The 69,310-nt window shown below is 37.1% G+C and overlaps 9 protein-coding genes and 1 non-coding gene across 11 annotated transcripts; 5 read left to right on the top strand and 5 right to left on the bottom strand.

Moving 5' to 3' along the window:
- The first annotated feature begins 15,085 nt into the window (after positions 1-15,085).
- On the top strand, positions 15,086-21,091 carry LOC137733554 (U-box domain-containing protein 44-like). The gene is made up of 5 exons (XM_068472693.1): positions 15,086-15,146; positions 15,799-17,170; positions 17,365-17,668; positions 18,339-18,829; positions 19,506-21,091. The coding sequence occupies exons 2-5, from the start codon at positions 15,935-15,937 to the stop codon at positions 20,502-20,504; spliced, it is 3,030 nt and encodes a 1,009-aa protein (XP_068328794.1). The 5' UTR covers positions 15,086-15,146; positions 15,799-15,934; the 3' UTR covers positions 20,505-21,091.
- Positions 21,092-21,110: 19 nt separating this feature from the next.
- Positions 21,111-25,871, bottom strand: LOC137733553 (calcium-transporting ATPase, endoplasmic reticulum-type). 2 transcript variants are annotated; one of them, XM_068472691.1, is made up of 8 exons: positions 25,617-25,871; positions 23,447-24,995; positions 23,236-23,357; positions 22,872-23,150; positions 22,403-22,786; positions 22,208-22,317; positions 21,893-22,121; positions 21,111-21,797 (listed from the first exon to the last, which is right to left on the bottom strand). In XM_068472691.1, exons 2-8 carry the CDS (start codon positions 24,912-24,914, stop codon positions 21,234-21,236), a joined length of 3,156 nt encoding a protein of 1,051 aa, XP_068328792.1. In that variant the 5' UTR covers positions 24,915-24,995; positions 25,617-25,871; the 3' UTR covers positions 21,111-21,233. The 2 variants fall into 2 exon arrangements, with proteins under 2 accessions (XP_068328792.1, XP_068328793.1); XM_068472692.1 differs by lacking the exon at positions 25,617-25,871 and adding an exon at positions 25,134-25,268.
- A 5,758-nt stretch (positions 25,872-31,629) lies between these two features.
- LOC137735636 (calcium-binding protein KIC-like) lies at positions 31,630-32,340 on the bottom strand. The gene has a single exon (XM_068475082.1). It carries the CDS (start codon positions 32,169-32,171, stop codon positions 31,785-31,787), a length of 387 nt encoding a protein of 128 aa, XP_068331183.1. The 5' UTR covers positions 32,172-32,340; the 3' UTR covers positions 31,630-31,784.
- Positions 32,341-40,483: 8,143 nt separating this feature from the next.
- LOC137733298 (protein yippee-like At4g27745) lies at positions 40,484-41,679 on the bottom strand. The gene is made up of 2 exons (XM_068472450.1): positions 41,587-41,679; positions 40,484-40,844 (listed from the first exon to the last, which is right to left on the bottom strand). Exons 1-2 carry the CDS (start codon positions 41,677-41,679, stop codon positions 40,617-40,619), a joined length of 321 nt encoding a protein of 106 aa, XP_068328551.1. The 3' UTR covers positions 40,484-40,616.
- Positions 41,680-45,175: 3,496 nt separating this feature from the next.
- On the bottom strand, positions 45,176-48,187 carry LOC137735444 (probable serine/threonine-protein kinase WNK10). The gene is made up of 7 exons (XM_068474867.1): positions 48,048-48,187; positions 47,618-47,655; positions 47,229-47,456; positions 46,917-47,137; positions 46,676-46,833; positions 46,175-46,571; positions 45,176-46,079 (listed from the first exon to the last, which is right to left on the bottom strand). Exons 1-7 carry the CDS (start codon positions 48,162-48,164, stop codon positions 45,340-45,342), a joined length of 1,899 nt encoding a protein of 632 aa, XP_068330968.1. The 5' UTR covers positions 48,165-48,187; the 3' UTR covers positions 45,176-45,339.
- Positions 48,188-50,021: 1,834 nt separating this feature from the next.
- TRNAV-AAC (transfer RNA valine (anticodon AAC)) lies at positions 50,022-50,095 on the top strand. The gene has a single exon. It is a non-coding gene; the product is annotated as a tRNA-Val (tRNA).
- A 257-nt stretch (positions 50,096-50,352) lies between these two features.
- LOC137734132 (bifunctional fucokinase/fucose pyrophosphorylase) lies at positions 50,353-55,395 on the top strand. The gene is made up of 7 exons (XM_068473426.1): positions 50,353-50,698; positions 50,998-51,289; positions 51,648-52,012; positions 52,382-52,508; positions 52,619-53,632; positions 53,809-54,542; positions 54,843-55,395. Exons 1-7 carry the CDS (start codon positions 50,372-50,374, stop codon positions 55,239-55,241), a joined length of 3,258 nt encoding a protein of 1,085 aa, XP_068329527.1. The 5' UTR covers positions 50,353-50,371; the 3' UTR covers positions 55,242-55,395.
- A 956-nt stretch (positions 55,396-56,351) lies between these two features.
- Positions 56,352-58,806, top strand: LOC137734635 (protein LEAD-SENSITIVE 1). The gene is made up of 2 exons (XM_068473886.1): positions 56,352-56,604; positions 57,930-58,806. Exons 1-2 carry the CDS (start codon positions 56,511-56,513, stop codon positions 58,613-58,615), a joined length of 780 nt encoding a protein of 259 aa, XP_068329987.1. The 5' UTR covers positions 56,352-56,510; the 3' UTR covers positions 58,616-58,806.
- Positions 58,807-59,040: 234 nt separating this feature from the next.
- Positions 59,041-61,561, bottom strand: LOC137734360 (aluminum-activated malate transporter 10-like). The gene is made up of 6 exons (XM_068473637.1): positions 61,222-61,561; positions 60,668-60,808; positions 60,271-60,543; positions 59,854-59,969; positions 59,613-59,768; positions 59,041-59,529 (listed from the first exon to the last, which is right to left on the bottom strand). Exons 1-6 carry the CDS (start codon positions 61,559-61,561, stop codon positions 59,041-59,043), a joined length of 1,515 nt encoding a protein of 504 aa, XP_068329738.1.
- A 3,591-nt stretch (positions 61,562-65,152) lies between these two features.
- On the top strand, positions 65,153-68,393 carry LOC137734061 (uncharacterized). Its single transcript, XM_068473319.1, has 3 exons — positions 65,153-65,532; positions 66,709-66,857; positions 67,997-68,393. Exons 1-3 carry the CDS (start codon positions 65,347-65,349, stop codon positions 68,133-68,135), a joined length of 474 nt encoding a protein of 157 aa, XP_068329420.1. The 5' UTR covers positions 65,153-65,346; the 3' UTR covers positions 68,136-68,393.
- Positions 68,394-69,310: the final 917 nt, after the last annotated feature.

Below are 69,310 nucleotides of genomic sequence, written 5' to 3'. Positions count from 1 at the left end.
ACTCATGTCACTAAAAAAAAAAATGCACAAGAAGCATACGTCTTCTCCACAAGTTCACCAATCGGAAAGGGGGCAAAGCAGCTCTCATCAACCTCCAAAGCTACATGAAAGTGTTGAGGATGATGAAATTGTGACATGAAGATTGTCCGTTGCCATCACGATGTGCAATTTCTTCCTCAAAGTCTTCTTCAATCACTCGGTCAAGACTCTTTGCTATGAAAATTGCAAGGAATGCCTCTCCAAGATCGTTTGACAAATTCATAAAGCTCCTTGTTCGCACGAGCCTAAAAGGCGACAACAAACGCTCATTGCCTGCACGAGCTAAAACTGCAAACGGCACCAAAAGCTCATTGTCTGCACGAGCGTAAAAGGCGACAACAAACGCTCATTGCCCACAAAAGCATAAACTGTGTACAGTAAAATCATCATCAAAACCATCACTCATTTGAACTACGTCATGACTTGATCCCTCCTTAAGCGAGAGACGACAGACAGTGCAATGGTGTGCAGCGAACAGTGCATCAACGACGGTGCAACAAGCTCCAAGTAGCGGCAAGAGGCACATCAACGTTATCACCGAGGAAAGTTGTGACCAAAAGACACTACACAGCATAAACTCGCTGTAGTCTTTTGCACAACCCTACACGGTAAAAGTGACGCACTGGAACAAGCTCCAGGCAAGCAGCAAGGTTAATGGGCACGGCAACGTCACCACCGAGGAAAGTTGTGACCAAAAGGCACTGCACAGCATAAACTCGCTACAGTCTTTTGCACAACCCCACACGGTAAAAGTGACGCATTGGAACGAGCTCCAAGCAGCAACGGCAAAGAGCCCACGGCAAGTAGCAAGGTCAGTGTGCACGACAACGTCACCACCGAGGAAAGTTATGACTAAAAGGCATTACACAACATAAACTCGCTGCAATCTTTTGCACAACCCTACATGGTAAAAGTGACGCACTGGAACGAGCTCCAAGCAGCAGCGACAAAGACTCACAGCGGCGGCAGCAAGGACAATGTGCACGATAAAAGAGAGATATATGTAGAAGATGTACAATTCCTCATACATTTGGTCTTTCTTATATAGGAAAATGAAGATGCAAAATGACAAATCAAAAACCTCCACTTACTTCACCTATAACCTCCACTCATTTCACCTACGACATCCACTCATTTCACCTACATCATCCACTTACTTCACCTACAATCTCCACTCATTTCACCCACAACATCCACTCATTTCACCTACATCATCCATTTACTTCACCTACAATCTCCACTCATTTCACCTACATCATCCACTTACTTCACCTACAACCTCCACTCATTTCACCTACAACATCCACTTACTTCACCTACAATCTCCACTCATGTCACCCACAACATCCACTTACTTCACCTACAATCCTCACTCATTTCACCTACATCATCCACTTACTTCACCTACAACATCCACTACATAGTGGGCATTCATTTACCATCCACTCACCATCCATTTTCACAACAAATCTAAAATTTACATAACCAAAAATAAATTAAAAAATTAAAAAAATTAAAAAATAAAAAGAAAAAAATTAAAAAAATGTGCACTAAGTCAAATAAGAGCTCATTTACTGGTATCTTTGAAAAAAAATTACAGAAATGTGGATGTACATGAGTTAAAAAAAATTAAAAATTAAAAATTAAAAAAAATTAAAAAAAATTAAAAAAAATTAAAAAAAATTAAAAATAAAAAAAAAAACAAAAAAAGAGCCTTCGTTGATCAGGTGAAGCCTCATCACTCGACGGAACTCCAAGAAGAAGAGGTGTCGAAGGTTGATTGTTTGGAGCCTCAACACTCGGTAAGACTCCAAAGGTCGAAGGTAATAGGTGCCTCTGGAGTAAAGCCACAAACATTTGATGGTCACTCTGAATCCGACTTTCGGATTCTTGAAGCTGGTCAAGCTTTCTCTTCATACTCGTTGAGTAACTATTATCAAGCATGTGCAACTCTCTATTCTCGTGCCGGAGCCCTCTAATCTCTTGCTTAAGGCTCGCCACCTCAGCCATCAAGGATTCAACCTGGCGAGTTTAAGCAAGAAGGCGTTGACCCATGTTCGATACAGAGCTCACACACTAAACACTGAAAGCCAAAGAGTCTTGAACAATCAGCTCATCAAACCGCTTGGAAATGATCCTGTTATCTTTTGGGGTGAGAAGATTTCTAGCAACCACCGTGGCGGTTATGTCGTTCTTCATCACAGAGTCCCCAACTGTTAGAGGACCGCTAGGGGATAAGAAGGATGGGCGCCATATGTTGTCTTGAGAAGACGTGTCAGTGTCATCCTCAACATTCAAATCAAGACAAAGGTCAGATGGGCAAGCCATTTGCAGGAATGATGAAGGAAAAAGAGGTCGTGTAAATTGAGTTCTTAGAAATACAAAAGGAAGGAAATTCCTACAGACAGCACCTCTCTAAGTGTGTTTTTGGAACACGATTAATGCCTTTATAAAAAAAAAAAAAAAAAAAGGCAACAGGGCCTGTTTAGAAATCGAGGAGGCAGCATGGTCGTTCAGAAATCAAAGAGGCACTTCTCCAAAAGTCGGGCCGTTTGTTCAGAAAATGAAAAGGCAACAAGGCCACTTGTTCAGAAATCAAAGAGGCAACAAGGCCACTTGTTCAGAGATCGAAAAGGCATCACTCTCTGAATTTCAAAAGACCGGCTTTTCCGGATTTGTTATCATCTTCCACACGCAATCAAAGGCTAATAAAGTAGAAATCGTGTTTACAGTTATTGCTTTAAATATAATTTGGGAAGCCTACAAGGCTAATAAAGTGGACGTCAATACATATGCATGACAATAATCCGTTAAGGATATGTCGGAATTCGCTCGTACGTTTATTTGAAGTTAGAGAAGTCATGAACGAGGTAAATAAAGAATAGAGGAAGAACGAATGAGTATATGCCTTCAATAGCCAAAATTCATTTGTTGACATGTATCCTCATCACTTCCTTCTCCTTCATGGATACCTTGTCAAGCTCTGTCTCAATCCTCAATGTCCCCACCCTCCATTCCAGCACATCTCGCAAGCCTCATCAATTCAGTCCTTAAAGTCCCATAAAAAATCCACAAATTTTCTCCACAACCTCCACTCCACCACCACCAAACCTAGCATCTTCATCTTGACCAAAACCCCATCTTTGGTGGATTTGGTGAAGATGTTGGTGGGAAAGAAGAAGGTGGGGATTGTGAAAGAAGTTTTGGAGGAGTTCCTGAGAATTTACAGTGACTTGTTTGGGAATGTGAAAGTGAAGTTGGTAAGGAATTCCTTTGATGTATGATTTTTGTAAGAAATGTACAGATTGCAAACTTCCTTTGATGTATGATTAATGTAAGAAATGTGAAGATTGCAAAAATTTGCAATCTGTAAAAAATGCAAACTTTGCACAAGCAATGGTGTATACAACCCAAAAAATGATTTTCGCACGTTGTTTTTCTTTCTCCTGGAAATTTATATTGATTTTTTATCTTTTATGTCGAACAATTATAGGAGAATCAAGAAGAGACAAAAATAAATAGAGTATTGAAAAAAAAATAGTGTGTAAAAATAATTTCCGTTAACTATATCTCCATCCAAACATTGAAATTGGATAAATGAATAAGTTTGTAAGCTCAATAATGCTCATGTTTTGTATAATGTCTTCGATACTTGGAAATGATCACTAGAAAGAATTATTGGGCAAGAGGATAACAATTTACTTATTGTCTAAAAATATAATATAATGGTCGATAGAGAAGATAATGGAGATAATCCTGTCTTGGGGGATTGACAAATTTGGCCAATCACAACGTGTGCACTAATTATGAGTGCCTTGCTAGTTGCTACATTTGGAGGGTGTTCAAAGTCTATTTGGTCAATGCTTTCTTCATTGCATCTTGAAGATGGATTTACTAAATGTGAGGTGCTCAAAATCTCATTAGGCATGGAGCAAGGTGAACATGGTGACTAATATTTTTCTAGTGAAAGAAAGCACTAGAAAAAGTCATTTCCACTTGCCCACGTGCAATTTCTCTTGGAAAATGATAGCCGCACACTAAGGACCATTTGAAACTGAAAACTGAAAAAAAAATTTGGTAATTACTTTCAGTTTTCAAGAGTCCAAAATGATGTAGAGTTCTATCAAGAGTACCAAGTCTCTTAACTATATCTCATCTGCATGATTACAAATATCTTGAATTTAAACTAAAACAAACTTATGGAACTGTTGTGGACTCTTTGTTAACAAGTTTATGCTATTGAAAATCCATCCTTGGTTCTCTAATAGTTAATCTAAAGGGAAAAAAAAAAATAAATAAAACTTTGCAAAGAATAAAAGATTTCAAAAAGTCTCCCCTTTTTATCTTTGGTTCTCTAATAGTTTAACAAGTTTATGCTATTGAAAATCACTTTTTATCCTAGTTAGTGTCAATAATAGCTCTTAGGAAGGATTTCAAAAAGTCTCCCCTTTCCTCTCTCTAAAATTCTCTCTATGTGAAACACAAACTCAGGAAACTTTCGTCATCGGCCCTAGCTTTTGGCTTGGGTGCCGGAGGCATCCACCCCTCATTCCTTCCTCAAAAAAGAAATAAAACTTTGCAAAGAATAATAGATTTCAAAAAGTCACCCCTTTTTATCCTTGGTTCTCTAATAGTTTAACAAGTTTATGCTATTGAAAATCACTTTTTATCCTAATCAGTGTCAATAATAGCTCTTAGGAAGGATTTCAAAAAGTCTCCCCTTTCCTCTCTCTAAAATTCTCTCTATGTGAAACACAAACTCAAGAAACTTCCGTCGTCCGCCCTAGCTTTTGGCTTGGGTGCCAGAGGCATCCACCCCTCATTCCTTCCTAAAAAAAGAAATAAAACTTTGCAAAGAATGATAGATTTCAAAAAGTCACCCCTTTTTATCCTTGGTTCTCTAATAGTTTAACAAGTTTATGCTATTGAAAATCACTTTTTATCCTAGTTAGTGTCAATAAAAGCTCTTAGGAAGGATTTCAAAAAGTTTCCCCTTTCCTCTCTCTAAAATTTTCTCTATGTGAAACAGAAACTCAGGAAACTTTTGTTGTCGGCCTTAGCTTTTGGCTTGGGTGCCGAAGGCATCCACCCCTCATTCCTTCCTCCCTTTCTTCTTTTCTTCTTTTTCTCTCGTTTCTCTGTTTCCCCTGAGTTTCTCTTTCCTTTGCCATCTCCCTCTTTTCTTCCCCTCTCATTTCCTCTACATTTTCCCCTCCCCTGCATCCCTCATCTTCATCCTTCCTCTTTTTCCAGTTTTCTCCCTTCATTTTTAGTTCTCAATTCTCCTTTGAGTTTAATCTCAATTTTTCCTTGAAGCGAGTCTAAACTATCTTGGGCTTCATGCCCTTTATCTAGCATTTTTCACCTGTTTTTACTGTTTTCTATCTTTTGACTTTCCTTCTTCCCTCTTTCTTAGCCGTGTTATTCCATCCCCACCCCAACCGGTATGCCGGATCCCCATTGAGACCAAGTGTTATGGGGCCCTTGCCACAGTAAGGATATTTTACATACCCCCTTATCCTCACTTTCTACCTATAAGATACTTTATTTGTATATATTTGCAGGGATTTGTGATAGGGACTTAGATATGGTGTTTATTTTCTCGGTTTGGAGTTTAGCTTCCTCCGAGAATGTGGCGGTGACGACAATTTGGTTTATGTTTCTTGAGATTAAGGTTTTCTGTTGTTTGTTTTTTCAATCTTCGAGACTAAGCTTATGTGGGCCTTCTGTTATATCTTGGGTTGCAGCTCTTGTTTTGCTTGGACCTTTTACTTTATCTATTGTTATTTACCAGGTTCTTTTTATGCTTTGTACTAGTTTTTAATATATTGGAAGTTCTTCTTAATAAAAAGGGAAAATTACAAAAAACTATCTCAACTATTGGGTCATTAACAATTTCATACCTCGTCTTTAAAAAGTTTCAATGTCCTACCGTATCTTTCGAATTTGTTGCAATGTCATACCTTCCGTCAATTGTTTATCAATTCCTTTGTTAAATGCTGATGTGACACACTTTATATTAAAAACTAAAAAACTATTATTAAAAACTAAAAAAAAAAAAAAAAAAAAAAAAACCAACCCTTTGCAACCCAAAAGAAGAAAAAATGAAAACCTAAACCAAACCCAGTTCGTCCCCCATCCCCACGCGCCCACAAACCCAACCCCTTGCAACCCAGAAAGAAGAAGAAGGAAAAGAAAAGAAAAAAACCACCCAAACCAAACCCAGTTCGTCCCCCTAACAAACCCAACCCCCTGCAACCCAGAAAGAAGAAGAAGAAGGAAACAAAAAAAAAAAAAAACCCAGTTTGTCCCCCCTAACCCAACCTTCTTCTCCCTCATCCAACCTGCAACCTAAAAGAAGAAGAAGATGGTTTTTTTTGTTTATTTATTTATTTTTTTTTGGGTTGCGGGTTGGGCTCGGGTGGAGGGGGAGGAAGATAGGAAAGATAGGTGTGCGGAAGAGGTGGAGGATGGGTTGCGGGTTGGGCTTTGGTTTTGGTTTTTTTTTCTTCTTCTTCTTTTGGGTTGTAGGGGGTTGGGTTTTTTTTAATTTTATTTATTTATTTATTTATATTTTTTTAATTTTAATTTTTTAATATTTAGTTAATATTTAAAATTTTTTTTATGTTTTTAATAATTTTTAATAAAAAAAGAACCCTGTCTCATGTCACGTCAGCATTTAATAGAAGAATTGACAATCAACTGACTGAAGGTATGACATTGCAACAAATTTGAAAGATACGGTATGACATTGCAACTTTTTAAAGACGAGATATGAAGTTGTTAATGACCCAATAGTTAAGGTAGTTTTTTGTAATTTACCCTAATAAAAAATATAAGGTTTTTTTTTTTTTTTTTAATTTATTACAAATGGTCCCTAAAATTTACCCTCACCATCAAGATGGTCATTGAAATTAAAAATCATTCAATGTAGTCTTTAAAAATAGGTGTCACAAATCAATGTGGTCATTCGGTCACAATTCTGTTAAAAATTCCGTTAAGTGCTGATGTGGCACATAAATGGGTCTCACAAGATTTATGGGTTTTTATCATAAATGATCTCTGAAATTGACTCACACCATTAAGATGGTCCTTGAAATTAACTCACACCATCAAGATGGTCTATAAAATTGAAAATCGATGAATGTAGTCCTTGAAAATAGGTGTCGCAAAACAATATGATCATTCCTCCACAATTCTGTAAATTTTTTTGTTATGTGCAGATGTGGGTTTAATAATTAATTAAAAAAAGTTGTCTAAATACCTTTTTGCACAATAGATTTTTTTCCTTCTCATAGTAGGACCTACTCCGAATAGAATTCCCTTCCATAAATTCTCAAGGGCACAAGGCTTAACCAAGGTCTAAGAGAGGGTTTGAAAATAGTTTTCAACCAACAATAGACGCACCTCGGTTACAACCTCATTATCTCACGGCATACCTCGAGTTATTTAAGTCACCAGACCACCAGGAAAGCACCGAATAAGCTCTCCAAGATTAAGGTTTTGTGGATGTTGATCACCTAAATGTTAACGGTGATGTCCCAAAAGTCGTTGCCAATCAGCCAAGACATCACCTAAGGTGATCTCGATCCAGGTTCAATTTGGTGAAGGGTGTAAAGATGGGTGTATTGAGATATTTTTTTAGAGAATAGACAGCGAAAGAGGTAGAGGAATGTGGACTGGGATCGGAGGTGATTGCAGGAATGAGTTTTTGGGTTCACAACTTTTTATTAACTATTAAATTATTAAACCTATTTGTAATTTTTAATTTAATTAGACTTATGTAATCTATTTATATGTCACATCAACACATAACATAATTTTTTACAAAATTGTGATGGAATGGGTACATTGATTTGGGACACTTAGTTGCAGGACTACATTGATCAATTTTCAATTTCAGAGACCATTTTGATATCGTAAGTCAATTTTAGGGACCATTTTGATGTCACGGGTCAATTTCGAGGACCATTTGTGAGAATAAAGGACTTATGTGACTCATTTATGTGCCACATTAGCACTTAACGGAATTTTTAACAAAATTGTAATGGAATGACCACATTGATTTGCGACACCTATTTTCAAGGATTACATTGATTGATTTTCAATTTTAGGGACCTTCTTAATGGTGAAGGTCAATTTCAAAGATCATTTGTGATAAAAACCCAAAAAAAAAAAGCTCTTAGATTTTCAAGACCAAAAATAAAGTATTAATTGCAGCAATTGATAACATTTGATTTGCTACCTACCCAACTTGATTTTTAATGAAAAGAAAGCGAAAAGCTAGATTAATCAAACTAAATGAATAGGGCCTACAAATGAACTTTCTTAATTCAATGGGAGGGTTATTATACAAAATGGTCCCTAAGATTTGCATGATCAATAGAAATGGTTTCTGAGATTGTCCACCATCCATGATTTTGGTATTTCCGTTAAAAACGATTTTTGGCAATTTTCAAAGTTTTGTAACTCAATCGTTTCTTAACCAAATTCGACCCATGATATATCAAAATGAAGATAGGAAAGTGTAGAATAAGATTATACCTATTTGGAAGCCCAATGGTTGCTGGAGATGGCCGAAAAATAGCCTGAAAGGTGACTGGTCTGTGGGAAAACTGGAACACTTGCCGGAAACTGGGTAAAATTTAAACGTTCAGAACTTCTTCAATACTCAACCAAATTGAGTGATTCAAAAATGAAAATAATACTTCTTGACGAGATGAAGAGAATGGTACCTTTTTTGAAGGCTAAATCGTCATGGTTTGGTTGGACAACAGTTAGCCACTTTCGAGCAGTTTTCTGGCCAAACCATGGCGAGTTAGCAGTAAAGAAAGATATCATTCTCTTCGTCTCATCGAGAAGTATGCTTTTTGTTTTTGAATCACTTGATTTCGTTGAGTATTGAAGAAGTTATGAACGTTTAAATTTCACCTAGTTTCTGGCGAGTTTTCCAGTTTTCCCTTGGACCAATCACCTTTCAAGCTATTTTCCGGCCATCTCTAGCAATCATTGGGCTTCCAAATAGTTATAATCTTGTTCTACACTTTCGTATTTTCATTTTGATATATTATGGGTCGAATTTGGTTAAGAATTGATTGAGTTACGAAGCTTTGAAAATTGCCCAAAGAGTTTTTAACGGAATGACCAAAATCATGGATGGTGGACAATCTCAGGGACCATTTCTGTTGATTTTCAATCTCAGGACCATTTTGTATAATAACCCTAAATGGGAAGAATGTATTGAAATTCCCTGTTCTTAACTTAACAGTTGGAGAATGTTTTGGTCCGGACACTCACACCACGTCAGTAATCGACCTTCCTTCTTTACAAATGACATGCCCCCTTATATTTAGTCTCACGCAACTCCATGCTTTTGCATGCATCTAGTTGAAGTTGTTGCTTAATGCAGACGTTTACACACAAGAATAACTCTGAATATTTGACACCATAATAAGGGCAAATAGGAAATGCCTAAGTTTGTTAATACTTAGCAGGGAGCAACTTGTTGTGCCCTATCGGGAGAACTGATATGGGAGGCAGGCCTTGGAGAAAACAATTTGAAACGATTAATATGCTTTGGAATAACAAAGGTTTTGTATTTTAATTACTTGGGAATTTGTTAAGTTATTTTGGGAGTCGTAAAGGTGTTATAGAAACTTGAGGTTTATTAATTTGTAAACCCTTATAAATATTGTACTAGAAAACCTTGAATGGCAGACTTGATTAGTTAAAAAATATATTTACTTTGTGCAATCAAAGTGAGTTGTTTCTCCTTCTAAAATCAAGCGTTTGGCTTGGTCATGTGAGTAAATCCATGATTAGCAATGTCGAGCAAGTTCTGTTGCCTTGGTTGAGTGATTCCCAGATTATCTCTCTCTATCCTTTGGTTCATCCTGCGTCAAGTGGCATCAGAGCAAGTTTTCCGCTGCATATGAAGATCATGGGTGAGTCATTATCCGTTTGAATATCAAATGGTTGAAGGGTTTAGCTTGGTCGATTGGAATTCCCTGTTGGTTTATGACACGTATGTTGATGACGATGAAGTCAATGATAACTTTGTCGATTGAAGTTCTTCATCCATTTTTTACAAGCAAAATGATCAATACAAGTATATGATTAAGGTGGCTAATCAAGAGTGTGGTATGTAGCTTAGGGCCAGTTATTTTCCCAACTGGGATTTTACCCTAATTGTTGTTGAATACCATAGGGATGCATGTATGAGTTCATTGGTTAAACAACATTGTGGGAAGCTTTACAAAGAGGTAAAGTCTATCCTTGACAATCATACTATTTGTGATTACATTTGGGAAACATTTTGTTCTTACAACATTAGCAGAAAACAATTGGATCAAAGACCTTTCTTTCATGATACCAATTATTTCTACTCTTTTCAAAGCAACCAATACCAAGAAGTGATTTGGAAGCTTTATGTGCATTATTCAAAGGTGATTATCGCTAGCAAGAAAGGGTTAATCCGTGCATGTTATATGATATTGTGGAAAATGAAAAATTCTTTAGAGTGTTTTGCTTCTTGGAACTTTTCAAGGGCTTTGGATTCATGGATGTTAAATTGGATGAAGGGGGAAAAGTTGGTTTGTCTTCCAAAAGATAGAGGAAAAATAAAATTCAATTTAAACTTGACGAGTTTTTTCTGAGAAGAAGAGAATGATGCGGGAGACAGGCTTCGGAGAAAACAATTTAAAACCATTAGTATGCTTAACAAAGGTTTTGTATTACTTGGGAATTTGTTAAGTTATTTTGGGAGTTGTAAGGGTGTTATAGAAACTTGAGGTTTATTAATTTGTAAATCCTTATAGATATTGTATTAGAAAACCTTAAATGGCAAACTTGAATAGTTAAAAAGTATATTTGCTTTGTACAATCAAAGTGAGTTGTTTCTCCTTCTAAAATCAAGCATTTGGCTTGGTCATGTGAGCAAATCCATGATTAGCAACGTCGAGCAAGTTCTGTTGCCCCTGGTTGAGTGATTCCTAGGTTATCTCACCCGGTCCTTTGGTTCATCCTGCGTCAAGAATGGTTGGCCTGTTTTGTAGAATTCAAAACTTGCACCTCTTCAGAGGTAAAGTTGTGTTTTTTTCGGTTTTAAACTTTGATACTCTGCATCTAAGTCTTAAGGAACTTCAAAAACATGTTATAGATGTTTGAATTCAACTCAGATTGAAGAGACATGTTTCATATGAAGTGGTCCCTCGTAAACCAAGTGATACATGGTTTTGAATGTTTTCTATATCAGTTCAGAAAATACACTTAATCCTCCATATGGGGACTTCTTTTGTAGGAAATAATCACTTGAATTTGTTTTGTACATTCTCCATTTATTTCCAAAAGCCAAAATAACTCTAGAAACCAAATTCTGCAATTTTAGTTTCTAGAAACCTCGAGTACCTTGTCTATCTCTTCTTGTGTTTGGTTCAACTTTAGTGCATAACATTGTTGAACAACGGAGTAAATTCGGGCTTTATTTTATCTACAAGGCATATTTGTGGTTCTCATTTTTTGAGAATTTGGATTTTGAAAAGAGTTTCCCTTTGGAGAGCAAAGTACGATAAAAGTTGTAAGCTGTGTTCTGGAAAGGGGAAGTTATTGTTGTGTTTAGTGAAGGAACTGCCTAAGCATACTTTTTCGGATCAGTGTACCACTTCGTGGGTATAAGATTGAAAATACATTGCATAGATGTCGGGGCATTGAGAAGGAAGGATGCTTTCAGATAAAAATAAATATTATCTTTCACCTTTTTCATAGCCAATACCAACATAAGTGCTTTTAGGATTACCAATTTACCGAATTGTCATTAAAGACATTATTAGCTCCTTATCAATTAAAACGTTGTTAGCCCCAATCTAAAGAGAAAATAGAAAGAAAAAAATCCTCAGCTGCGACCCCAACCGTTGGTCGGGGGGCAATAATCTATCTAGATTTCTTCCCTTTTTCCCTTATGTGTTTTTATTTTTTTTATTTTATTTTTTATTTTTTATGTTGTTGTTGGCTCTCTTTCATTGTAGCGAGAATAATTTTCATAGTTGTGGTCGCTTTCTCGCTTTATCAATGAGAAATTTTATGGCATCTATTGTTTAGAGCTAATGTTTAATTTTTGTTTTTCTTTTGGTTTGTGCCACGACAAAGGAGAGGATGAAGCTCAACGTTTGTTGAAGGTGACTCATAGTAGTGTATTTTTTTTTGGCTGACAGTGGCAAAAATATCAGTATGGTGTGGTCTTTTCCTCATGAAGCCATTACGGTGGTTCTACGACTTGCAAGGTTGTTATTTTTTTGTTGGTTAGATGTGAGTCTTAGTGGTTGTTGAGGAATTGTATTGTACTCATTATGAAATTGTAAATGTGATGTTTTTTTGGCATGTGTGACATCTTGATTACCTCCGGCATGTATGTTCTATGTAGGTTTTTGATGATTGCTCAATAAATTCTTATTAGTTTAAACAAAACTTAAACATTGTTAAGTAACCCCACAAATATGAAAAGTTTTATTTGGCGATTTCTCCCAGGAACTTGTAAGGAGCTGTCAATTTTCTCCTTGAACTTTAATTTTAACCAATTACCTCCTAAACTTTTATAACTAGCCAATTTTCCTTGGTGTTAGATTAGAAAATTTTCATCCAATTTTTCATCCATCTTGGTCATGTGCACGGCACATGTAAAACTGTGAGAGAAAATAGGAAATTTTATCCCTAATAAAGACAACATATTGTTTTTTTTTTTTCTTCTTCTCTTCCTCTATCTCACTCTCTAAACTTTTTGTTTAGATTTTATTCCTAACGTGGACAACTGTGAATCTTCTTCGTGATCTTGCTGACCTTGTGACTTAATTTACATGACCGTCTCGATTCACCTATTTTAGGTCATGATCCAAATTCAATCGACCAATTATAAACATTCAAGGACGTAACTGGCTAAAAGCAAAGTTCAGTGAGAAATTGACTAATTATAAAAGATTAGGGAATAATTGGTTAAAATTAAAATTTAAGGGAAAAATTACCTACTGATAAAAGTTCAAGAGTAATCAACTAAAATTAAAGTTCTAGCAGCTCCATACAAATTTAGAAGAAAATTACAAAAATTAGCAAATATCTCAATGTGTATAATATGCAATCATGGAGATCAAATTTCTGTTTTTTGTGTGGAAGAAGAAAAACGTGGTTGACCAGTGAGGCAGCAGTGGGCCCCCGCTACCAATACGTGTTTAAGAACTTAATACTTTTCAAAGACGGATGGTTGATGGCTCTCACGGCAACTTGGCAATACATATAGAGTAAATACATTTTAAAATTTGATCCTAAGGCTTCGATGAGCTTCTATTTTTCTACCTTTGTTTTTTTATTGTTTAGTGACGAACTAACATTTTAAAAATTTGGACAATTAGTTACAGTAATATATTTCAACATTATTTGAAAAAAAAAAAAATAAGTGCTTATTATGGTGTCATTATACAATTATGTTGTTATCATATCATTGTTGTGTCAGTGATACATTATCAATATATCATCGTTACAAAAAATCAAATGCCAAAATATGTAAATTGTAGCTAACTTTCCTTAATTTTTTCACGTTACACTTTGAAATTTTAATTGTATAAATTTATATTTTCTGTCTGCTTGAAGTTTGAAAGTGTAATGCTCAATTAATTTGATGCCTTTTTGTTTGTTGCTAATATAGTGTAAATGCGACTCACATTAACCATACAAGAGCACAACACTCACAATTTTATCAAGGGATATGCTATCCATACAGCTAATTTTACTTCTCACACATTTTTTTCATTTTCAACCGTTGGATAGAACGAATTGAAGAAAATCAAAACCTAGAAGTAAAAATGAGTGTGTGGATAACATTAATCTTTTATCAATTCATTTGAAAAAAAAAAGGGGGCTAAAATTAAAAATAAAAAAAATCTAATAATGGTAAAAATTAAATTAAAATACTCGCAACACTAAGTGTTACGTAATAATAAAGAGACGTACTATCCATACACCTCATTTTATTTCTTACACACCCCTTCATAATTTATGTCTGTTAATCTTCTTCAATTCATCCGATTCAACGATCAAAAATTAAAAAGATATGTAAAAAGTGAAATGGAATGTGTGAATATGCAATAAAATCACACCCATGTTAACCCTTGTTTAACTTTAAATTCGATAATATAGAATATTTGTTGTTTCTTTGCATCCAGAGTTTTGATGCTTTTGAGTCAACGGAGCTGCAGCTGTGTTGCTGAGTTGAAAGCTCCACAAGGATTAAAGCAAAGACCCGGAAAGGAAAGAAGGTTCTCTTCCTCCCATTTTCTGTTTCACTCCTGTAAAAATTGACCTTTTGCAGAAATTAAGTCTTCAAAGAAGAGGTCTTTTTGTTGTCAGGCCCTTCAAAGAAAGGGTCAAGACTTGGGACTTGGGAGAGGAGTCTTCATCCTCCCTACAAACTCAAAGACAAAATTTTTCAGGTTACAACTTTCCAAATTGATTACCCAGGAGAAAAAAAGAAGAGAAAAAGTAGAAAGGAAATTCCTTTTAGTCCTACTTTTGAAATTTATTTTTTCTATTTCTGAAAGGGTTCTGTGGTGGACTGATTGCTAATTTTCCCGGGAAAATTGGGTGCATTTTCCTAGAAAATTGTGGTGAGAAGAGTGATGGTGCTGTGAGTTTTGGTGGGCTGGGCATGAACTCTTTGTTAGGTATGTCTCCTGAACTTTCTCTTATTCATTTAGCGAAGACTTTTGTGTTGGCCATGAACTGGGTTTTGGATTCTGGGTTATTTACCTGTTTGATGTTTAATGGGGTCCTAATGAATTGCAATTTGAGCCCAAAATTGTGGAAAGGAGCTGGAAAATGAAGCATTATTGATGATTTCAGATCTTTGGAAAATGAAGCAAAATTGATGATTTCAGATCCTTGTTTTAGGACTAGAATCTTCTTTGTTTCAACTTTCAAGTGCATGATATTGGTTGCTTTGGGTTTTCATGAAGCAGGTTTTTTTATTACAAGCGATATTATTACTCTAAAATAGAAGGCGAAGGGGGGAGGGTTTGAAGCCGGAGTGCAGCGGATTGAAGAGGAAGGCCCTATTATTGTCAGTGGTATTCCCTTCACTTGTAAGTAAGAGGTTGTAGGTTTAATTCTCGTCAAAGGTGATTTGAATCACATTATTGCTAACCCATTATGAGACTTAGTCCACTCCCCATCCCATACTGTAGATAATATTGTTTGTTTAAAAAAAAAAGGCTATCTGACCGGAAAATGGAAGTATATTTTTTTCTCTGCGTAGAGGAGAAAGCAGGAAAGAATAATTAGTTTTAGTGAACTTACAAAAGTTTCATTTTTTGTTAATGAAAGAAGGGAACTTTTGACACAGTTATGGGATTACAAATTTATGGATGAGCTTTCGGTCATTTAATTTGTGATAAACAAACCAAAACCACCTTCCTTTCCGTTGCGGAGGAAAATGAAGGGTTTACTTACTGCATGTTGTTTTGATTTCTGGAAAATGGGTAATGGAAGACTAGTGAGTAGATTCATGACATTCGAATTAAAGAATAAAAGACTTAATTCTCAGCAAACAAATGGAGAATTTATAACCAGTTTATAATTGTGTGATTTTCATAATTGGGTGATTTTCATTTCTGCCTGGTGCTCTGAATGAGAAGTTGGTCCATGTATATAGGGTAAATACATTCCAAATATAATCAATTTACTAGCATGACCAAAACAGAAAATACTGTGATATTTCAGATTGAAGCTGAAAGCAGGCATATAGAGATCAGAAGCTTGAGGTTGTTGTCCTGCAACAGGGCAACTGCTGTTTTTATCAGTTGAGCAGTCAAATGGTAAATGAGGATCTCACTTCCTAGTGTTGGTGAGAATCAAAATGTTGGCAGTAGACTCAGTTTCCAGTGTTGCGTCTGCTCCGGCTTCAGAAATAATTTCTCAAACAGTAGAGGCCATTTTCGAAATTGCAGCTGCTGCTGGGGATGTCCTTGTTAAGAAGGATACATTTAAAGAGGTTTCAACTTATGTGGAAAGGATAGTCCCCATCTTAAGGGAGTTGAACAAGAAATCTATTCTTCATTCTGAGAGCTTAAACAATGTTATGGTGATTCTTAACCGAGAAATCAGAGCCGCAAAGCAACTGACCCTTGACTGCGGGAAGAGAAACAAAGTGTATCTCTTAATCCATTGCCGAACAATAGTTAAGCGCCTAGAAGATACTATGAAAGAGATCAGTCGGGCTTTAGGTCTTCTTCCCCTGACTTCTCTAGATCTTTCATCTGGCATAGTTGAAGAAATTGAAAAGCTTTGTGATAATATGCAGCGAGCTGAGTTCAGGGCAGCAATAGCAGAAGAAGAGATTTTGAACAAGATCGAGTCTGGAATCCAGGAGAGAAACGTTGATCGTTCTTATGCAAATAATTTGCTGGGTCTTATAGCAGAGGCAATCGGAATCTCAACTGAGAGGTCAGTGTTAAAGAAGGAATTAGAAGACTTCAGGAGTGAGATAGAAAATGCTCGGCTGAGGAAAGACCAGGCTGAAGCTATACAAATGGAGCAAATAATTGCTTTATTAGAAAGAGCTGATGCAACTTCATCTTCTAAGGAGAAAGAAATGAAATATATGATGAAGCGGAAATCTTTGGGGTTTCAACTATTGGAACCGCTTCAGTCATTTTATTGTCCAATCACCAGGGACGTTATGGTGGACCCTGTGGAAACTTCTTCTGGACAGACATTTGAGAGAAGTGCTATAGAAAAGTGGTTTGCTGATGGGAACAAATTGTGCCCCCTGACCATGACTTCTTTGGACACGTCAATTTTGCGGCCCAATAAAACTCTTCGGCAATCCATAGAAGAATGGAAGGACAGAAATTCGATTATTACGATTGGTTCCTTGAAATCAAAACTCCAATCTGAAGAAGAAGAAGAAGTGCTTCATTGCCTGGGTGATTTACTAGATCTCTGTAAACAAAGAGAATTGCATAAGGAATGGGTCATACTAGAGAACTACATACCGATTCTCATTCAACTTCTTGGTGTTAAAAATCCCGAGATAAGGAACAATGCTCTTGTCATCCTTTGCATTTTGGTGAAGGATAGTGATGATGCGAAGGTAATACTTTGTTTACTGTTGTGATATCCTTTGCATTTTGGTGAAGGATAGTGATGATTCTCATTCAACTTCTCTGCTGTGATATTCTTTTGATGAACAATAATGCACTTCATTTTCTTATACATTTGATTTTCTTGTGTTATATTTTCTTAAATCCTTCCTGTATGGCTAAAACCTTATAATTAATATTGCAGGAAAGAATCGCCAAAGTTGATAACGGTATTGAATCTATTGTTCGTTCACTTGGGCGCCGTGTTGAGGAAAGGAAGTTAGCAGTTGCATTACTTTTGGAGTTATCAAAAAATAATTTGATAAGAGAATGTATTGGGAAGGTTCAAGGTTGCATACTCTTATTAGTTACCATGTCCAACAGTGACGATAATTGGGCTGCCAGAGATGCACGAGAGCTACTGGAGAATCTGTCATTCTCCAATGAGAATGTTGTACAGATGGCGAAGGCAAACTATTTTAAACATTTGCTGCAGCGTCTCACTACAGGTTCTCTTATATTCTTTCGTCTTGATTTCTCATAAATGCCTCATACTGGATCTTTTCTTTTGTTTTCTGGTTGTATACTCATGCAGATCGTAAAACAGTAAAATACCAAAATAGATAATTTTTAAGCTAAAGTTGCAACCTTTTGTAAAATAAACCTACAAGTGTGGGGTTCAATTTTCAATTTTTTATTTTTTGCAACCTTTAGTAATATATGTAACGGTTCCTTCTGATTTTTTATATTGTTTGTAGTCAAAAGTTTATCAATCTTAAATTTTAAGGAAAACTAACGAAAAGTCCAAAACAACTTTAGTTTTAATGAAAAAGGACAAATAAAGGTGTAATGAATTGTACCAGGAAAAGGTAAAAATGTGGTTTTTCGTTAAAAGTGAACAGTACCGGGAGTGTTTTGTTAAAACTCCCTAAATTTTATCGGTACAATTTATTCTTCAGTGATTTAAATTTTCAGCGTATCGAATTGAATTCCATTAGTTTATATTTGTGCATACTTGGATATGATTACGATAAGATATAGTTTATGAAAGCTTAAACTATTGTATAGGTATGCAATGATTTTCAATTTATGTGTTTGCTACATTTATGTGTCTTAAGGGTTCATCGTATGAGCAAATAACGTTATTTTTGCTATAAAGTTTGTCGTTTCTTCATTCAGGACCGGAAGATGTAAAAATGATTATGGCATCAAATTTGGCGGAGATGGAATTGACCGACCACAATAAAGAATCTTTGGTTCAAGGAGGAGTAATGGGTCCGCTTCTTTACATGGTCGCACATGGTGACATTCCAATTAAAATGGTGGCTGTTAGAGCTCTTAGAAACCTCTCAAGCTTGCCTAAAAATGGTCTACAGATGATTCGAGAAGGTGCTGAACGCCCATTACTTGACCTTCTTTTCAATCTTAGTTCGTCATTGTCAAGTTTGCGTGAATACATAGCAGCCACAATTATGCAACTCTCCATTTCAATGGCGTCTCAAGAATCCAACCAGACACCCATTTCATTTTTGGAATCAGATGAAGATATTATCAAGCTTTTCTCTTTGATTAGCGTGATGGGGCCCAATGTACAGCAAAGCATCATTCGGACCTTCCACGCCTTATGTCAATCCCCCTCCACTACAAGTATCAAGACCAAGTTGATACAGGTGTGCATCTTATTTTACAAGAGGTTTTAATTTCAATAAAAATTGGTTTCCTGGATACACAAATCTACCAGTAGAATATTAATGGGATTTAGAAGTTCAAATAGAAATGTGGCTAGTCTCATAAGAACTTGGGAGGTAGGCAAAGGTTCAAAGGGATATCAACTGAAATTATGAAGTCTAAGCTTCAACTGACAGGCCCTTTTCTTTTCTTCTAAGAAACTGCAATGGGATTTATCATGTTTTGCAATTAGTAGTCATCATCATTTGACTTTCCTCCATCACCCTCCTGAAAACGTTAACGACTGGGGTAGCGTATGCGCAATTTGGACTAATGATGCACATCCAAATTCCCATACAATAATATAGATATAAAGAAACAGAAGTTAATTGAAGCTTTGTTAAGAGAAGGTTTTGTTTTTAGAATTTATCGATATATTTTTAGTCATCGCCTCCTTTATGGCTATACCATGTTTTTCTGGTTATTGAAATGTGAAGTTAGGAAATGTTTAGTCAGATGTATCCTTTCTTGAATTTGAGAGTTTTAATTCCAAGTTTCGTTTCCACAATTTATCTCATAACCAGACATAATAATCTTTACCAGATGCTAACTTGATTTACACAGCTTCTGCTTGACAAGCGTTATATAAGCTTTTCACTGATGTGGTTACTTTTACAGTCCTCAGCTGTACAGGTATTGGTTCAGTTGTGCGAGCATGATGACCTAAACCTACGAGCAAGTGCTGTAAAGCTGTTCTCTTGCTTAGTAGAAGGCAGCAGTGAAGTCACCACCATCCTGGAGCATGTGAATCAGAAGTGCATTGAGACTATAATCAAGATCATCAAAACTTCTGATGATGAAGAGGAGGTCGCTTATGCAATGGGCATTATCTCTAACCTTCCTGAAAACACCGAGATCACACAGTGGCTTATGGATGCTGGGGCACTACCTGTCATACTCAGTTTTCTCCAGAATAGCAAGGAGAATGGTCCCCATAGAAATCAGTTGACAGAGAATGCTGTTGGAGCCATTTGTCGGTTCACTGCTCCAACAAACTTGGAATGGCAAAAGAGTGCAGCTGAAGCTGGTATTATACCGTTGTTCGTACATTTGCTGGAGTCTGGAACTTCATTGACAAAGGAACGTGCAGCCATATCTCTTTCTCGATTTTCAAAGAGTTCACCACGTTTGAGCCGGTCTTTACCTAACCGCAAAGGATTCTGCTGCTTCTCGGCCCCACCAGAAACTGGATGCCCTGTTCATGGAGGAATCTGTGGCATTGTTCCATCATTTTGCCTTGTGGAGGCTGGTGCAGTGGGGCCACTGGTTAGGATTCTTGGGGAACCTGATCCCGGAGCTTGTGAGGCTTCTTTAGATGCACTATTAACTTTAATCGAAGGTGAGAGACTGCAGATGGGTAGTAAGGTGCTTACAGATGCAAATGCCATCCCACCTATAATAAAATTTCTTGTTCACCCAAACCCTAGTTTGCAAGAGAAGGCCTTATATGCTCTAGAAAGAATGTTCCGGTTGCTGGAGTTTAAACAGAAGTTTGGAGGCTCAGCTCAGATGCCTTTAGTCGACTTAACTCAGCGTGGAAGTGGTAGTGTGAAATCTATGGCAGCCAGAATACTTGCTCACCTGAACGTGCTTCACGATCAGTCTTCTTATTTCTGAAGGAGCTTCGTGGTTTCAGCTACGTGTCATTGATTTGAAGATCAAGCATAAACTCACCCTTACGCTTCAACTTCACAATGACTACTAAAAACACGGGGCTGGCCATGCATAGCTAGACATGGGGGGCCCTTCATATTAGAGTACAGAGCATGGCTCTCTGGTCAGTATGCCATTATCAAACTTTCAGTGACGTGTGATCAGAGGGATGCAATTTAATTTGTCTTGACGTGGGGTTGCAGTCTCAAGATGCGAAATGACAATTAAAATTCAGCTGCTCTTGCATAGAAACTAAGCTGTTGGAGCAGTAGGAAGTTCGTTTCTGTCATACGTAAGGTGCTGCCGGAAGTTGGTTTCCGCTTGTGTATTTGAAGCTTGATTTGTATGTTGGCGTAAGGAGGAGAGAGATCATTGCAAGGCACCATCGGTAGCCTGGTAAGGGAAGCTGAGGTCATTTTTTTGGACAAAAAATTGAATTCTTTTTTCTACTATAGGATGTGGATTCTTTCTTGTGTATACATAGGAAATGTTAAAAAAATTCGCAGTAAAATTTTCGCGTAAATTGTGCCCTTTGAATCCATTTAAGTTCTTGTTTCATTTCTGTTTTCGTTTTTTCGAATTTGATTAATGAATAAATGGTGATTAATGCCTTTAGTTTGACATAAAACAAACTTTAGGTACACAAATATAATCATCAGAGAATTCTAATCAACAGTGAATTGACTCGTTCTATTATGCTGTCTTCTCCTTCTTTGCTCTCCACCTCCTCCTCCTTCCTACTAATTTAAGAACCTCGTCGATAAGTATCACTGGCGTGGAGATCAAAATTACGAGAAGCCACTCATTCAGGCTCAACGGAACAACACCGAAGACATCTGCCAGAAACGGGATGTAGAGAATGAGGCAGTGAAGCCCAAATGAGACCGACATGGCAACCAGAAGCCAAGGGTTCCTCCAAGGTGGCATTTTCACCAAGCTGATGTCTTCAGAGAGAGCATTGAGGGAATTGAACATCTCAATGGCCACCAGTACAGAGAGGGACAGAGTCATTGCCTTCACTTTCCCAACAGTAAAATAGTCACAGGGGTCGGAAAAAGTGATTGTCCGACCCCCACTAACCGTGAATGGAGCCACTGTGAAGTTTGACCATGAGGGGCAGTCGCCCCAGTTGCGAAGTTGAGACACGTCAACGAGTGTGTGTCCGTCACTCACAAGAGCGATGCCCATGAAGGAAGCCTGAGTATACCACAAGACAAAGATGCCAACGGTTGCGATGCCTACGTAGGAACCAATTACCTGCATTTTTTGAACAGGTTAGTACTTAAGCATATGAGTGGCATGTTGAAGTTCGAATTTGAAGTAGGACAAATTACCATTCCGTTCATACTTACCAAGTAACGGAAGAGAACCCAAGAACTCATAAGAGGATCATTGCTTTTCCGAGGTGGTTTCTTCATAATATGAATGTCAGCTGGGTTAAAACCGAGAGCTGTTGCTGGCGGTCCATCGGTAACCAGATTTACCCACAGAAGCTGCACAGGTATCATACATTCTGGTATTCCCAACGCAGCGGTCAAGAATATGGATATAACTTCTCCGACGTTTGAAGATATCATGTACCTGCAAATTGACATATTGATAAAGTGCTTACTCAAAGGAAGAAAACGGTAGACGTGGGAGGAAGGATTTTGAACAAGGAGATGTACCTGATGAAAGCTTTCATATTAGTGTAAATGGCCCGGCCTTCTGCAACAGCGGAAACAATAGTACTGAAATTATCATCTGCCAAAACCATATCCGAAGCTTCTTTCGCCACCTGAGTTATAAAACATGAAAGCTTAGGCCTTTAAGTTAGCAAGAGGTATAAGCGGCAGTTTAAAAAGAGAGAGTGTCTCTGTTACCTCAGTCCCCGTAATTCCCATGGCGATTCCAATGTCAGCGAGTTTGAGTGCTGGTGCATCGTTCACTCCATCTCCGGTCATTGCAACAATCTCCCCCATCTCTTTCAGCATCCTTACTATTTCTTGCTTATGCCTAGGCTCGGCACGAGAGAAAACCTTCCCTCCTGGTTTCGATAAAACTTCCATTTGTTGTGATTTCGGAAGAACCATGAAATCTTTTCCTGTAAAGCTTCTCCCTTTCAGATCCTCGTCTTTAGAGAACAATCTGATTTCTTGACAGATTGCCTCAGCCGTGGACTTATTATCTCCAGTTATCACCATAACTTTAATTCCAGCTTCTCTACAATCTTCGATCGCTTTGCCAACTTCATCGCGAGGAGGGTCCTGTACAAACACAGTTACAAATGGAAATCTTCGAAAATTTCAACTTTAGAAATCAATCAACGAAAGGTTTGTGCGGTATACGTACTCTTAACCCAACAATGCCTACAAAAATTAAGTCACTTTCGATGGAGGAGTAGCAGGCCGGATCAAACAACTTCTTGTGAGCAGGATGACTTGCGGAAGAATAATCTGAGAACTCTCCCAACTCCTCCTTGTATGCAAATCCCAAGCACCGCAATCCCTTCGAGCTCATCTCTTGGAGTCTCGAGAGCAATAGCTGTTTACAGGTTTCGTCGATTGGAACGAGGGATCCATCAGCAAGTTGCACATGGAAAGTGCGCTCCAGTAAGCTCTCAACGGCACCCTGCCAATCGCACCAGATACATCAAGCATGAAAACATGCTGCAACAGCAAACTCAAACCAAGTTGCAGACAGCAATGACATGTACCTTGACAAGAAGTCGATTACGCCCAGTTGGCTCCCGGACAATAACACTCATAGACTTTCGGACACGATCAAATTCTAGCGTGGCAACCCTTTTCGATCTTTTTGTCCACCACTCGCAACACCCTGTAGAAAAATTGACAGTTAAAAACCTAATCCATTGACAGCAGCTAAGATCATAGGAAGAACATAAGAATATATGGCTTTCTGCTAACCTAATTTCGCTGCCGTGCTGTCGATTACGTAGCTTGCAGCGAGCTGCATGTCACGAATTTTGTTCCTCGCTTTGGCGTCTGGAACTCCCATCTTTTCGACCAAAACCTTGAGAGCTGCCTCAGTAGGCAAACCTGTAGACCTGAAGAGCTGGCCATCAAAATAAATGCCAGCATCATTGCAAACAGCACATATTTCTGCCATGGCCTGCATGTTAACATCCATGTTAAAGCAACTCCAATCAACAATTCCGCCATCCTTGGGATCATAAGTTGTGCCTTCAACACGAATTGTTCGAGAAGCAGTGGTTTTTCCACCCAAAGTGAAGAACTCTGTCACAGACATCTGGTTTGTTGTCAAAGTCCCCGTTTTGTCCGAACAAATCACGGTTGTGCATCCTAAGGTTTCTACGCTCGGAAGCTTCCTCACAATCGCATTCTTTTGTGCCATTTTCCTTGTCCCAAGAGCTAAGCAAGTTGTGATAACAGCAGGAAGACCTTCTGGGATTGCAGCCACAGCAAGTGCAACAGCTATCTTGAAATAGTACGTGCATCTCTCGAACGAAAACCTAACATTCGTTGGCCATCCATCGACGAGATCCCAAGATAGGAAGTTTTTGTAGTTCATAACCCAAACAATGAGGCAAACAAACCCAATTGCAGTCGTGAACCGGCTTCCAAATTCATCCAGCTTCTTCTTCAAAGGGGTGTCATCTTCTTCCAAGGAAGCCTCATGTATTTGCTTCTGGATTTTCCCAATCTCAGTATTCATGCCAGTGCTAATCACAACACAAAGACAGCTTCCATTGACGACTGTTGTGCCCGAAAAAACCATATTCTCTTTAGCCTGCAAGTCACAGTCATCCATGGATATCGGATCAGTGTTTTTCAACACCGGCATGGCCTCTCCAGTCAATGAACTCTGCTCAACTCTCAAAGTCGAAGTCTTTAAAACCACCACTCTCATATCAGCAGGGACTTTGTCTCCAACGCGCAACTCAACAATGTCACCCGGAACAAGTTCCCTTGCAGGTAAATCCGGCACCAAATACCCGTCTCTCAAAACCTTAGCGGACTCACTCTGCATCTGCTTAAGCGCTTCGAGCGCTTTTTCAGCATTACTCTCTTGCCAAACTCCAACAATGGCATTGAGGACTAGAATCAAAACTATCACAAACGGTTCCACATAGGCTTCAACCCCGGAGTCCCCTGACTCACCTCCACCCATGAAAGCCAAAACAAAAGATATGAAGGCTGCAACCAGAAGTATTTTCACTAATGTGTCGTCGAACTGCTCGAGTACAAGCCGCCATAACGGCTTCCCCTTCTCTTTGGCAAGCTCATTCCAGCCATGCCTTTCGCGCCGCTTCTCAACCTCATAAGTGCTCAGACCCTTATCTAGCTTCACATGTAACTCCTTCAAGCACTGCTCAATTGACCATGACCATGCCGGGAACGGCTTTTCTTCCATTGATGCTTCAATTTCGGAGCTCGAATTTCACCTCCAGACGAAAAATCTTGGTTAAAAGTCTCCTAAACCCATGTCAGACACCTGCAGAGCAATTCTAAAACATGTAAGAAATTTTTACCAGAAAAAGAAAAACGGTAAATTTCAACAGGCCATCAATTCAAAATTCAAACATATATGATGTCATGAATCAGATTTTGAAAAATGAGAAGAAAAAGTTACCAAGAAAATTGAACTTTGAGAAGAAATTGAGAACTTGTTCACTCTTTTTCTCTGCTACAAGCCCAAATATGTCTTTCTATTTTACTATTTCTTCAAATGAAGGGTAGAAATGACTCAAAGTAGCAGTTTAGAGAGAGAGAAGTTTAGAGAGAGAGAGACAGAGAGAGAGAGATAAAAACAAAAGGATAACCAAAAAACACAAGAAAAAAGCAGTTACAAACTTATAAACCACAAAACATCTGCCAATTATCTCCAAAACCCACAACACAAAACAACAAAAAGATGAATTATTTGAACTCTGGAGCGTACTCGAATTTAGAAAAACTGCAACAGACTTAAAAGCTATAGCTACGATAGTTAAGAGCATTCACCCTGCATCCGAGGTCCGAGTTCAATTTTGCTTGTATAGAATGAAAAAAAAACCAACAAAAAGAAGTAAAATTTGAACTGAATGGAGCATAATTGAAGTAAAAAAGAACTGACCCTTTAAAGAAGAACATGTAGAAGACATGAAAACACCAAAAGCTGTCGGCTGCTTCTGCCTTCTGGCTTCTCGCTTCTGACTTGGGCACAAAGCAATGCAAGGCCCCAAGTGCACAACAGAAAACTAAATTAAACTTGTCAAACAAACCAAGGGAGATTAATGGTCTTTTGAATTTTGGGATAAGTGGACTGGTCTGGTCTCTCTCTGCCTTTTTGGAAAGAATTTTGGAATCTTTTGCTTTCGCTCAAGTTGGCCTTTGGTCAGTTTAACTGTTAAGTTTTCTGAAATTTCGGAACAGGAGAGGTAGTGCTCCCGAATATGAACCGTTGTTTACGATTATACCCTTGTGGGTTGGGACTATTTACGCCTGGGACCCACTTAGTTTGACTATTTTGCCCTCATATTTTATTGGTGACTTGTGACTTGTGGCTAACTTTGTTTGCCGTACGCGTACAGCCGTAGAAGAATATGTCCTTACATTTGTTTTTGCTTTTGTGTTTTCTAAAGGAAGAAGAAAAAAAAAAAAAAAAAAAAAAAAAAACAAGAAACAAACAAAGTTCAACTGTTAATTCAAAGCAGGATAGTTTTGTTTTTAGTTAATCTCTTAACTAATCTTGATGAACGGTGTCCCTTTTTATGGGATTATGTTTTATTTCGTGTTTGCAATTTTTGTGATCCAATCTTTACGAGGCAATTGAAACTCTTGACAACTGAAACTATTTATTGTCAAGATAGTTCATAAAGTTAAGTTGAAGGTAAAATGTTAAAAAAACTATCTCCAATTGAATTTGTCATCATCTTTGTTAGACTAGTCATATGTAATACCGTTTCTCCAACTAGATCTGTCTATCAATTTTCAGTATCAAGAACCAATGTGAAAAATTATGCCAATCTCAATTACCATTTTGACCAAAAACACTAACTTCTAATACGTACAAAACATGTACGGTTTTATAGTTAGAGGTGGTAGAAACATATGATATTCAAATGTTGTTCAAGTTTCATTGGTGCCCACAAATTAAAAAGAAAAAAAGGGACAAGTTGTAAAAAAAGAAGAGAATTTCGAAGGTGTCTGGTGTGTTATGGGGACAGGGGTGCTAGGCTGGTAAAGAGTTAAAGAAGACCATGCGATGTACAAATCAATGATCGCATTTGCTTTGCTTGTTCTGCAACTGCCTTTTATATTTAATCATATCGTTTCCAATTGTTTAATGTTTGTGTTGTGGAAAGCAAAGGAAAGTAAACCCATTGATTCAAACAAAAGTTCTTCCTGGAAACTTCCTCCTTTCACCTGCTTCATCCACTAACTCTGTTAGTCAATTTATCATCGTAATTATTTTTATTTTATTTTAATTTGGTTTTAAACAAGATTAAGACATTTTTCCTTGAGTAGTAAACATAAGGAAGTGTGTTGCCCAAGCAAGCTAATATACATGAACTTGTTTTGTTAGTCATTTGTTGGGAGGTGCATGCATGCATTGGTGTGGCTGCTTCCACAATCACAATATTGTTTTGTTTCTCTTTTGGGGTGCTTAGGGTTAGGACATCAGTCTTTTATGGTGAGGTTTTGTTAATTGTTGGAATCGCCAAAGTATCATTCGAAGTTTCAGTACCTATCTATCAGTCCTTCTGGTAACCATTTCAATTATTTTTTAGAGCTGAGTTGATTTGAAGGTTTAAAATAAGTATGGAAATTGTGCTCAATCGTTTCTTGTTAAAAAGAACAACTAAGTACAAGAGGTGTCAGATGGGTATATGTTCTCTGATGATCATTAATTTCTTGATCTGGAGATGATTTGCATTGAACGCAAAAGATTTTAAACTCCAATACGGCCACCACAAGATGCAACTAGAACCAAGAGTCTCGAAGTAAATATGTCACAAATACAACTTAGACCATTGTCAACCCTTGGCTTGAAACCAAACATTTTTAGCTCGGAAAATTTAGGTTTTAACCCAGAAACAGTTTTTTTGCTTCAACCTTTTTGGCATAACATTTTAGCCCCATATTATTAAAGAATGAATTTAGGCTTTTTTTTTTTTTTTTTTTTTTTTTAAATTAACATTTAAAAAAAAAATTATGTAGATTACCCTAAATTAATTTTATGAAGAATTTAACCTAAAAATATTTAAATTCAGATAAATATTGAAAAATTACTAAATCGATACATAAAACTCATGAAACACTAATATGAAAATCATGATAGAGATGTATAAACACAAAATACATGATACACACAAGACACACAGAATACATATGAAGCATATACAAAACACATGATAGAGTTTCGTGTGGATGTTTGAACAAATACATAGGTATTTATAAAGTTTTTAGGTGAATTTTGAGTTAAATAATTTTTTTAATTATTTTAGCCATTGGATTTAAATTTGGGCCGTTAGACCTTTTTTTTTTACCCTTAGATTTGATTATATTCGATCTCAGCCGTTGGATTCAATAAATATATAAATATAAAACAAAAAATAAAAAATAAATGTAGGCCGTTGGATCAACCAACAACCAATTGATATCAGTAGTTGGTTGAAAAACTAGCCGTTGGAATTTGATGCAAGTGACTGACATGCCCACGTGGGTGGGGCCATGCCGGTCTATCCGTTTGCGCGTCACTCGCGTGCGCGTGTTGCAACCCCTCGTCTGACGTTCAAGCGCTAAGTTTCACTCTTGTTAGTGGGGCCCACATCATTTTCTGGTCTAAATACTGGCCAGAATCTGGCATTTTTTTAAGTTTTAGGTTCTAACTTCAAATTAGAACTAGGGTTGGAATGGATTAGGAGAAATAAAAGGGAAATTATAGATTTTAGGCCATGGGTTAGAGTTAGTCTTACGAGTTAATTAGTTTTCATATATATGTATTCATGCATGGGATATCTTGAACTACATCCCAAACAGCGAGTAGGACTAGAGTTGCATGATTTGTTGATTTGGTGGCTAAATTTTGGCAATATATATCGAAGCGACGAAGACAAAGTTCATCGGTACATTTTTATTGTGAAACCTTTTTTTTAAGTTCAAACTACTCTTACAATTATATTTATATTGTATTCTCAACTTGTATCCATCAATTGAATAATAACAATTTAAACAAAAAAAAAAAAAACATATTTATTAAACTCACACCACAACAACTATGGTATTACAAATCAAAATCAAATAGCCTAAATCTTGTATACGAACTTTTTGTGTATATAAAAATCAAATTCACCTAAGCCACTATTAAAAGCTTAATAACATCTTAAATATTCTATTGATCACCAAGGTGACCAGGAAATGTAATATTATCCGTCCTTATATTTGATATCAAAGGGGACGATAAATTAATATATTTTTAATGTTATAATCCCAACCACCTTTGCTGTCAATCCACGTTATTGCCACATAAAAATTGGTATTTCGATTAGAAAACACTAATGTTGTTTTTTTTTACTGTTACTATTGATGAAGACCTTTTAACATTTCATTCGAAGATGCTTCTACCCCCTTAAATTTCATATCAAAAGTGGACAATAAATTAATGTGTTTTGATGTTATAATTCCAACCACTATATAATCTAACGGTGGGTATCATAAATTCTTCGTCACAAAGTGACCGAGAGAATAACTCCTAATAACATTATTTATTTGATGGTAGTAGGCTAGTAGCCCAAATGAAGCCTCAGCAGGCCACCAAAATAAAAGTTGAGTAGCCCAGTGATTAGTCAGCAACGCAATTCTCTTAGTACGAAAAGTCGGACAATCGGACGGTATATGCGACTAAACGGTCCTCGGTTAGATGGGATTCGTTTGAAAATGAAAGCCCAACCTTACCCTCTCTATCTTCTGACTATTCCTGTATCATTTGGGGATTTTTTGGACTGTTTGTTTCGGTGCAATTTGCACGAAAATGGCAACAATGAGGCCAGTTTTCGTCGGCAAACTCGGCAATCGGAGCTGGACCGGTTGTTCTCTAAATACGGGAGGGTCGAGCGTGTCCATATGAAGTCTGGTACGCCACCATTGACTTGTTTTGACTTGTTTGTAGGGTAGAATTTGATGATTTATGTTAAAGATTCAATATCTTTTTGTTGGGTTTGATTTGTCGAGTTAGTGATTTTGTCCTATGGGATTGTGTGTCTGCTGGCTGTGGATCATTCAAGATTTCATGTAATGAATTGCTCCTGTCGTGGTTTTACGGGCGTGTTTGATTTTTATTTTATCTGCATTTACCCTTTTTGTTTCTTCCTATGATTCATCGATTCAATGTCGAGAACGTTCAGGTGTGTCTGTTTGATTCGGGACCGGCCGCTCCGTTTGCCTGGCATGGTTGTATCTAATCATTTGTTCTGACAAACAGAAGAGTAGAGTTTGGTGTAAAACTTGAGCTTGTTGGTTATGGATGTATGGCTACTTTTGTAGTTTGGATATCCAGTGCTTCTTTTCCTGGAGGAAAGGAAATGGCAGCCGCGAGTTTGCAATTTCTTGGACCAGGTTTTGAAGTGTTGCTTTTGGCGCAGGAACTTGTCTACTAAAGGAAAATGAACTGAGCTTCTTGCCAACATCACTTCCAGATTTCAATTGAGGAAACTGTCCTGGTTGCCTGCTTCTCTACACTCCATTGACAGATAGCAACATTCTGCGTTTTCTTCACTCGATCATCCGTCACTCACCCACTTCGTCGCATAACGTTGCCATTTCACAAGAATTGTCCTAGTGGGATCATTTCTTTTGCCATGCCTACCACAAGTCCACCACTATTCTAGGGGATTAATGAAATCTGGCCATGCCTTCAATCACTGATAGTGGGGATCTTTGATTCTGTCGTGCCATGCCTTCCATTACGGAATTTGTGCTCTCTGAATGGCGAAGCATTCTTAGCAATGATTCAGACCTGAAACTTTGGATTAAAACCTTTAGTATGCTACCATCATGATTTAGTTCTTCAAGCAACGCCTCTACCGCCTTATATACGTCAAGTCCCTCGCGTAAATGCAGGTGTTGTATTTACTTTTAGTTTGTGCCAGGGTAAAGATATATGAGGTTGATGTACTCGCTTATGAGTGAGTTATATGCTGATGCTTAGTACTTAGTTCAAGTTCATGTTATTATGAAGTTCAAGTTGATCTCTAGGGTTGAAATAATAAGAATTTGGTTAGATTTCTGCTGGAACACATTGTCTTGACTCATCTCGCATCTGTAATTTATCCCCTCGTATGGAGAAATGTTTGGATTTGGTCAATATCTAGTTCAGTTTTGGAAAGTTGAACTAGGTTGTCTGTACCAAATCAGATATCTGATGGACGTGACTCAGTAACTGGTAGGAAGCTTCGTTGCATTCTGAGCACTTCTTCCACCATGTGCAAATGGAGAGATTCTCTTTTGCAGCTAATGTGTAGCCCCGATGGCGTCTCTAGTTCCAGCAAATACTTGTCATGTGTTGTACCAACGGTTCAATAGATATTTGCCACGTGATGTCTCTGCATACACAAAAGAATCACGCGCAAATGCCACACAAGTCATAACTTCGGCTTTTCCCTCTGGACCCCTATGCCAACCCTGCGCCTTTTGCACTCAAGAGATTCGTACGTTGGACAAACGAAAGCGATAATAAACTGTTTAAATTGTAACAGACAAATGAATATCAAAGTATGTGAAAATCGAATACATAACTTAATGTGCATGAACGAGTGCTCGTAACCACTCGGATCTATTAATTTTACATAAGAACAAATACATCGATTCATAAGCATCAAGACAAGTATAAGAAATTATTTTGTCACTGTTTGCTCCTTGTGATCCGGCCAAGCATCCCAAGTTGCAATGACCGGTCCATTTGGTCTCATTAGATTATAAATTATGAGATGGCAAATGGGAAAACAATCCCTTAATCATGATCTTGTCCTCTTAATTACACTATGTAATCCAATCTAACAATTTTAATAAAACATTATTAACAGTGCCCTGCAGACTTGCCAAGTTTCATAAAAAAATAAAAAATAAATAAAAAACAGAAATTAGCTAAAATGATGAGACATTAATTTCCAATCGTTTAACGGATCGAAATTAAATTTCAACAATACACCAATCGACATAAGTGATCAAATATCCAGGACATATATTGGAAAAACATGTCATTCTGCAATTGAGATATAAAAAGCACTGGAATTCTACAACATCAAAGTTGATCAGAAGACTTGTTGAGTTCTTGATCAAGTGCTTTCTCAAGCCATGTCTCAGCATCTTCCATAATCCCAGGACTAAGCCTCACCATCAGTATACAAAACTCAGTCTCACCCAGTGCACCATCTCCATCAAGATCTCCTTCCCTAACCATTCCTTCAGCATCCTCCTTGCTCATCCCCTCCATCCCGAGAAGCGCTGAATTCTTCTTCAGGCTCTCCGACGTGATCAGCCCCCGTTCGGGGTCCGCCAGAAGCCGGAAACCTCCACATAACTCGGACACAAACGTCTCCACGTCCAGCTTCTCCGCCATGACTGGCAGCAAGTCTTGGTATTCAGTTGGTTCTGTGGACTTCCTTGAGGTGGTGCCCTTGTTTTCCATGGTTTGTATTTTAATGTGTAGTGGAAAATGCGATACAACAACACATAACAAGAGGACTTTTGCAGAGCTATGGGGATTGGAAGAATATATATAATGTTTTGGCTTAAGGCCTCTTTTGTTTTGTAGGAGTTTACATCAATACAAAATGCATCATTGGTGTGGAATTTATTGATATTAATTTGCAAGATGCCTAGGCTACAACTCTATCTCAATCTTAGCCACCCATTTGGTTAGTTATTGCCTTGATGATGCCCTATCCCAACAAATTGGAAAACAAATGTCTTCGTCTAATTGTAACACTGTCACATGATGTTACTAATTTATACGGTTATAATATGAATGAAAATATGTTATATTTAAAAATATGAGTTTTGTTTTTTTAGAAAACCTTGACGGCATGAGAGAATTTTATTGATATAAAAAAAAATGTATATTTAGTTAGGAAAACATAAACCTAATATCTCATAATACAACAAAAACAAATTAAAAAATACATGAAAAAGAATGAGGGCATAAACCTTACCCGTCTAGAAACAAAAATGACAAAGATACAAAGAAACTAGGGGGAACATGAAACCTAACTCTTATAAAACCGGACCTAAAGGTGTAAATTTGCAAAACAAAATGAAAAACATCATAAGGTTAAGAAAAAATATTTAAAAATATGAATAAACAATAACACCACATGACAATGTACCGACACACAAAAATGTTTGCAACCTTGATGTTGAAAGTAGATCAAATGGACGGTTGATTTATCAAGGAACAAGACATGCGAACGGCCTAAAAGTGTTTGAAATTCCAAAGTCAGATGTGGTGCAACAATTTGATCTACAACGTGATCACTGATCTTGATTTCTATTTGTAAATTTTAATTTTATGATGTTTAAATATTTTTTTTTATTCGAACTTTCTAGGAAGGTTCTTTGCGGTGGGGGAAGAGGGGGCCTATGTGGCTAAAACGTAATCTTGAAAAATGAGAGAATAGCTTAAATTGTCCGTGAGCTTGGCTTCTACGAAGCTTCCTTTTCTCTCTCATCAATTTGATTTGTTTGGATTCTTCGACTTTGTTTGATCTGTCAATAACAAATATCTGCCGTCCGATTTATTTATTTATTTTTTCCCACTAGTAAGCCAATTGAGAGAATAAGCATTAAGCACAACCCACAGCTGTAGGGCGGTAAGAATGATAAACGTGGGAAGGTGGGACGTGAGCAGGGTTTTTTTTTTTTTTTTTTTTTTTTTTTTTTTTTTTGTCGAAGAAGAGTGCGAAAGTCGAACTCTAATTTTGAAAGAGATAAGCATGTTGTTTTAGAAAATGAAATGGCAAAAGTTGATCTCTAATTGTGAACGTAAGATAAAACATTGTGGAGGCGTTTGTTATCCCTCGTTAACTCTCATTAGATTGGATTGAACTAAGAGTTAGTCCAGTCTCGTGTTTGGTACCCACTGGGACTAACTTTAATGACACTAACCTTCACTCGCCTCGACTAACCATGGGATTAGCCGGTCTTAGCGAAACCCCTCAAAAACTATGGGATTGCTAGTCGCGTTTTCAAAACTGTCTGCATGTTGTATGAAAGCTGCAAGTTTGCAAGCATGCTTCTGGGCAACTCCATTTGCCCTCCTATGCCCAGATTTGAAACCCAAACCCACTCACAACCTAAATCTCAAAATCCAACCACCAAAATCCGGAAAAAAAAAAAAAAAAAAAAAAACATAAACAATCTCAATAGAAAAATTCTACCTTATTTTCGAAAATTCCCATAAAGGTTCCCTTTTCTTCAGAAAATTCCGAAGAGAAATGGATAGAGAAGGGGAGACAGTTGGGGACGAAGAGAGATTAAGAGACAGAGAGGAAGGAGAAGGTAGCTTTGGGGACGATTTTTGCAGGAAACTTGGTTTTGAAGCTTTTTTGTAGGAAAAAGATGGGAGGAAAGGAAGTATTGGGGACAGAACCAAAGAGGAACAAAAGTAAAGAACTCTCTAGAGAGAGGTAGAAGTGTGTGTTCGAATTTTTAGGGAAAAAAAAGAAGAGGAAAACTAATGAAAAGGGCTTGAAAACTTTGAGTTTTAATGATAAGGACAAAATAAAGGGTAAAGTGAATAGTATCAGGATTGACTTTTTAGTGTAAAAATATGGTTTTTCGTTAAAATGAACAGTACCGTGAACTTTTCGTTAAAACTCCCAAAAAAGTTGAATTAATAATAAAATATTATTAGATATATATATATATATATATATATATTAAATAATATAATATTATAATTTGTTATTTTATCCAGTTTTTTAGTTTGACACTGCATTAAACGTTTCACTAAGTTAGTCAAGTTTAGTCTATTCTAAGCCAGTCCAGCTTAGTCCCTGCAACTAATCCAGTCCGAGATAATCCTGTGTAATAAACGCACCCTGTACCTGCTAACGTTATGGACTTCTAATGCTAATAGACGAACAATAGAGTATGAAATGATCCACAAGAACATCATTTGGAGCCACATAAAATATGCTTATAGTTGACATATTTTTTGCATGTTTACCATTCTAAGGATTTCATTCTCTATTTTATTTGTGCATGTTTATCATTCTCTTTCTAAAGAAAACTAATGAAAAATGCTTTTAAACTTTGAATTTTAACCAAAAATTATGTAATAACTTTATTTAATAGTTAATACAAAACATATTATCAAACCAACCCAATAAAACAAGCCCAAACAAAGCAATTTATCCAAGACTAAAAAAAAAAACCTATGAAGGGCTTAAAATACGTTGTCCAGTGGCTAAAATGCGTCAGTGTCGGACTCCATCTTCCTCTTGTAAAACCAGGCCCACTTATCTCGAAAGTGGTCCATCCACTCCCCTAGAAATTTTTCTAGGTGACAGGTACATTAACTGAGCTGGAGTTCCTCTCTAGTTAAATAATGCCATGTATCCACCTATTTTTGTTTAATAAAAACCATTGAAAAAAACAAAAAAAAAAAAAGTTTCAATATTTCTAGAATACAAATACATGCGTCATACTTGAAAAAAAAAAATTCTTCACTTGTATAATAACACACGACGTACGACTTCGTGTTCTGTACATTAAAAAATATCTCGTAAAATAGTAATACAAAGGCCACTTATATCTTCGAAATAAACAATTCAATCAAAATCAAGTAATAAAAAGTAGAAAGTAGAAATTTACAATTTCCTATTCTCCAGCCAATTTGTTTGTTTCGAAGTTGTATTTTTCTGTTATCTCACCATCCGCAAGTGTGGTTCTTGGAAGCTTAGTTTCAGTGGCGTGCCATGTGGAAGTTGATGATCAAGCACCACATTTGGCACCACAGCCTACATCGGCGCAAGTAAAACCGTAAGTATTGTGACCGATGCTTAAGCCAGTCCCTTCAACACTTTCCACTTCCTCATATGAGTTGATAAATTGCAAACTCCTACCTTCTCTCTTTGAAATGGCTGATAAGACCTTGTGATAAGCTGACGAACAGAGATGCAAGGACGTGTTTTATTTCCTTCCAGTTGCTCACATATACCGTTAGGGTAATTATGGCTAAAAGTATCTTATTGCGGGTTGGGCTTAGTTAGGCCCGTGTTTTTAATGTTTATAAGGTTGGTATATGAGTATTTTGGTCATGTGGTTTTTTGTTTAAAAAAAGTTGGCTCAAACCCTTTTTATAAAAGCTTCATTCTTTCTAAGGGTTTTTTATCACAAATAAAATCTTATATATTGCAAAGTCATCAATTTGGTCATTTAAGTTTTAAACTCATCAAATTGATCTTTTATCTATTGACTTACTCATTAATGTTGTTTGTACCATCCAATTCTATTAAGAATTTCGTTAGTTAGCTGACTTGTCATATATATGGGCCACAAAGTCAATAATATAGTGCCACATTGGCTGACAAAAGATAAATAATAATTGAAAAATAAGATGAAATAACTTAGAAAGGTGTATTAAATTAGGAATTTAAATGATTTTAAAAGAGTTTACGAATGCATATGCATTCAATCAAGATTTTATATGAATCCATAGAAGTCCAAGGTTATTCACTATTCAATCAAGATTTTAAAGTAGATTATAAAATTCTATAGTAAGCCAAGCCTTGTGAATATACATGCACTTTTTTTTTTGAAACGGACTCTGCCTCATCCCGATTCTTCCAAAGAGAACTATTTGCATGGAAAGCTTTTAGATAGCACAACCCACGCTACTCCAAAGGGCCGACTACAACCTAATTAAAAGGTCATTCAACGAAGTCATGACCGACCTAGCCTCCCTAGAAATGATGAAGGCCATCCACCCCCACCATGAACAGAAGTTGAGAGCGCTTACTACAGACAGAGGTAGAGCACGCGCAACTAAAGGCCATAAATCCTATGTCCAAACGCTTAAGATATGTTGTTGAAACAAATCCATTTAGAAACAAATAAGTTTTGGCGCCAAATGACATTTTCCTTCGGATGGGGGGTGGTAGTGGGGACCCGAGCTAAGTCTTAGCTAAACCTTCGCAATCTTAACGCCATAATGCCTTTTAAATCCTCCTAGTCATTATCCTACGACACGTCCTTGAACAATACTAAAGGCCCTAGGCTGAGTAGCAGAAGCAACTTTTAATTTATTATAAGCCCAAACGATGGACACAATAAATTATTTCCAATAACCACACCCGTTGAATAGAAACATTGTTATCAGAGCAGGAAAGTTAGCGAAATTATCCTGCCTAGTTTAGATAAAGTACCCCTTATTGCCCCACGACATCTAGTTAGGACAGACAACATATTTTGAAACAGCGAATTATATAACAATATTCTGCCTTTTCAAAGACAAAGCATTGTTGGCACACACGCTATATCAGCGTGAATTCCAACTATCTTGCCAAAAGGTTTGAAGAAGAATGCAAATAAGAGATATAACCAACCCACCCCCCTTTATAACCTAACCTATTCACATTAGTGAAGTGACTAGATGCATAAGAGAAGTTAACCTACGAGCAAGGAAGTGTGTAGTAGTATTGTTGTCCTTCCCTAAGCAAAAGGTAAAGTCTATCCTTCAGCTAGAATGTAAGAAAATTGAAAAAAATGGCGGAAAGAATTAAATGCGGTTGCTAGCGTCGAATAGAGTCGTCATCAATGATAAAATGGGAGTTCAAACTTGGGAAACAAGTTTTTGTCGTGGGAGAGGAAAGTGGAGTCGGCTCAATGTTGAATCAAGAAATCCATTCAAGGGTCAAAACATTCTAATGCCAAAATAGGGAATACAAGAAAGTTGCAAGATCTACTTGGTTAAGATTTGGCTCGGATACTACTAGTAGCTAAGCATCCGATTGTATTGATTCCGGATTTAAAGTAGTTTATAAAACTCCATATGTATTCAATTAAAATTTGATTTTAAAGTATTTTAAAAGATATTAATTGATTTGGAGGGATTTTATATTGTATTTTAGGCTCTATGAAATCAGGTCTCTTCCCATAAGCTTTTGAATGATTTCACTAAAAATTCACATGGAGTCTATGAAACTCTATTAAACTCAAAGAATTTATAACCCTTAAATTCTTAATTGAATACAACCCTTTAATGTAAAAACCAAATGCATCATCTTCAACAAAATAAACCATCTTAGCCACAAACATCACCGTCAGTGTAAACCTCAAGTCCCACCATTACTAGTCTACCACCTACCACGTCCCACTCCCACACCGTTGTAACACTTCTCTTCTGGTAATTGACTGCCAAATCAACCTAATTACCAACTTAGCCAACCTCGAGAATGTCGTTGTCGTAGAGCGATGGGTCTTCCCCTATCTAAATCCCCATTGCCCTACCAGGCCAGTACCCATGCCCTTTCGCAATCTAAAACCTCAGGCTTTTGATCGAGAGAGATAAAGGAGTGGAATTTTGTCATGGTGGGTGGTGGTGATGGGACTCGAGGTCGATGCAGGTGGGGCAGGAGGCAAGGTGATGATATTGTCAGAAGATAAGAGAACACCCCTTTCACCCGAAGTTACAGGGTCACTGATAATAGAGCACCAAGGTGAGTGTCATGAGGAGGTTTGCTAAGAAAAAAAGGGATTTCACAAAAATTCAAATCAGAAAATTTTCTACTTCTTGTTGATAATACAGTGTTTAATTTTTATGTAATTAATCTTATATTTCTTCCATTTTATGAGAAATTATACATAGAACCAACTTGCAAGACTATATTTTGGAGAGATAAAGTTTTTGATTTACTTCATAGAGGGACAAAACATATCCATGTGGCAGGTAATGTTATGGTTGTTTTTCTAATGTCTTTGTATTTACAATTTTATCTCACTATGTTTGAAAGATTAGTGTTTACCTATCTCTCTCCTCTTTTTTCTTCGGCACTTCTCTCTCTCTCTCTCTTTCTTTTTTTTTTCCTCTTCCTCCCTCCTACCTCTCACTTTCTATCCCTCCCCTCTTCCTTCTTTTCATACTTCTCTCTCATCTTCTTCTTTATTATGTTCCCTAGATTTATGAGTGTTTTTTTCCTTTTGATTTTAGTATTTGTGCACGTATTTGATTTTGAGGTTTTGATGATTTGGATGCATGAATTTTGAATTGATCTTGCAGAAGGGTCGAAAATTTGAAACTAATCTTACAAAAATGCATGAATTTTGTAAATTAATCTTACAAAATTACTGAATTTTGAAATTGATATTGTAGAATTGCTAAAATTTTGAAACTTATCTTGAATAAGTACAAGAATTTTGAAATTGATTTCGTAGAATTGCTTGAATTTTGAAACTGAATTTGCAAAATTGCTAAAATTTTAAAATTGATTTTGCAGAAGTGCAAGAATTTTTAAACTAATCTTGCATAATTGTTAGAGTTTTGGAATTGATCTTGCAAAAGTGCATAAATTTTGAAACTGATCTTGTTGAAGCACAATAAATTTTAAAAATGATATTGTAGAAGTGCATGAACTATGAAACTGATCTTGTAGAAGTGCAAGAAAATTTTAAAACTGATCTTATAGAAGTGCAAAAAAAATTTAAAACTGATCTTGTAGAAGTGCATAAACTGTGAAACTGATATTACAGAATCAAAAATTAGTCTTTACTGATCTTAAATCAGTTTATAGTTTTAACTTGGTTAAGTAACAAGTTTATTAGGATCATGGCTGAATTTTTAAATGAAGTTATATGAAATGTATTTTGTGTTTTTGCCTAAGCTCTCTATATGATTATAGAGCAAGATTTGATAAGTTACTGTAAACAAATTGAAATTCATTTATCAACCGATTTTTTTTTTCTTTTATTTGAATTTGTTTTGATAATTCTTTTAACCACTGTGATTTTAGGTCTTTATTGAAAGCCCCGGTAAGATTTTTATTTAGACCCATTGTAAGCATCATATCCTTAATTTGTACGTATTTCAATGTTCAATGAATATCATACTTTCTTCAAAAAAAATTATCGAAGGAATGGATATTTAATATACACCCACATGACACAACACTATTGGCTTGTTGGGCCATATGCATGACAAGTCAGCCAATTAATGAAATTCTTAACGAAATTGGATGGTAGAGGCAGCATTGATGAGTCAGTCAATAGATAAAGGACCGATTTGATGAATCTGAAACTGAAAGAAAAAAAAATATATATCATTGGGCTAAATTCTGAAAATGAAGTTTATTATTTTAGGTGTTAATAAAAATTAAGTCGAACTGTTCAAGCTTGTTCAGAGAACTGAGTTGACCAAAGCCATATAAAAGTTCATATTTAGTTTACAAGCCAAGCCGAGTTTGAACTTGAAAGTTAGAGTCGAGCCCAACTAGAACTTGAAACAATTATTTGATTCGAGCTTGAGCTTGCGGTTATGAGCTTTTTCTGAGCTTAAGCACTATTAATATTACCTGACCCGAACTTGATCACCTCGACAGTCGGTTTGGCATGTGGAAACCCAGAAGCAACACTGCCAGCAAAGGCAATTAGAGAGAAGGTGGTGGTGTTCAGAACACCAAGTCCGTGCAAGCACCGAAGCTCTACGGTTTATCTCAGTAAAGCATGATTGCAGATCAGAGTATGGATCAACAAGGAAGAGGGATGCTAGTGGAATAAGAAGAAAAGGACAAATCGATATGGAGAGCATGGGAAAACACAACCGAAAGAAGGAAGAGGAGACAGAGAGGAAGTGGAGATAGAGAGGAAAAGGAGAATGTATAACCAACCATGGTCGAAGCTAGGGTTGGCGACACTAGATTTGAACAAAAAATCAACATGATTACAAATTGACTTATATGTCAAATCGTCTGACAAATAAAATTTTCGTTCATGAATAAAGGTCAACTTTATTATTATTTACAAAAGGATACCACCATATCCGAATTGGAAATTAAGAGTTTCTTTGTACAAGACGAATAGAAACTTATGAACAATCAATCACAACAAATTCCACAACCCGAACTGATGAGTACATATGCTACCAATTGATCTTAACAATCTTAAATTTTTCAAGAACGAATTTTCCTTCTTTGTACTTCTGCAATTCCTCATAAGCCTTGACATATTTCCAGCCTAACACTTCCCCACAATCATAGCAGTGTACATCAGCAACTGTGTGGAGACCTGTGATCAGATGCCGATCCTCTTTAGGCCCTACGACCACGTTTGTTGCATGGGAGAACAGAAAGGCCCTGCCACGGCTTGCCTAACAAAGCAAAGCATACCATATATATGTATACATATATGGCACAAAGATCTTCAAATATTTGCAAAGTACTCCATATATAGTGTTTAAATTATATGAGATGATGCTTGTCTTGTCACACTATTGTTTTTATCTTTTTCTATTTTTTTTTTCACAACATGAAGAATTAAACTCCAGACCCAACCTAATCGTGACTCATTTCTCCACCCACTCTCATCATTTGTGTTGCCTTATCCGGCTATTAGGACTTGCCTACAATATGGAAATCATTGTGGTATATACATTATTTTGGTACTGTCATGCATTTTGACTTTACCACACTCTAGTACATACGTGATTGATTTGAGATACCGTCACAATGACTTCCCCGTTGTAGATAAGTTTCTCTCTTTGAACTGTAAATTTAAACAAGAATTCACGAATCAACGAAAGACATTTAACTAATAATGCATCTGCTCATTGGTAGCCTGAAGACATGACATATCAATTATGTACTATTGAATCCGTCTAATCAATTAATAGTCGGATAACATAACATAGTATACTATTTATGGCAAATAAAAACATTTCCATAACTGAAACTTCATGTTCTGTATAATCAAATATAACACTCCAGACCAGATTTTCAATGCAATGACACACTATTAAATCTGATGCAATGACCCAATTGCCAGAACAATTGCTGTAAACTGCATAATAGTAAATAGAGATATGGAGGAGAAATCACATGTGCTTGGATCACCTGAAAAGCTTTAGAGACAATATCATCATGACAGCAAACATGATTCTGGCACTTGTAGCAACCATAAAGCCTTGGCCCAGCTAAATCAGCCATTGATTGGAGGATTTGCTTAACAGCAATATATATCACTTTAATTTAATTGCTGCAAGAAAATTACAAAAACAGGAAGAAATTAAAGTCACATACCAATTAACTGCTAATTAAGCTTGATATTAACCACCGGCACCAAGCCAAAGCTGATCATCTTCTCCAAGCAATCACCTAATTGAACAACTACAAAACCATTGAAGCAGACATCAATTATTGAGATGAAATATATAATATAGAATTATCAAATGAGGAGGGAATCAAAACAAGATATATTGGATAAACAAATGCGATGATTAAGACAGGATTGTTAATTAAGTAGGCTTTTAATATCTGTTGCGTCCCAATCCATCCTTATTTAAAATGAAGAATCTGGAAGAAATAATGATACCAGTCAAGCATTGTTGTTTCTTACCTGAATGCCCATCCACCACAAGAAAAACAGCAAAAAGCAAGACTATTTCAATTTTCTCCTCCGGACAAAATATATATAGGTAGGGTTTTGGGGTTTTTAATTTTTTAGTGATGCAGTCACGATTCTCATGAGACACGCCACATTTTGGTAGCTAAAGAAATCTGATGGGGCCATAAGTTAAAAAAAGGGCGGCAAGGCTGAAATATGTGTAATTCTTTTACTTGTACTCCAGGCCTTTGTTCCTTTATGCCCAAGGTAACGTTGTATATACAAGGGTGTTAACCCTGTATATGCAATGTTAGGTTTTGGGCAACAAAATAATTTAATTGGTTGTTAAAGTGTCTTCAATTGATGAAAAATTAGATATTAGAGCTTTGATTCTTATAGTACGAAGGGATTAACAATTTTTTTAGGAACTTAATTTGTATTCAAATATAATTTAGAGACTAAATAGGCCGTTTATTATTTAATTATTCAGTATCTAAACTACATATTAATAAAACTCTCTTTATCAACTAAAAGAGGATGAAAAGACCATTTAGTCGTATATCACAACAAAAAGTTAAGGGCAGTAATGTAATTTCATAAAACAAAATTTTGTTATTTTTTATTCAAGTCTTTACCTACAGTTCTCTCTCACTCTCTTCCTTTCTCTTTCAATTTTAAAAATAATAAATAAAAAAAAACAAATTCATACCCTTTTTGTGTGTGGACATATACTAGTATTGTATAAGAAAAGTGATATTGTATAAGAGCAACTCCACCTCTAAAAAACCCCTAGTCAAGAGTCAATTCAATTCACCCAAATGAATACTAATTGAGTGCAGTGAATAGTAACTGCCCAAGTGCATCTCTACCTCTAAACTGAATAACCAAGTCAATATGTATTTAAATACTATTAATTTTTTTATAAAATAATTTAATTTTAAATTTTGGATAGGATTTTTAGCCAATCTTGTCACGTCACGTGTCATTATCTGAAAGTACAATTTTTGTGAAAGATGAATAGGTATTTATATAAAAAAAATATTTCGTTTTATTTTTTTCTGTATTTTTAAACAATTTTTATAAATTTTTATTAAATTAATTAATCTGGACCGTTGGATTTCAAAAAAATTGAAATCCAATAGCTCAAAAATGGGCACACGGCCAATGGTAAGATTTCTAACATTATTTTTTATTTTAGTCGGAACGCACGCCCACGCACTGGCACTAGCAGCTAAAAAATTTAATTCACATGAGGTCGGGTATTGGGTCAGTCAATTTTAAAAAAAATGGGGAGGCGCCTTCGTACCAAATTGCTCTCATGCGCTTCCATATTTACCCTACCCTGCCACTCTTTCTGTCTTACAGAACAACACCTTTAAACCCTAACCCTAGCATCTCGCTTGCAAAGTGGTTTCTTTAAGCTTCTCCCTTAACTGTTCGTCTCCAAACCCTAATCTCATTGTTTCTCCTATGTTAATTTTGTAATATTTAGTTTAATTTTTTTTTTTCTTAGGGTTTTGAGCCCTAAAATTGGGTTTTCTCTCTATCTGATTCAGTGGGTCTTCGGTCTTCCTAGTTATGTAAATGAGCTTCTTTCCTTCTCTCAATTTTTACTTTGTTTGGATTTATGATGAAAAGTGGGTACCTTTTAATTTTGTTTCATTGTAAGTATTTAAATATTCATAGATTTTGATGAATTTCATTCAATGAGAGATTTTGTAAGATTTGAGAATGGATGGTAAGCACAACAAAATCCTATCTCCACCCGTAGGATTTCTTTTCAACCCCCTCACTTTCTTTCTCTCTCTTTACTCTGCAACTCGAGCTTTCTTTCTCACTCTCAATTTTCTCTGAGAAACCCATCCTTTCTTCCTTTTGGCGTCTCAGCCACCCACCCACCCCACCCCACCAAGGTGACTTGAATGAGATCTGTCACCTGGCCTGCTTTCTATTCTCTTTTAATCAAATTATTCTTTTGGTTTATAGAATTCGATTCAATTTGACCATTATACAATTTCTTAACTACTCAATTGTCCTCTTCTCTTCTTTTTACTTGGTATTATTATATGATATATCATGGTCTCAATTCCGAGCATGTTAGTTCATTATGTTGACTTGAATATACACATGAAGCCCTCAACCCAACCATTTTATCTACCCTTAGAATCATTTTGAATCTTCTTCTTCAGTTGGAAGTGAGAGGTTTTAGGTTCGAATCTCGTGGATGGTGAATTTAATACCGAATTAGGCTACCCATTGTGTGATTTAGCCAAACTCTCTCTCCTCTTAGTGTAAAAATATCGATGTACTAAAAAAAAAGAAAAATTAATCTTATTTTTTATTTAAAGAATAATTTTTAAATGAGAAGAGAGTCTCAAAATCTATTCAAATATTTAATCAAAGTCCATAAGAATCCTTTCAAATCTTTAAACAAAATCCATAAGAATCGTTAAAAAGTTGCAAGGATTATACAATTCCTTGAAATCTGTCACTTAAAAAAGTTTTTTAAAAACCTCTGAAATCCACATTGAATAACCGGTAGTGTGATTTGTTGGTGGTTGTTTATAAGCACACACAATGTGATGACACCTCGAAATCGAAAATAATTGCAGAGAGCGGGGGAGATTTGTGGTTAGAGGCTTTAGGAAATGGAGTTTTGCCGAGGTTTTGAAGGGTATGCGTAATGTGAGAGCTGATTTTCGTTTTGCGCTCGCAGGTTAAGATTAAAAAAGAGATGATACAGCCCATCTTTTATCCTGGACGACTACAAGAATGCGCCCAAAACTGAAGGTTGGTTTCATGTTTTTCTCGTTCTAGCCTTTTACTTTGTTCTTCTGCGGTCTGTAAATCCTGCCATTTGTTTACGTTTCTTGGTGCTTCTCTTGAATTCAATATGCGTGATCTCAAGCTACGTCAACCTTGTGAAATATGCTATTGATCGAATGCGGTTTGGTATTTTTCAGCTATACTTGTTAGAATAGCTGACAAACCCGAAGCATTATGTTATCAGTTGTGATCATCCATCTGCAAAAAGAAGCTGAGGATGCATTAGCAAATCCGGTAATCTATTCATACTCAACAAACAAAAGTAACAGGATATCAGCATAAAATTTAGTCCCGAGAATGATCGCGACTGCTGAAAAAAGTGAGCCGCATCCGATCCAAGGGTTAAACATCACGTCGACGCTTAAATAGAGTTACCAGTCAACAATATACAAGGGAAACGAGTTATGGAAAAAAATTGGGTTCAGTAGGGCTCTAAATTAGCCAACGGCCACTTTCTTCTTTTCTAACCATCTCTTTCTGGTCATTTCCAATGCTTTCTCCCTCATCCTTGAAAGTTCCTGGAACCACCGCTGGTACTGTGACTCAATCATTTCGAGTTCCAACTTTGAATCGCCATCCAGATCATTTTCTACCAAAGATGGAGAATAACAGCTGCTTGTCAAGCTCGTATCTTTTGATAAATCGTGTCCATGCAACTGAAACTGCAACTTCTTTATGATTCCATTCACTGGGAAGCCTCCTCCTTCATTGCTAGCATAATCGCTCTGTAACTTGCTGTCATCGAAATATGAATACCTCGGCTCTACTTCAGAAGTATTGCAATTAACAGATTCATTGGCAAAATCAGCAAAGCTTGGATAAGAGGTAATTCCACCATTAAAATTGATGGTATCAGGGTTATCACAGGAGTGGCCACCTTGCTCGACCATCAAACCATCAGGAGCACCAGATGGCACTGAACCCCACAGGCTTGACAATGATGGTTTTCCATTTTTACGGACTAAGGATCCGCCACAAAGACTCGCTGGTCCAGTTGAGGAATAATCGGATGAGGGCTTCCAACCAGGTAGAAGTTTCATTATCAAGTAATCGATAAACTCAGCAATGAAAGCCACATCATGATCTGCTAATTCCAGTTGTTCAACCATCTCGCTCGCCACAGACACTGCAGTATCACTAGCAATGTAAAAGAGAAAATGTATATTCCTCACCTTACCTGTAAGATGCAGAAAAGTCATGCTATTACATTCCTGACAGGAATAACAATACTAGACATAATTGTATATCCAATTTCCCAGTTTGCATACTTACCACATGCATCAGCTATACGCAAGGTCAATGATACTGAATCGTCGTCATTTTTTATCCCGCTTAACCTGAACTCGTTGTTCTTATGTGTCCTTTGAAATTCCAGAACCAGTGGACTCCCATTGTTGCTTCCTGTACATGTGGTTATAGATAGCTGCTTGTAGTCAATATCTATGTCCATGGATAAAGGCCCAGACTCTGGTAAATTTGTTGCTTTTAGACTCTGGTTAGGCAACCGTAAGGGATCGCGGATTGGTTCCTTTGGATTGTCAACTTGAAGGAATGCATCTCTGAGCAACTCTTTCGCCGATACCCTCTCAGATGCTGGAACCAGACATTTTTCAATGAACTCCTTGATTTGGGGGTCATTCACCTTCCCAAGGGCTGCAGGTTTAATGCCCTGCAAAAGAACATACCAGAAATAAGATTCCTGTGGAACCAAGTGATTCTACTTTAAACAGCCAACAGAAGGAATGATGATATTCCGATGATTCCTCAACTTACAGAGGTAACCTTCTTAAATATTTGAGCAGGACTTTTGCATTCACTATATGGATACTCAAAAGTAATCATCTCTAACATGCACATTCCGAAGGAGTATATGTCAACGAGTTCATTATATTCCTCTTCATAGAGCTCTGGAGCCATAAACTCGGGAGTCCCTTACGTAGAGAAAAGAAAAAGTTTCAGTACTTGTTTAGACGGTCTAACCAAGAGATAACATCTGATGTTATAGATTTCTTACCAATCACACTGCGAGCAGTAGGCTGCTGCATAACAGTTGCCAATCCAAGGTCTCCGATTTTAACTTCTCCATGATTTCCATTAATGAAAATATTGTCACATTTTAAGTCTCTATGAATGATGGGGGGGCTATGACTCTGGAGAAAGGCTAAACCTCGGAGAATCTGCCTTGCCCAGTTCCTTATGGCCTTTGTATCCACATTTTTATGCTTCTTACGATATCTAATAACCAAAACGTGCGCAGTTAGTTTGATTTCATATAATGCAGTTAAACGATACAAAGACAGAATGAGAAGGAATCAATAGAACATACTGCCTTAGGCTTCCAGATGTGAAGAGCTCCGTAATCATGTTAATCGTATTTTTCTGATCATCCACCCATGAACTATACAACTTAATAATATTTTCATGTTTCAGTGATTTCAGAAGATGAACTTCAGAATACAATTTTTCCAAATCTTCTGGTGACCGCAAGACAGCATCGATCTTCACCCGGCTCCAAGCCACTTCTATTCCATCAACTTCATCGAATGCCTTGTAGCTGCAAATAATGAATGAGATACCCAAAATTTAAAAAATTAATGATAATTCTTAAATTTAACGAAACTTTTGTTCCTAAAAGTAACGAAATCCAGAAAACAAAAGTGAAGGAAAAAAAAAAAAAAAAAAAAAACTACAAAGAGAAAGGTCTCAGAACCGTACACAGTCTTGAAGGCACCCTTGCCCAAGATTTCATTGTACTGTTACCAGAAAATAAGAAAAAAAATGAATTAAAGGAGAAATAAAAGACTGAACGGAAGGGGAAACACAATCTTCTCAGTTCTAACAAAAAATAAGAATTCATTTGTTTCCTATCTAAATCGGCTCGAAAGCTAGCTGCTTAATCTGATGAACAATCTTGCACTCACATATACAATCTGATACCAATTCATTTGAAACAACAAAATTAATCAGTCACTAAAACAAAAGCAACAAAGTTACAAAATGTACAATCCATTCAACAAAATTGAACCTTTCCATCAAAATGTGACGCATCACTACACGAAATTCAACATATCGAAACCATATAAAAATTGCAGCTTGAACACAATCTTTATTCCACAATCCAAAATGTGCAAGTTGTGATATTTACCCGAACATATCGATTGCTTGGGTCCTTCTCTACAAAATCGACCTCTTCATCGAGGAGCTTCGCCACTGGAAACATCTCATTACTTGCTGGCGATACCAATCCGACCCCTGAATTCATTTCCTGCCAAGAACCAAACAGCTCCCGCACCAGAAAGACAAGGACCTTTTCTTTTTTATCTATTTTTTTCTTCTAGCAAATAATTTAGTGGGTCAAATTTTCTAATTTAGAAAATGTATTCTTCTCTCATTCAGCTATAGAAAGTAAACGCCGTTGATTGGGTCAAAAAAAAAAAAAAAAAAAAAACGACGACGCAGCAACAGCTCATAGAAGGCTTCAGAAGCGATGCAGAAGAAATCGAATGCCGACTGGAAGCAGAATCGGCATTCGACGGCGGCGGATGGAACCAATGAACCGGCTGAGTTTAAAACCCCAAGTTCCATGCAACGCGGTTTTGTCATTCTCTACGCGAATATCATCGCGACCCACTTGGCGAAAGCCATCCCTGAAGTGAACCCAAGTGGCGGCGAGGGGGTCAGAAGCGGCGGTGGAGATCGGACATTAGGATTGACCAGAGGGAGAAGACGAAGGCGGTGGCAGAGCAAAATTCGACCGTTGGGCGAGGGGTTGAGAGATGGAGGGACCGCAAAATCTGAACCGAGGAAAAATGGGAGAAAAAAGCGAGAAGAAAATGGGGTTGGAATTTGAGAGTGAGAGAGAGAGAGAGAGAGAGAGAGAGGAGAGCGGGGACGCGGGGGGGGGGGGGGGGGGCGGTTTTCATTTTTGGGGACGCGCGAAATTCAAGCTCAAAACACACACGTGTGTGGATGGTTCATTTTTTGCTGTTTTATATCTTTTCTTTTTTAAAGAAAAATTAAATAAATAGATTTGCGTAGAAAAATAGTTTGTGCTATTCACACTATCTTTTTAACTTTTGCCTATTAATACTAGCATTTGCTGACACACTTTATGTGTATGAATACACTTTTTTAGAAAATAAGAAGGAGAGAGAGAGAGAGAGAGAGAGAGAGAGAGAGAGAGAACGTGGGGGGGGGAGTGGGAAGGTTTTTATTTTTATTTTTTTATTTTATTTTAATATTGAAAGTATTTTAACATCACTTTTAGGTGAGACTTCAATAAAAAACAGTAAAATTTGGACTTGTGAAATTACATTATTGCCCATCAATTTTTTTTTGTGTGATAGAAGACTAAGTAGTCTTTTCACCCTCTTTAGGTTGACAAACATGATTTCATTAATTAATAGAGAGATTTTTGAATTTATTTGATCTGATACTCGAAAATTAATAAGGATGTGTAAGAAGTAAAAATTGTGTATGAATAGTACCACACAAAAAAAATTGATAGCAGTGACCAATGACATCATCTAGAGGGTACATCTCATAAAGAAAACCATCTACGATTTATCTTCTAAACAACACACGATATAGAAGATAATGAGAAATTAACATAAACCAAAGATAAATTTAAATCATATTATTATGACTGGCTTATTATGAGGTTTGACCTACTCCTCCATCTCTTAGTGTAATTAATATTGTTTGATAAAAAAATAAAAAAAACTAACTATGTGACTAAATTTTTTTTCGATGCTGATACTATGTTTTATTCAAACTTACATAAAATTTAATTGGTCAAAAGTTTTTTTTCTTATTTTTTTGGGACAAATTGATATTTCACATTAATAAATTTGTTTAAGTTACAAATAAAGAATTCAAACTCGAGAATAGAGAGAGGAGTAGATTAAACATTTTAGGTTATGACTAGAAAATTAAAATATGGAAATATAATTAAATGAAGATCTAAAACAACGGTAGCATTATTGGAAAAACAAGCATGCAATTCAAACTCCTTAAATAAATATATGGTTATAGAACTTTGGTGCTTTCCCATAAGCTAAATGTTACTGATAATTTTATACCAGTATATAAGTAATAAATTGACCAAAACGAACAAAAGGGTTTCGTGGTGTAGTTGGTTATCACGTCAGTCTAACACACTGAAGGTCTCCGGTTCGAACCCGGGCGAAGCCATTTCCTTTTTACAACTCATCCAACATTTTTTCACTTTTTAATATTCGTTAAACGACGTGTCGTACACTGACAAACAAAGACGACGTTCTATCAGCTGTTTCACCGACAAAAATCGACGACGACCCACCGCCGGATGACCCGACATTATCACACCACCTGTTCGGCTTTCTGTTAAATGATCGGTCCATCAGTATCAGCGTACTGAGAGATTCAACATCTGAAAGTCTCACCACTCAAGCTTTCTCTCAGATTCTCATATTCTCAGATTCCCGGAAAATGGATACCAAATTCTCGCGATCCAAACAGAAGGCTGACGCGGCAGCTGTGCTCCGGAAATCATGGTTCCACCTTAGGCTGTCGGTAAGGCACCCGACCCGGGTTCCCACTTGGGACGCCATCGTATTGACGGCGGCTAGCCCCGAGCAGGCCGAGCTCTACGAGTGGCAGCTCACTCGCGCCAAGCGGGTGGGCCGCATAGCCGCCTCCACGATCACACTCGCTGTGCCTGACCCCCACGGCCAGCGCATCGGCTCCGGCGCCGCCACTCTCCACGCCATTCACGCCCTCGCCAAGCATTACCGTACGTTGGGCCTACATTCAAAGGTAACACTGTTCTGAGTTTGGTAATTGGCTTGCATTGTAGATATGTGTGATTAAATTTACGAAAATTTTGTGAAATTGCCATGTGGGTTAGCTTAAATTTTCACTAATTATGATTTGGGTAGCTTAATTTTCACTAAACAGGCAAAAGGGTATGTAATTTGTTAAATTTACAGCAAATTGAAGAAGAAAGGTGGCCACTTTACTCTTAAATGTCATCAGCAAGTGGCTAAATTTTCACTAATTGTGATGTGGGCTAGTTTTTTTGTTTGTATCTGTAAGCTGTTTCATTTCAAAAGCAGGTGGCAGCTACAAGCAATGGCGGTTTTGGGTTCTCGGAGTCAAGTCGAAATGCAAGTGGCAATGAAATGGATGATGATCTCTCGGAAATGGTTACCTTCATTGCCAAGAGGCATATATTATTGCTTCATGCTGGTGGTGATTCGAAAAGGGTCCCCTGGGCAAATCCCATGGGGAAAGTTTTCCTGCCACTTCCGTATCTGGCAGCTGACGACCCTGACGGGCCAGTCCCGCTGCTTTTTGATCATATCCTTGCAATTGCTTCTTGTGCAAGACAAGCTTTTAAAAATGAAGGTTGGTTGTTCTGTCTATTGCAATATAAGTGAGACTTGGCCATCTCTTTGTTATGAGAATTTGTAGTCGGTGTCCAATGAACTTTTCACATTCTATCTTTTAACACTAGTTAACTATATCATATGGGGCCAATTCTTTTAGGAGTGCTTTAGCAGGCAGGGTTGAGAAATGTGTCTAAGGTCATTTGATTCCATGAAAGAAATATAGATAATATTGCCATCTGAGAGTTCGAAAGTTGAATTTGTAATTAATTTGTTTATTTTGTTTTGCATTTGTTCTGTCAACCGTATCTTGTGGTTAATGTCACTGGGTTCATCTCTCCAAGCATCATGTGTAAATGATGTTTCATTCTTTGCAGGTGGAATATTTACTATGACTGGAGACGTACTTCCATGTTTTGATGCCTCCAACATGGTGCTTCCAGAGGACACATCCTGTATCATAACTGTTCCCATCACCCTTGATATTGCGTCTAACCATGGTGTTGTTGTGGCATCTAAGAGTAGAAATGTAGAAAAAAGTTATCCTGTCAGCTTTGTTGATAATCTCTTACAGAAACCTAGCGTAGACGAACTTGTTAAGAACAATGCAATTCTTGATGATGGTAGAACACTTCTTGATACTGGAATAATAGCGGTTAGAGGTAAGGGGTGGGAGGAGCTTGTTACACTTGCATGTTCCTGCCAACCAATGATTTCAGAACTTCTGAAGACCAGAAAGGAGGTAAGTTACTATTTCGATGAGCTTTCATTGCATGTTGTCCTGCAAGTGTATAGTTTATGATATAAATTCAACTGGATTCTTATTGTAGGCTTTGCAGTAAAATCCTATGTATAGGACCGGGTTTCTCCAAGTGTGAAATTCTCAGTGATTTTGGGAAGGTTTTAAATTTTTAACAGAGTAATGCTAGGTAAACCAACTTTTAAGACCAAACTTACAAACTGTGTGATGTGTCACCAATAGGAAATAAGCACGTTAATCAATAGTTAAGTAATAATCCAATCATCAACAACCACATCATATGGTCTACAAAATATGGTTTAAATAGATGGTCCATTACCCTTTTTAATAATGTCCTTGGATTTTTCACAGATGAGCTTATATGAAGATCTTGTAGCAGCTTGGGTACCTGCAAAGCATGATTGGTTGCGACTGCGCCCTTCAGGCGAAGAACTGGTCAGCAGATTAGGAAAACAGAAGATGTTTAGCTACTGTGCTTGTATGTGTTACCTTGATGCGATTATCCATATATTTAACATTTTCAACTTTTTTTTCTTTTATATGATTATTAGTTCCTATATGATTTCTGCTTCTTGATTTTAACTGCAGATGATTTGTCGTTCTTACATTTTGGAACTTCAAGTGAGGTATTGGATCATCTGAGTGGAGCTGCCTCGGGACTGGTCGGTCAAAGACACCAGTGTTCTATCCCAGCAAGCACTCTATCTGACATTGCAGCATCTGCTGTTCTTCTTTCTAGCAAAATTGCGCCTGCTGTCTCGATTGGGGAAGATTCTCTTATATATGATTCAACCATTCCGAGTAGAATGCAAGTTGGTTCTCTGTCCATAGTTGTTGGTGTTAATGTTCCAGAAGTAAATAGTATTGTTGCAGAAAATTCATTTAGATTCATACTTCCGGATCGCCATTGTCTTTGGGAGGTTCCTCTAGTCGGACACAGTGGAAGAGTCATAGTATATTGTGGCCTCCATGATAACCCCAAGGTTTCACTCTCTAAGGATGGCACTTTTTGTGGGAAACCCTGGAGGAAGGTCGTGCAAGATTTAGGAATCCAAGAAAATGATCTATGGAGCTCAATGGGTACTCATGAAAAGTGTTTGTGGAATTCAAAAATATTCCCCATTCTTTCTTACTTTGAGATGCTAACTTTGGCATCGTGGTTGATGGGCTTGAGTGATGAAAATTCTGAGCATTTGCTTTCTCTGTGGAGAAGTTCACCTCGTGTCAGTTTAGAGGAGTTGCATAGATCAATTGATTTTTCAAAGATGTGTCATGGTTCAATTGATCATCAAGCAGACCTTGCAGCTGGAATCGCTAAAGCATGCATTAATTATGGGGTGCTGGGCCGCAATTTATATCGATTGTGTGAAGAAGTTCTGCAAAAGGAAGATTTAGGAGTCAAAGTATGTGAGGAATTTCTAAGTCTTTGTCCAGGACTCCTGGAGCAGAACTCTAAGATTATTCCCAAAAGCCGAGCATTCCAGGTTCAAGTTGATCTTCTTCGAGCATGCAGCAATGAAACAACGGCACGTAAGTTGGAGCACAAAGTTTGGAATGCTGTTGCTGATGAAACAGCTTCAGCTGTAAAATATGGTTTTAAAGGTAGAGTCAATTATTCGTATCTCAATAATGGCATAATTCTTAGTAATCTCATCCACATTTTAAAATCAAGATACTACTCATTTTGGAACTCATGTTTCTTGTCTGATCGTTCTGTGGTCTTTAAAGGACCAGAAACTCACAAAACGCTTTTTTTTTTTATAATCTATGGTCTGTAGAACATCTCTATGAGGCTCCCAGCGATATCTCTATTCTGTCCCATAAGAACAATGATTTCGACGGCTGTGTGGATCATTCATTCCACCCCAGAAAGGTGAAGGTTGAATTACCAGTTCGTGTGGATTTTGTTGGGGGTTGGAGTGACACTCCTCCATGGAGCTTGGAGCGCGCTGGTTGTGTTCTGAATATGGCAATAAGTTTGGAAGGTTCTCTTCCAATTGGCACCATCATTGAGACAACGAAAAAAACTGGTGTCTGTATTAGTGATGATGCTGGAAATGAGTTACACATTAAGGACCTAACCTCAATTGCCACACCATTTGATGACAATGATCCATTTCGGCTTGTCAAATCCGCACTGCTTGTGACTGGCATTATTCACGAAAATGCTCTTGCATCCAGGGGTCTGCAGATCAGGACATGGGCTTGCGTACCTCGTGGAAGTGGCTTGGGGACTTCAAGCATCTTAGCAGCTGCAGTTGTGAAGGGACTTCTTCAGATTACCGATGGAGATGAAAGTAATGAAAATGTTGCGAGACTTGTTCTTGTATTAGAGCAGCTCATGGGGACAGGTGGTGGTTGGCAGGATCAGATTGGGGGTCTCTACCCGGGTGTTAAATGTACTTCAAGTTTTCCTGGTATCCCATTGCGACTACAAGTCGTCCCACTCTTGGCTTCCCCACCGTTAATTTCAGAGTTGCAGCAACGCTTGCTTGTGGTTTTTACCGGTCAAGTATGTGGCATCCTTTCAATTTCAACTTTAGATAATGCATAATTCTTCTTGCCTGCAATAAGTAAATAACAATTAAACATGGCATTACATAATTGTGTGTTCAATCGTGAAAAGCGTAGAAGCGTGCTGGTCAAGTTAACGATTGCAGGGTCTTGTTCTACACACACGCACTTTAGTTACTGGACCCTAATATGATGTTGCTTTATTCTTCATGTCCAAGCTCATGCATCTCATGTTCTCAAAGAAAACACGTCTGTATTTGCATGTATATGAAATAATGTAATTGTGATATTTGTGTAGGTTCGACTTGCACACCAAGTCTTGCAAAAGGTGGTAACCCGCTACCTCCGAAGGGACAACCTTCTTGTATCCAGCATCAAGCGCCTCGCTGAACTGGCCAAGATTGGGAGAGAAGCGTTGATGAACTGTGACATAGACGACCTTGGGGAGATAATGCTAGAGGCTTGGAGGCTGCATCAAGAACTCGACCCTTACTGCAGTAACGAGTTTGTGGATCAACTCTTCAGATTTGCACACCCGTACTGCTCCGGCTACAAGCTCGTGGGTGCTGGAGGCGGAGGCTTTGCCTTGCTGCTTGCCAAGGATGCCAAGCTGGCAAAGGAACTAAGGCACTTGCTGGAACAAGATTCCAATTTTGACGTCAAAGTATACAACTGGAACATCTTCTTAGATAATTGATTAGGTTGATTCTTAGCTTCTTGTAACATTCTTTAATGTATATTAATATTAATTTAGAATTACGTACGATAATTACTGGATATAAGTTTCGGTTGTTGTATTAATTTGAAAATAATTCAAATTTTTATTTGTATGGAAATAAATATAGAATAAATTCATGATTCGGTTCATTTAAAAATCGTAATATTACAATGCATTTAATCATTGTAAATACTTTGTATTTTTTTATTTAAAATTTAAGCTTATTATCAAGCGGCAAAAGAGAAAAGGGGAAAAAAAAGGAGAAAATAAAAGAAAGCCAAGTGGCAAAAACAAATCATGAACATGAAACACGCATCGCGTGAAATCATGGCAAAGAATCCAAAGCATTCGGCCTTCCTTTCTTTTTTTTTTTTGTTCCCATTAATTGCGTTGCTAAAGGACCAAATTAAAAACAAGAAACTGTTGAGTGTAACGGTAATATTGTGATAAAGTAATGAGAGTTTTAACGTAAATAAATATAAATATATATAGAAAAATAATTTTCACTCGTAAGTCAAGTCACAACAGCAAGTGGCTCTCTATCACAGAGGTAGAGATAAATGTTACTTTTGAACAACAACGTGAGTTTGAACTCCGTCGGTTTTCTAATCTAACAAATCTATCATTTCAAAAAAAAAATGGTAAAGTTACAACACCACGTGATTGTGTGAATGTAGCATAAAAAATTCGAAAAAGAAAAAAAAAAAAACCCCACAAAATTACAAGAAATTGATTAGTGAAAGGTGACAAAAGAAAAAGAGAACGACAGGAGCAAAATTATGAAGTGGAGCCTCCCTTAAGTCTCTTGCAAATTCCACTTGGAAGAAAAACAAGGGAAGGGAATAAAGGGGGTCATCATCCTCCATTTCAATTTCATCATCAAAGTTGGTCATGATTATTCATGACCCAGAAAATTAAAATCCGAAAATATTTCATGTTAATGTTGTATAAATTATATAAAAATTGGTAAAGGTCGTTGAACTGCTTCTTTGGTGAGCCAATCCTTTTGTGCCGCACCCATTAATTTTTGTATTAATTTTTAATTTAATGTAATCTTTTATATAGAGTCATAGACTCTCCAAGTTTCATCCTTTAGCGTTTGTGGGTCAGTCCAGTCAGTCAATCTATCTACATTTTTTTGTGGAGTCAATTTTTACGTTGCAACCGGTTTGCTTTGCTTATGGTGTAATTGCAGAAAGCCGCAGAAAGCCAGAAGCAGAAGCAGAAGCAGAAGCAGTCTATAGAGAGATGGGTTTGCTGACGAACAGAGTTGAGAGAAATGAGGTTAAGCCAGGAGACCACATCTACACCTACAGAGCTGTATTCGCCTACTCTCACCATGGTTCTCTCTCCCTCCCCTTCTTTTCCTTGTTTTTATTTCATTTAGTTTTCTGGGTATTTAATTAATTCTTGGTTATATATTTTCTTCTTGAAGAATACACAATGTGGGTTCATGGAGTGATGGGATCTCTGGGTTTCTTGCATTTCTTCCATTTGTTTGTTTAATTCTAATTTCTGGGTTCGATTCTCAGCTGAATTATTGCATCTTGTTTCCTTGAATTTCAAGTTTCTTTGCCTGCAAGTTTATGATTGTTGATTCCTTGATTAAAGCCTCTTCCCAGTCCAAAAAGCAAATACCTGTTGACTTCTTGCAGTCAAAATAAAAAAAAAATTGTTACAGTTCGGATAGTAGTAATTTTCTTCTAATTGATTGCTTAGATCACCATTGACTTTTTGTTTGAATTTGTTGAGTTGTTCTTCAAATCGTTCGATTACACGGATGATCGTTCTGTGATGTGATGTGACTGAATTTTTCTGCCCTTGATTTCTACTGATTATTTCGGCATGATGATTAAAGATGACTAGTTTCTCTTACCCGTACAAGACATGATTCCATAGCCACCAGGAGCTTCAAAGTTCACTTCTTTTAATTTTCCACTTTTTCTTAACCTTGTTAAGTCATCAAATTCGCTTATGAAATCGTTTTAAGCACTAACTTCTGTTTCGGATATTGTTCATTGGATGGTTTGTATGGCTCAACACAGGAAAACAGAAATCGACTGAAGTATTTGTTCCTTCTCTTGTTGAACTTGAGGGAGTAGACTGTGTTTCCCCTTCCTTTTTCTGTTGCTCGTAACCTATTAACATTGCTGACTTGCAGTATTCAACCGTAACTTGGACTTGAAAACTGAATTCCTCAATCAATGTTGTCATATAAGTTCCCCGATTGCTAGAATAAACACAGTTTCTCTTTTGATTTAACTAAGATGTCTCATCACAAGTTACAACATGCTATGGACTTGCAAAATGTACTTGGGAATATTATATGAAGAATAAGTCTGCATCTGTGCCGTGAACTTCACATTTGGGTGGTTTGATTTAACCTGCGTAACGGAATGTCATAGAAAAATGGGTGCCTACTTCAACATAAAGTTTTCTCTCATCATCATCTTTAGCACCTGCTAAACGATTTATTTCCCCCGATTTTGTTCTTCCCATTGCAATTTTCAGTTTTGTTCATTCTGTCAGATAAATTCCAATTTTTGAATGTCAAATCTTGCTCAAATCATACAGTGCTTGGTTCATTTGAACTTATTTCTCTCTCGTGTTACTCTCATGTTTGGATCGAGTTTAACCACGAGCTGTGTTGAAAATGACATGATGCAGGTATTTATCTTGGGGGAAGCAAGGTGGTCCATTTTAGACCCAAAAGAAGTTTGAACTCCAGCACTGAATCATCATCTGATGTTTATGATTCAATGTCCTGTCCCACCACTCCTGACTGTGGATTCCGGCAACCCAACAGTGGCGTTGTCCTCTCGTGCCTGGACTGCTTCCTGAAAAATGGATCTCTTTACTGCTTTGAATATGGGGTTAGCCCTTCAGTTTTCCTTGCAAAAGTACGGGGCGGCACATGCACCACTGCAGCATCCGACCCATCAGAAACGGTTGTCCACCGTGCCATGTATCTTCTTCAAAATGGATTTGGCAACTACGATATTTTTCAAAACAACTGCGAGGATTTTGCTATGTATTGCAAAACCGGTCTCTTGATAATAGACAAGCAAGGTGTGGGAAGAAGTGGTCAAGCTTCTTCTATTATTGGTGCCCCATTGGCAGCCATTCTTTCTTCTCCTATGAAGTTGTTGATGCCAAGCCCGGTTGGTGTGGCAACTGTAACAGCTGGGATGTACTGTATGAGCAGGTATGCAACTGATATTGGCGTTCGAACTGACGTGATCAAGGTCGCCGTGGAGGATTTGGCCGTGAACTTGGGTTGGGGCAGTGACCATGAGGGGGAAGTCACTGAGGACGATGATTCTGATTCCTCTCTTACACAGATTACCAGATGATTGAACATGGTTCTTGTGCAAGTCCAGTGCCGTTGAATAAGCATTTGTCGATCTTAATGACTGAATTACTGATATGGGTTTTACAACTCATTTGAAACTCACATAATAGTGTCTTATAATTCATGCATGGAATGAATGAAAGCAGTACTTATCTGGTGTCCGTAATCGATGCTACTATTTGATTTTTCACTCCAAAATGGTCATCTTGCACTCTTCCATCCGTTGTTTTTTAAAATTGAGAAAGAAAATTGGAAAATAAATTTCAACCAAATCGAGAATGTTTCAAATTAGTTGCGCATTATTGGTAAATCGTAATCGCAAAATCAACTGTTCAAACAGACTTGTTTTCTGTACATATACAAAGTTAATAGAAGCAGCACTCTGTAACACAGATTTTTCGAAGGGCCTCCATTGGCTTCATAATCTTAGGTACCATACGGCAATGCGCAATTGGCATGGGGGACTGTCACAGTGACATTCCCGTTGAATGGAAGTTTCTCTCCTGCGGAGGGCTTGTCGCCGGGCTGGTGTTGCGTTTTATTTCCTTGGGGTGCAGGCTTCATATCTGCCTGGACTGCAAGCTCATTGACTGCATCAACAATTCCACTGATTCTTGCTGCATTTTCAATAAGCAAAGACACCAATGTGGTCACCGGAAGAACCTCCACCAGTGGTGCTACGATGGGCTCTCCCTTGCCATCATCGTCGGTAGCTTCTGATGTCGGCAAAGCAAGCCAGATAGGCACAGATTTCAAAGATTTTTGAAGCTCCTGCACTGCTTTGTTCATTTCCCAAACCAATGAGTCAATCTCAGATGATTTTTTCATGGTTTTAATTGTTTTCGCCAGTTCTCTCAAGATTTCTGAAGAATGTTTGTTTGTTGTCTTACAGGCATTGCTGAAATGCTTCTTTAGGTTTCCGATTCCTGCCGGCGTCTGCCCATAAACAATAGGCAACTAAAAACTACATAATCTTAACAGAGATAATTTGTTAGGTGTAAAACGCCAACCTTAATTTCCGACTCCATACAAGCGCTGAGAGCCTCGACGCAGTAAGCAAAACTGCGCATCGATGCGCCAATCTTGAGGTACTGTTTCCATGGATGTTTGAAGTTGAAACTTCCATGTGCAGGCTCCCATCTCGCAAATTTAGCCTGCAAAATCGAATGCCCCCAGGGGAAAGAAAAATCAGCAAATCAATCTCGTTGCCTATCGATCCCATGTAACACGATCGCATACCATATTGTCTTCTGTTGCCTTCGAATCGAGCACACATTTATCCCCATTGATTTGCTTAGTAGAACAGTTGTCTTCAGTCACAGCTTCATTGTCTTTAAAGTACTCCAACACATATCCTGCAAAATATTGTCATTACTAATACTTTAAATTCTGCAAGGGGTAAAGAAAACGATAATTAGAGCTCGTTTAGGACTGCTTCTGTAAATCCAAATATTGCTTGTAAAAGCACTTGGGAGTGCTTCTTTAAGAAGCATCTAGCAGGTTCTTGTCCACAAAATGCTTCCATGACCAAGAAGCGGTTTTAAGTTTTTCTACCAAATGCTGTCAAAAGAACTTTTAGTTGGTAGAAGATGTTTTTAGCCTTTTCAGAAGCAGTCCAAAACAGGCCATTTAAGTATTGTAATTTGAGATATAGACCATCCAAGGAATCAGCCAGTTTCTCCAGGTTATTATAGATCAAACAGTGGAGCTGCTGACCAGACCAATTGGGATAAAAGAGAATGCTAATTAGAATGCAAAAGAAGGTCCCAATGCCAACAGTGAGCAGTCTATGGTAAGCCAACTCGAACAACTCTTCCACGCGATATCCAGAAATCGAAACTAAGCTGAAGGTGAGGATGAAGATGAGAGCACCATAATCGAATCGCGATTTGACAGGTGGGATGAACCGAGAGAAGGTGGCTGCCGAAGCTGCAAAAGTGAGCACCACATAAGTATTGTTTCACTAGAGCCTGCTTAAAATGTAAATTTAACTCGAGCGAAACACCAGCGAAATGATTATGAACCCGAAATTTAGAACAACAGATGCACATACCTAGGAGGAAAACTGAGGTTCCAATAATTATGGCCTCAAAATTTTGTCCTGCCTTGCAAGAAATCCAATGGACACCCAAGCCAAGTGATCCTGCAAGAAAGGTTCCTGCTGCTCTATTTATGCTTTTGTATAGTGTAGCACCTGCAATGAAATGGCCAATTGGTTACGTTTTTTTCACTTTAACTTGATGCTGTGGCAAATTTTGTACGGGAAGAGATTTCCACACATCTGTTTTATCCCGCTGCACAGCTCTCTTTTGCCAGCGTTTTTTATTTTATTTTATTTTTTTATTAAGGGTGAATCAAGGGACATAAGTAAAGAGAGTTGACCGGAAATTACTCCCCATTTGGTAATAACAAAAAGGAAAATTAATGAAAAATATTTGAAAACTTTGAGTTTTAACGATAAAGACAAAATAAAGGGTAAAGTGAATAGTACTATGATTGACTTTTTAGTGTAAAAATGTGGTTTTTCATTAAAGTGAATAATACCGAAAGCTAGTTAAAGTTCTTTAAAAAAAATTGGTTTTTTTTTTTTTTTCCAGTTTTACTCACCAACAGTTGATTCAAAAACTACCACAACAATCATAACCGCCCACATTGCGTTCCCACCTACACCTTCATACAAAGACCTCATGTAGTAAAAAAGCAACACGACTGAAATAGCCAACCCTACTTTGAGAGCATGGATCGCCTTTCTGGGCTCAGCAACTCCTAACTTCCATGCCTTCACTAAAAACCTCCAAACTTTCAGCAACAATCCTCCAACCACACCCTTCAACCCTAGCAACGCCTTGTCGACTAGCCCGGATTCTGGAACAGATGCATTGTTTGTCCCATCAGCAACATTGATTCCCCATTCGACACTCCCTAACACATCCTTTTCACTCACCATGTTGGCTAGGGCTCACAAGAACAACGGAATTAGGGCGGTTCGGACTAAATTGAAGCGCTTAGTGGTTTGCCTTCATATACGATCATTAAGCTTCCTGTGCCTTATATATTATTCACCAGAACTTTCAATTCCTTGAGCACATAGATTAATGGTCTTACAGAAAGCACTGAAAATACATGGCCTAAATTTGGTAAGCAGTTACTAGTATCGTCATCTCCATAAAGCTTAACTTAATGGTTTTGAATTAACAATGTCTTGGTGCTTTTATCTTGTCAGACAATTAAGTGGATAATATGTTTAAGTACAGAAACCACTTGTTGTTCAAAAGGTTTTAAATTGAGGACATGAACTTAACCATTAGGGTTGGGAGCATAAACCTAAAATCCCTAAAAAGCATGACCTAATTCTACACGTACTATTGCAGGGCTAATATTTTAGATTGTTTAATAAATAGAGGCCGAGAGCAATCCATGTCGTCTTTGATCATTGGAAATATTATGTCGAAGTGCCTATATAGCATTTTTTTTTCTTTATTTTTTATTTTTTTATTTTATGTCTGAATCGTCTTTGATCGACGAACTCTTAGCTTAATAGTACGTTAGCTCTTAATATTGAAAGAGAAAGGTTTCACGTTCAATTCCACCGTCTGATAAATAATTGTAAATATAGGATTTTCTGTGTGCTAGACTGCTAGTGCTACGTCAACGTGCCAAAATGTCGTGGCATTTAACTTTTTTGGCCACAATCTCTCCACGAGCTGTATCATTCAACACGCTAAGTACTTCGCTCTCTTCCGTTTCATCTGGTAAGAAACTTTTTCATTCATGCAACAGAGAAAGTTAGGGAATGAAAGTTAAACCATTACTTGTTGGTTAAGAAACTAATCAATGGAATACAATCATTTCTAAAAGAGACATGATGAACTTAAACCAACATTAAAGTATAACAAACCAGCTGAAATATGCTTGAACTTGTCAAAGTCATTGAGGAGGTTGCTACTACTTCAAATAATTTGTCCAATGACATGCTAACCAAACTTCGAGATTTGGTAGGTCTTGTTTCTTACGTTACGAGAAAAACTTCCTTACGACATCTTGGTCAATCAATTGGTCATGACTCATGCTTGAACTGACCAACTGATAATGGCTAGAACTATGCGATGTTGTGCATCGAGGGTTGTACTTACATCACACGGGCTAATGGGAGGCCTAAACTGATTCATGCTCAAGTTTTTCTCCTCATGTCAGAGAGCTTTATGGTTACCTTGGTTGAATAGCTTTAAACTTGATGCATTTTGGTTTGTAACACTATGTAAATGAGGATACCGGCAGGGATGGGAGCATTCCAGCATTCCACCTCCACCCAAATGGCTGACCTCACGAAGACCGAAAATGGGATTTCTATTACTAGAAGGCGTCCATTCAGATGAAATGTAGTGGTAAGCACAAACCTGATGAGATCCCCCTTTCCATCCTATTCATTCTTTAAACAGGCAAAGTCCCTTATGTAAGTAAAGAAAAGGGTTTGGGATCAACTTTAGGTTAAGAAGTCAAAGTAGTCGTGAGGCACTGAAGATGTCCATGTGGAGAAGTGAAGGCTCCACAAGAAATTACAAAGTAATGAATTTGCTAGCCATGATAGGAGAAATTGCCCCTTTGGTTGAAATGGGCCTTCATCTTGGGCTGCATTTTGCTTTGTAATACTATGCACTTCTTTTTTTTTTAACCAAAATGATCTTTTAGATTGATATAACTCTACATTTTGGTAATTGAGATTTGAAATCAATAAAAGTGGTCTCTAAGTTTGTCTACCGTCAATTATTTTGGTTATTCATTGAAAAATATCCATTAAATAAGATAGAATGACAAAAATACCCTCAATTTTTGTCAAATCATTTTGGCCCATTGTTTATTAAGTTGTTGTATTTTTATCATTTTGGTCCTTACTTAGTAGAATTTTCATAGAATGATCAGAATGATTGATAATATACAAACTCAATGACCACTTATACGATTTCAAATCTCAAAAATTAAAGTAAAAAATTATGCTAATCTTATAACCAGCTAAAAAACTATTTTTAATACACATTATCATTGCCAAGCAAAAGAAAGTAAATAAAAGGCAAATTATAAACTTTATTGACAAAAAGTTGAGCCCACCACAACCTACCCATGCCTAATATCCACTTTGAGTTAATTGGCTCGAGCCTTGGCCCTAGTCTTTATCAAACCATTGATATTGCGACTGTCAACCATTTATTTGGCCACCACCTTTCATGATTTGATTGTGACACAGTCCCCAAGTATTTAATCTTGCAACTAATTTCTTGTTTTCTTAGATTTCCAGATAAGAAGGGCTTTTCTTCCCATTTCTTTCATTAACTTAACTTCCAACAACTCTGCGGATTATGAAAGTTATCGGTGATCGTTTCAGTGTGTTGATTTGGTAATTGGTATGTTTGGAAAGTTATCGGGATCTTGGATGTGTATGATGAATGTGGTTGATTTATTACTCACTTAGTGTGTATTCTTATGAAGGCGTCTGATATTATCCAAACGTGTTTCTTGAAAATTGGATGCATTTTTGTTCATCATCACAAACTATGATGTATACTCACCGTACACCTCATCATCTAACATGTGTCATTTCACTTAACATAACTATTTTTTTTCAAAATTGGAAAATAAACATTTAAAGGTAACCATAGTTAGTTGAAAGGACACATGTTAAGTGATAATATGTATGATAAGTGTACATAATAATTATGGTGGTGAGCAAAAATATTTTCTTGAAAATTGTTGTATTTCGCTTTGATTCAACAAATTTGACATCATTTTCAGAAAATTGAAGAAGTTGTGTTAAACTCTAATATACTTTGTCATAATAAGTGTCATCTTGAATATTCATTATTTTATCAAAATTATTGTTTATTGTTTTTATTACAAGCAATATTATTACTTGATAACAACTCACCACTTGCTATCAAGAGGAAGAAAAGAAAAAAAGAGTTTGAACTTGAGACACATGAAGTTGAAGAGAAGGACGCTAACATGAGGACAGTCCACTTGTTAGATACCTTAACTTGAGTGATTTTTAATGATGATTGTATGTGAGGACTTCAAATGAAACAGTTTAGAACATGAAAAAACATTGAGTAGTTGTAGCGTTTTATTAGTATATTAATTGATTAGCTATTGGGCGCTATTGTACACTTGTATGTTTTGAAATTCATGTGAATTACGTTAGCAATAAAGTTTATTTTATAGGGTTAAGAAAACAAGTTTGGAAATTTCCTAAAGGGCTAATTTTCATCCAAATAAAATTGAACACCAAACCAAAAGAGTTACCATGGCAGCTATTAGCAACTAAAGAATCAAATCTACAAAAAAAATTCAGTGATCTTCTCATCTTTAACATACTAAATAAATTCAGTCAAGAAATTTGTAAATTCAAAATAAATTATTTAACAAGTAAACAAATCCACAAGAAGATCCTATGTGGTTCAACACGGCGTCGTATAACCCTGCGAAGTATCGATACCCCACTCCGTCGTTAACCCAACGGAGAGAAATAATAGACTTTATATATAAAAAGAAAAGCAAAACAGAGTGCTCTGCTTTTTGGGTTTTGGATTTTCGAAACCATCAAACACCCAAACAACGACCAAATTTTGAATCCAACACGCAGATTCAATCCCAGCTTATCCTCAAATCAAAACCCACCAAATTCTTCAAGTTTTCGACCAAACGGGTCGCCGAATTAAAAGCCAGGATCCGAAATTTTGGATGGCTGGTCTGTATGTAAAAGCTGTGCCACCTGCGGATCTGAATAGGAACACAGAGTGGTTCATGTACCCTGGTGTTTGGACCACCTATATCCTCATCCTCTTCTTCTCTTGGCTTCTCGTGCTCTCAATCTTTGGCTGCTCTCCCGGCATGGCTTGGACCATAGTCAATCTCTCTCATTTTGCGGTGTCTTTCTCTCTCCTTTATCTTTCTCTCTCTATGTGGTTGGTGGTGTGCAGATGTTGTCTACTGGGTTTGATTTATTGGTGTTGTTTTCAATTGGGTTTGTGGAGTTTTTTTATGTTTGTTGATTAGAGGCTGTTGGATTTGATGCTTAATCATTCAAGTAATTGCATTTAGTTGAATTTTGTATAAAACCCATGTTGTAATTATTCAGCTCAATGATGATACGTTGTGTTTCCACGCATATGATTAGGTGTAGCTTTTCGTAATTCTACATGGGTTATTTCGATGCTTAATTAGGGCGTTTCATGTAGTTCTTGGTTTCATATGAGGTATTGTGTAGAGGGTGAAGAGCTAGTTTGTGAATTTCTTGATTTAAGGTGGGATTTAATCCATTTTTTTATCCTGTAATAGACGGTATGAGTTGGTTGTTGGAGTCGTCGGTGGTTTAGCTTAGAAAACGAGGTTAATCATGTGAAGCCTTATGGTGCGGATATGCTAATTTCACTATTTAGTTTGGTTGCTACTAAAGTTTTAAGGAGAGTAGATGGATGACATTTGAATATTACAATTTCATTTTTTATTAGAGATGCAAATGTTACCTTAACTGAGCTGAGCAGTGTTTTTGAGGTCAGTTAGTTGTTAAGTTTTGGAAGACAATGGCATGAAAGGATTCCATACACTTTGTTCACGACTTGGGGGGATTGTCATTGTAACTCTTATCGAAAGCTATTCTTTGTTCTATTTTCAACAGTATTTTTATGTCCTATTTTCTGGGACTTGGGAGTTCAGGAATAAGTATTAGATATGTCCCCATTGATTGCATGCAAATAGATAATTCTCCAATTATGTGGTGCTATGGTTATAACTCATAACGGTTCTTCATATCCAATTAATGCACAGAACTGGTAGTTGTATTTTTAGAGTTGTATACTTTGTTGGAGACGACCTTGAGGTCGCCTTTTGTTCCCTAGTTTGGTATGATGTTTCTGTGTTTAATCATTCAATGTTCTATCCTGAATTATCTATTGATCAAAGGCTTTGGGCCAAATAACATTTTGATTTATAATCCTTAAGCATTCTGTTTAGTCTTCTGCTTTGTTAGTTTGACCTCTTAACTCTAGGTTAGTCTCATTCAATTTCCATCTACCGTATTTGAAGAGTCTGGTTCTTCTTCAGATCACATATCACTTCTTCCACTGGAAGAAAGGAACTCCCTTTGCTGATGACCAGGGGATCTACAATGGACTGACGTGGTGGGAGCAGATGGATAGTGGAAAGCAGCTCACTCGCAACAGGAAGTTCTTAACCGTTGTTCCTGTGGTGCTGTAAGTTGATTTTTATGCTGTAAAATTAGCATTTTCAACTCTTTACACTAAGATTAAATATTATTGAACCTCTTGGCTGTTAAAGATTTTATTTAAATTAACCTGCCCAGCTCCAGAAGGCTGTTGTCAAACCTTTCCAACCATGTGTTTGTTGCATATACACTTTTGTTAAACTGTCCCAAACATACTACACCAAATATTTCAGGTCCAGTTTAAAGCTAAGCCTGTATGTGGGTTGGGACTCTGTACCAGACTCATTCAGGTGGCCAACTACAATAAAGAGGACACCAGTTGCTTCATTTCCTATTTAGAATTAGAAGTTAAAAAAAATGAAAACTTGTGATAGTACATTTAGAATATTAAGAATTTCTGGTTCTGGTCTATTGGCTTTTTGGGATTACGCTGAACACTCCACGTGCAGTTCAGGCCAGATTTTACGCTCTATACATACTACAATTTGTTTGTTTGTGGTTGCCTTATGGACCACATATCAGTGTTCCATATTAATGCCTGCAAGGAAGCCAGATTTTAGTAAAATCTACATAATTTTTGGATAAGAATCCATGGAGCAGTTTGTGAACACATAACATAATCCTAGGTACGAGTTCAGTCATATCCGCTTGCTATTTTCAACCTTTTTTACCATCAAATAATTCACGTAATCTTATTGATCATGGCAATATTTGGTATGGCTTGGATTCATCTACCACTAATATGTGCTTGAGATTGAAGCCCCCTTAGCTCTGGGTTAGCTCTGTAAATGTGTAGAGCCAAGTGTAGTGTGGTATAGTTGGCTTCCCAACTTAGAAGGATGGCGTTTGTAGATCCCCAAACCCATATACCAGGAGTGAGATTTAACCTGCTGCGGTTGGAGAAGTTAGCTTCCTAGATCTTGGTAATTTTGGGAGTCGGTTTCTCTTGGTCAGAATCATTGCCCGTGTTTTTGTTTAACACATTATTACCAAGGCATTGGAAATAAATAGAAATTTCTGAAGCTCTGATTATGATAGGATTTGTATGAACCTGCTGACAAATACCAGTCCTAAAGATAACAGTTTTTACTAGGATTATGTTTTGGAAGCTTTGTTAGGACAAAAACCATGTCGGTTCTCATTTTTGTCGTCCTTATATCCTGCCAGGTACTTGATAGCCTCGCACACAACTGACTACCAGCATCCGATGCTGTTTTTCAACAGTCTTGCAGTCATTGTGCTGGTCATAGCAAAATTCCCCAACATGCACAAAGTCCGGATCTTTGGAATCAATGGAGATAAGTGAGTTGCGCTTACATTTGGGTTGACATGTTCAAAAGCCAGAACATTGTTATCTTATTCGGATGGAGAGCTATATCGTTGTATAGAAGTTGGAACTGGAGGGATATTAGAAAATATAATGTTTTTTCTTTGTGCTTACGGTGTTTCAAGGTGCCTCCCAGATGATGAAGGAATAATTGTATTATCTTTGTACAGTAGAGAAATTTTTATGTATGTGGGAGAGTCACTGTGCTATATGAGCGTATCAATTATTTTGTCTGTTTTTTCTCTTCGTAACTTCCATCTATTTGATAATTTTCCATCCTGAAAACAGTTTTATGCCTGAAACGGTTTCATCGGTCAGGGACCACCTTAGATGTTCGACACACGTGTCAATGTTGAAATGCGGCACCAATGAGAGATAATTTGGTTGGTCAGTATTAGCTTCTAAACTCAACGTCTGCATATATTATAGCATGTGGATTAGTAATACCATATGACAGTACGACGTCATGAGTTTTTCTTCACAAGCTAAGCTAATGGGAGGTTGTTTTCATTTTCTTTGTTTTGGTTAAAACTGAAAGGGGTCAAAATCTTAATCTATCTTAACGTTTAACTTTTTTTTTTTTTTTTAAATTCTCCTCACAATCACCACTTGCACTGAGGGTGGCCTTGTTGGAGTTGTGCCCTAAAAACTAATTTTCTAATATTGGATATATTATGTAGTAAATTCATTCCAATTGACTAATAATAAGGTCAAGTTTTATTCATTTTTGAGTTTGGCTTTATATCAATGGTGATAATATATTATGAATGAGTCTATAAGATTTAAGGTATGGAAGCAATATCCTAAACGAGGTTAGGAAAAGAAGAAGTGTATTCCATAGTGATTTAGTCCTTTAAGAAAGTTTCAAGCCGTTTGGAGAGTCAACTAGACATTGACTATCTGGTAAAGCTTGTGTATATCGCATTAAGGTTAGCATGATATCACGCTACGCGTGGTGGATGCTTATAGAAATGTTAGTTTGTTGAACAAGTTCACTGAACATTGACCCGTAAGAAGCTTAAACGTACGAATGCTTACCATGTGTCTAACATTACGAAGTTTCGGGTTGTATATTCAAATAATACTTAGAACGGATGATTCATTGGATGCTTATAGATATGAACTTTGACTTTACATCAATGCCCTCACTACTT

The sequence above is a fragment of the Pyrus communis genome, chromosome 5, assembly GCF_963583255.1.
Source record: "Pyrus communis chromosome 5, drPyrComm1.1, whole genome shotgun sequence".
NCBI classification, from domain to species: domain Eukaryota; kingdom Viridiplantae; phylum Streptophyta; class Magnoliopsida; order Rosales; family Rosaceae; genus Pyrus; species Pyrus communis.
Note: the sequence above shows the minus strand (reverse complement) of the source record. Positions and strands in the feature narration are given on the sequence as shown.

Coding starts and splice junctions, on each gene's coding strand:
- LOC137733554 (XM_068472693.1), top strand. CDS start 15,935: ATGTTGGCAGTAGACTCAGTTTCCAGTGTTGCGTCTGCTCCGGCTTCA. Junction 17,171..17,364: donor AGGATAGTGATGATGCGAAG/GTAATACTTTGT, acceptor TTAATATTGCAG/GAAAGAATCGCCAAAGTTGA. Junction 18,830..19,505: donor TCAAGACCAAGTTGATACAG/GTGTGCATCTTA, acceptor TTACTTTTACAG/TCCTCAGCTGTACAGGTATT.
- LOC137733553 (XM_068472691.1), bottom strand. CDS start 24,914: ATGGAAGAAAAGCCGTTCCCGGCATGGTCATGGTCAATTGAGCAGTGC. Junction 23,358..23,446: donor CAGCACGGCAGCGAAATTAG/GTTAGCAGAAAG, acceptor ATTTTTCTACAG/GGTGTTGCGAGTGGTGGACA. Junction 23,151..23,235: donor GTAATCGACTTCTTGTCAAG/GTACATGTCATT, acceptor TGCGATTGGCAG/GGTGCCGTTGAGAGCTTACT.
- LOC137735636 (XM_068475082.1), bottom strand. CDS start 32,171: ATGGAAAACAAGGGCACCACCTCAAGGAAGTCCACAGAACCAACTGAA.
- LOC137733298 (XM_068472450.1), bottom strand. CDS start 41,679: ATGGCTGATTTAGCTGGGCCAAGGCTTTATGGTTGCTACAAGTGCCAG. Junction 40,845..41,586: donor TTGTCTCTAAAGCTTTTCAG/GTGATCCAAGCA, acceptor TTGCTTTGTTAG/GCAAGCCGTGGCAGGGCCTT.
- LOC137735444 (XM_068474867.1), bottom strand. CDS start 48,164: ATGAATTCAGGGGTCGGATTGGTATCGCCAGCAAGTAATGAGATGTTT. Junction 47,656..48,047: donor CAAGCAATCGATATGTTCGG/GTAAATATCACA, acceptor TTCTGGTAACAG/TACAATGAAATCTTGGGCAA. Junction 46,834..46,916: donor TACTGCTCGCAGTGTGATTG/GTAAGAAATCTA, acceptor TCTCTACGTAAG/GGACTCCCGAGTTTATGGCT.
- LOC137734132 (XM_068473426.1), top strand. CDS start 50,372: ATGGATACCAAATTCTCGCGATCCAAACAGAAGGCTGACGCGGCAGCT. Junction 51,290..51,647: donor ACAAGCTTTTAAAAATGAAG/GTTGGTTGTTCT, acceptor CATTCTTTGCAG/GTGGAATATTTACTATGACT. Junction 52,509..52,618: donor GATGTTTAGCTACTGTGCTT/GTATGTGTTACC, acceptor TTTTAACTGCAG/ATGATTTGTCGTTCTTACAT.
- LOC137734635 (XM_068473886.1), top strand. CDS start 56,511: ATGGGTTTGCTGACGAACAGAGTTGAGAGAAATGAGGTTAAGCCAGGA. Junction 56,605..57,929: donor ATTCGCCTACTCTCACCATG/GTTCTCTCTCCC, acceptor GACATGATGCAG/GTATTTATCTTGGGGGAAGC.
- LOC137734360 (XM_068473637.1), bottom strand. CDS start 61,561: ATGGTGAGTGAAAAGGATGTGTTAGGGAGTGTCGAATGGGGAATCAAT. Junction 60,809..61,221: donor AGTTTTTGAATCAACTGTTG/GTGAGTAAAACT, acceptor ATTTCATTGCAG/GTGCTACACTATACAAAAGC. Junction 59,530..59,612: donor AAATTAAGGTTGGCGTTTTA/CACCTAACAAAT, acceptor GGAATCGGAAAC/CTAAAGAAGCATTTCAGCAA.
- LOC137734061 (XM_068473319.1), top strand. CDS start 65,347: ATGGCTGGTCTGTATGTAAAAGCTGTGCCACCTGCGGATCTGAATAGG. Junction 65,533..66,708: donor TCAATCTCTCTCATTTTGCG/GTGTCTTTCTCT, acceptor GTTCTTCTTCAG/ATCACATATCACTTCTTCCA. Junction 66,858..67,996: donor ACCGTTGTTCCTGTGGTGCT/GTAAGTTGATTT, acceptor ATATCCTGCCAG/GTACTTGATAGCCTCGCACA.